Here is a 72089-nt window from a genome sequence, read left to right on the forward strand (position 1 = left end):
CGCCGTTCAGTAGGAGTGTGGTCTTCACTGGCCCCTGCGGCACTGTCTTCCCAATCTCCATCCCTTAATCAAGTAGAAGAACAAAGATATGCATGTTATTAAAAATCAGGCCCGTCAACCGGAGCAAGGGAGAAGGAGAGAGAAGGAGAGAACGAAATAAATAATGGCATAGTAGAGTATAAATATAGTGATATCCTCCAGGCACATTCTATCTATTGCTCTTTTTTCCCTGGCCATGAAGGAATCCTTCTCTCTCTCTCTTCCCTCTCTGTCTTTGTTCAAATAAAAATGAAACGGTGTTGATTTTCATTGTCTGCCTTCACTATGTCTCCGCGTTCCATCGCTATTTCAGCACAGACTGCCCATCTCTTCCTCCTCTCCATGCCTCTGTTCCGCGTCTCTGTCTCACCGTCTTATGTGCTTTGTTCTCGTTCCATGACTCTCACCTGCTCTTCGGTTTTTCTCTCGCGCTCTCCCGCCCCCTCTTCTATCACTCCCCTATTTTGTGTGATGTCAAGCTAATCACTTTGCCACTGTTTCTGTTGGCTGCTCTCCCTCTCTCTCTCCCCCTCTCTCTCGCTAACCCTGTTGGGTGTGAAAGTGATTATGCTGGATGGCGCATTAGGTGGTTTGTGGCGTATGTGGAAGTGACGATGATGGCATGTTGGGAGACAGGTGAAAGGTGAGGGACGGGACCCAACAGCAGACGGAGGCGTCAGTGTGTCATCTCTTATCAGCCGCAATGGGTGTGTTACCCCACTGTAATTGTATGACTCAGTATGAAATGATACAATATTTACAGGCCGGGATAATTAGAGGTCAGCAGCTAGCTAACATGGTGTCACCAAGGACATGGGCACTATTAATTACATTTTACATGTTTTGACTTTGTAAGTCTTTATTATTTGAGGGGATTTTAGGAAGATCTTTTTTTGTCTGGTCATAAAACAAGACTAAAGCTGTGTCCCTAATCATTGTAGCATAGTTTGTAAGCTAGTTTCAGGAAATTAAGAATCGTAAAAACAGTCAAAATGCACATTTTTGCACATAATATTTATGCTCAGGCTATACTCTATTCCCACAATGCACAATTCAGGAAGAAAATGGAGGAGTTGCTCACATGTTGCATCATATCCTGTTGGCAGAAAAAGATGAAGTACATAGATTTTATTTTATTTTTTGTATACAAACTGCTGAAGCTCTTACAATAGTGTGTAGGCTGTGTTCACTTGGCTTGTGTTTCAAAAAGTTCATGACAACAAACACATCATTTGTTGAAAAGAATCGGAGGAGAACATTGAGATTAAACTGTGTAACTGACTCAGTGGACTGATAGACCAACGTTATTGTAATGTGATTGGATTTTATAAAGTCATCAAACAGCTTTACTTATTGTTTATTTAATTTTTAATCTGTAGTGTTCAAAGTGCTTACCTGCATTTGCCTTTGAGTTGATTTGATGTAATAAGTAGAAGTTTTTTGCTTAATAAATAAACCATCCATCCATTATCTATACACCGTTTAATCCTCACTAGGGTCGCGGGGGGCTGGAGTCTATCCCAGCTGACTTAGGGGACACCCTGGACAGGTCACCAGTCTATCACAGGGCTACACTTAGAGACAGACAACCAAGCACACTCACATTCACACCTACGGACAATTTAGAATCACCAATTAACCTCAACATGTTTTTTGGACTTGTGGGAGAACCCAGAGAGAACCCACGCTGCACGGGGAGAACATGCAAACTCCATGCAGAAAGATCCCGGTGCCCCCACCGGGACGCAAACCGGCGACCTTCTAGCTGCGAGACAACAATGCTAACCAACTGCACCACCTTGCAGCAAGTTAATGAATAATTTGCTCACAAAATGCATGAATATGAGCAAATCATCACAGATCCGATCAGGTATCTGCATTTAAATGGTAATTTAAATATGTAATGACTATGTAGGATTAAATTCTTTGAAGCCGTGAAGGTCATTACTTGCCTCTAGTGGGGCAAATCTCTTTATCCAACTAATTTGGCCTGATGATGGCACCAGAGGAAATGTCAGCGTTACATCTACAGTTTATTTTTTGGCTCAGTGGCTATTTGGGATATCTCTAATTTCCCAGGCTCAGTATTGCAAACTGAACCTCAAGCATAGTTTAGATAATGTTTTCTGAACATTAGCTGGTTAGCACATGCTGACAGTTGAGTTCTGAAGTTCTGAGATAACCGTCTTTGTGAGGCTTATACCAGAAGGGCATTTATTTATAATGTGCAGTTGTTGCAGGGCTGTTGTGTTGCGTTGCGTTATCCTGCACAGATGTTCATTTTATTGGGTAGACACTTGCATTTTCCATAATCTAAGTTAAATAAGTCATGTACAAACATACCGCTGTCTCCTCTCTGCTGGTACCAAAATGTGCCAACACGTAGAGGTTGTTGACCACTTTGACCTTCTCCTTTCTTCTCTTATCGTTTATGATTTTAAAGTGATTCAGAATCAGTGTTTGTACTCTGAAAGTCGATAAACTGTGTTCTCTCTTCTTCTATACACATAGATAAAAGCATACCTGCCTGACACAAACCATTCATTCCTACATGTAAACAATCAAACAAATGCTGCCCAATTTGCAACCGTATTCATGATTTTCCTTCTAATGGAACATTTGTCAGACTAGGAACAAGCATATTGCAGGGAAACTAGTCAGATTTCCGTGTTACTCCAAGTTGCTACAATTGATAGGCCCAGGTGCAGCCCATGATTGGTTTTCTAATAGGTAGGCTGGCTTGAGACACATTGAGGATATGGGACCACCTGGATGTGCGTATGAGCAAATGTGTTTCATGGCATGTTTGGCAGCAGTGTGTGTATGTGTGAGAGTGTGTAGCTGCATTCACCCTTGGCTGTGCCCATTGGGCCATTATGAGGATGGTAGGTGCTTATTAGAGATTGAACACTCATAAAAGCTGCTAGAGTTGCGAACATAAAGCCAGTGAGAAGGACAACAAAAATGTGCAGTTGTTGAAATGTGTGTCGGAATAAAACAACCTTATATCAAGCTGCCACCAACTCTGAAGCCAGTGTAAAAGTGCCTTATGTCCAATTCCAATAATGGACATTACATACTGGCTCCAGGGAGCATATAGTATATATGTAGAGCACAACGTCACACTGTTCCTTTAAGGGTTGAAAGCTTGACAGACTGAGGCCGGCTGAGTGACAAACTAATAGGCTTGTCAGCCTCCAGTCTACATACGGCTTTAACAATGGCACCAGGCTTGACAAAAATGAGGAGGAAATATAGATATTACATGTACCAAACCGGAAAAAAAATACATAATTGTAGTTTTTTGACTGCTCACAAGTAAATAATTCACAATATCACTGTAACAGATTCTCAGTGGTCTTAGTGTGTATACAGAAAACACAAAGAGAATGAGAAAGACAGATGAATGAAACTCTCAGTGAGCGGTTACTTTGATTTCAAGAAGCTGAAGAGAACAGAAACGGACATATCAGGACTCTCTGTCAAACAGGACAGGAATACCCTCTACTTCTTTAAAGAACTCTAATCTTACTGCATCATGATTTAAGGTTCCAATAGGTAATTGTAACTACTAATTAATGCCCAGCTAATGGGATATTAAAGCCTAATTACAGGCATGCCTCATAAGCTACTACACTCAACTTAAAAAGTGTGAAATCTTGGCTTTGGTATCTGATGGCAGCCAGCGTTAATCCAACGACAGGGTTTAAACTCTCCCATCAGACACCTATTTATGATGTCACAGATGCTAATCCCCTAGTTTTCTACAGTAAATGAATGAGTTCAGCCAATCAATACCTCTCTTCTTGACTTGCTGTGGATGTTTTCTCCTTTCAGACATGACTAATGCATAGAATCACAGACACACACAATGCAGCTGCCAGTCAAAGCCAGCTAGACGTGTGTGGGCGAGAATACGCTCACATTTACACATTTACCTTTTGTGTGTGTTTAATTATTTAATCTGCTAAATATAAGCCTGGATTATAACGTACGGTATTAGATCACATGCATAGGCCTCAAACTGCACACACGCACACACACACACACACACACACACACACACGCCCTCCATACACCTGATGAGTGTGTTTATGTAGCGGTGCTGTGATGCCTGTGGTTTGCTGATGTTCCATCATACTGTTCCCTCGCACTAAACTGGCACTTAGCCACAGGGCTAGTCATGCTAATAAAGACCCTTTGAACTGAACTGAATGTACTTGAGACACGCAGGGAAGGAAAAAGAAATAGAATTAGGAAAAAAAAGACAGAAAGCGCTAATCAAAGGTTTTGTCCTTCAGGTGAAGACCAGCCAAAGCACAAGTTTGCCATTTCTTTTCAGTCATCCATGATAACGTTAATAATTAAAGGCTTGGCAGGCTGGATGGGAGCCCTAAATAAGGGCAGATGACGGACTTAGATAATGCTTGTATCAACCTTCATTTTGATATTGGAGGTCATACTTGAGAGGCATTTGACATTTTGACATTCTGACATTTAAAGGGAGTGGGCTGTAGACTTCACTTTGGCATTTTGTGTTTTGTGTGTGTGTGTGTGTGTGTGTGCGCGGAGGGGGTGGGGAGGCACTGAATGGGGATTTACATCGAAGCTAAAATTTGAAGAGAGAGAAATGTGACACAGGCCCGATTTGATCCCATTTCTGCCTCTTGTATCAGGGCTCATGTTATGCCCTCCTCTCCAGTCATTCTGCACCTCCAACCATTTCTCCAATGACAACAGGAGTCTGCCCTGATGTTGTATTATGCACACTGCTATCTGTTTCAAATCCTTCCAGACACCTGTACCACCCACCACACCTTCAACCTGAATGTCAACAAAAAAATATTTTTAAAGCTTGATATTAATGAGTTTATTTAGAAGCTATTTCTGGATTAGCAGAAAGGCTGTCAAAAGGACCAGATTGGATGTCAATGGAACAGTCAATTATGGCACAACAAGACGTCCACGGGCAGGATGAAACCTACGGGCTGTGTGCATTAGTTACTGTAGCACTGATGAAGCATTGTGACATCTTGTGTGTGGGCCTGCGGCAGCTTCAGGCCTGCAGAGGCTGTCTAGTCCGACTAATGAGGATAGAGAGAGAGGTCAGAGATGATAGCCAATCTAAATAAGGACCTTGATGTGACTTTAACACTGTGTCACACTGTGTCACTGCGTATGTGTGCGTGTGTGTGTGTGTGCTTGGAGGTGATGTCCTCCCACCTTCCTGCTGTTATGTTATGACTAGCATCCTCGCTCCAAGCCCACTGTCAACAGGAGGTGTCATCCACGCAGCTCAGCCATCAGCACACTGCTGGCTGCGTTCTGAAAACTGACAGACACGGACACACCTTCACAAACGCACAAATATATGCATGCAGTTGCATATCTAATGTACACTTTATTAGACATTCTGCAAGCATAGACAAATACAGGACATTCACATGCTTCCACGTGCACGCGCATGCTGCCTGCTCTGTCAGTTCCCCCACTGGCCATTGGTGAGTGTCCATGTTATGCAAACTCATAACAAAACACTGTCAAAAACTGTGAGCGTGTGTCAACTCACCTGACAGGAACAGTGGGTCGTCTTCCTCCCTCACTATCCCGTTTTCACTCAGTTCAGCCTCATCCATCCTCAGGCAGACTTTTTTACCATGGCACTTAAATTCAACTGACACATACTTACTTAACATGGACACAGTTTCTTGTTTTTGTTGCTGTTCCTTATTTAAATTCCCTGTTATTTCTAACCACTGTTGGATTTTTAGCAGATAAACCCTTTCACATTTGTTATTTTAAATCAGTTTCCAGGATATATTGAACATGTAATTGCTTTTTTGATTTTATTTTTTTTGTGTGTGTGTTGTTTTTTTGTTTTTTTTGTTTTCAGTGGGTCTGTAATTTTCGCTGCTCAGCAGGGCTCTGAGTGAAAGCATGCTTGTCTAATGTAGCATGCAGAGAACTATTTTGGCATGCTATCTATGCTTTAATACAGGGCTTAGTAGCCACAATGGAGTTGTTAAGCAGCATTTTGGCTGAATGTTAACCAATACTGTAATGCCAACAGGCGTCATTGTGAGTGTAGCTGTTAGGAAGAACATGAACTAAGCCCGACGCTGGGGCCTGTTTCTAACGCACACTAGATGAGGGGCTGATGCTGACCAGGAGAACGGTGTCTTGCAGAAGAGTGCAAGTGACATATGAGCAACTCCCAGAGATAATGCTGAAACTATTTCCTGGGCAGAGGGAGAACATTTTGAAAATGTGTTGTTATTGCACATATTTTTTCTTGATGATAATGGGCACATTTATGTGTGGGCTGTCACAAACATACTGTATACAACATCTCTTTGGTGCGCCAGTGTTTACAGTACACTGGCAGATACATCGTGGGCGTACGCTTCAGTTTCCCCATGAAATGTACTATATGTTCTCTGAATTGTATTAATAAAGTCCCAATTCTCTGAATCCATATGCTACTTCCTGTGGGTGCTCCCAGTGCCTAGTTTGTCAGCTATGTTTTAGCCTGCAGGCCCTTGTGATGGGATCATTTAAGACTTACTCACTTCCATAGTCGCGAGAATGACACCTCCCTTAATGTGCCCTTATATGGAGCAGCGTAAGCGGACTTTACCAGTCCGTACATTTAAAGCCGTCTTACCAAGCGGCCCTGTTCTTTCGAGGCATTTCTTGCTGCTTAATGACAGGCTTTACGATTCAGTCCATGAGTTGTTAAAATAGTTTCTGCAGTTTATGACTCAGAGGCCATAATGAAAGAGACCCCCGTTTTTGTAGCACTGCTTCTCATATAATAGCTTAATTCAGGCAGGAATGGGATTTGCTGTGTGTACGGATGTGAGACCTGCTGGTCAATCATAGCAACTCACATAGCAACAAGACCTGCGTAGGACAACTGAAATAGAGATGAGATGAATCAGTAGCAGTGCTTTACTGTTGGCATGCTTCCTCTGCTGGCCATGACAACGCCTTTGTGATCAGCATTTCTCAGTTTGTCCCCACATTCTGGGGTGGATAACACTGCCAAGAAAAACAGTGTGGACAAATAAATCTAATTATGAGCTGGAATAATTCAAAAGAATAATAATATTTACAACATGGATACAGTGTTGCTTCTATCCGCCTTCACTTCTGAAGCTGCATACAAGATTGAGAGGACACAAACAACGCCAGGAGGGGAGCCACTTGCAGCGATGCCCTTGGTTGATCCATATTTGTACATTCCTGATTGCTGGCCATGCCTACAGATGTTTCAGCTGCAGGTTGTTGACCTGGCCACATGGTGTGTGTACGGTGCACAACTCCAGACTATTACACTGTAGCCTGCAGTGAAACCTTAGGGCAGACTTCACAGATTGATGAGAATTCACACAGCTTGGCTGAGCCCCAGGTGGGGTGACACAGACGCATATAAGCAAGTGGGCATGCTTATGTGGTCAGATAGGGACACACAGTCGCACGCAAACACAGATGGGCAGGTACAATGTGTTCACAACCTGTTCAGTCACCCTCACACAGCGGAGAAGCATCCCTCGTCGCTGTTTTCTCGATGGGGTCAGCGTGTCAACTAGCGCACCATAAAGGAAAGGGAATTAGAGGGATGAGTGTGTGTAGATACAAATGTGTAAGCATGCTGTAGGGCTTTGTTTGTATATTAGGCCCACGTCCTGCTTCACTCATTCCAGCACGACACATCTAAGAGACAGGAGCTGATGCTGCAGCCTGCTGACCATATATGGTTCTTCCTGCATCATCCAGGCACTGGTTTAGCCCATTAGAGAAAGTAGGACAGAGCAGGGTCCTGATGACCATATTTGGCCGGGTGCTCTGTCCCCTGCAGCCATCTTGCCTGCCTCCACCGCATGTTGCTAGGGCACTGCTGCTCAGTTCCTCCCCTCTCGTTGTCGATCCCATTCCTTCTGTTTTCCTCCTTCTTTTCTACCACCAAACACTTTTCATCCCCTCTTTCTCTTTTTGCCCCCCTCTTCATATCACTTCTTTCTCCTCCCCCATTCATCCTGTTATTGCACTGTTTTGTCTTTTCTCTGCAAACTTACTTCTTCCGCTCATCCACCTTCTCCTCGCTTCAACCCTTTTTGCTGCTTCCTTTGTTCTTTTCCTCCTTATTACTTTGTGTGTTCCCCCTTTTCCCTTATCCCTCTCCAGCAGGAAGCGGTGGCATCCAGGCTTACTTCACTGGCTGTGTATACAAAGCCAGGTCTGCTGGCCTCTGGCCGATTTTGACTCTTTCCCTGTGTTCCTAATCAGGCCTGCTGCACGATGCACACGTTAGTATATTCATTAACGTCACACGTTCTTTCACATATGCACAGACACTTTGTTATGTATCAGTCTTGAGGCTGTTAAGCCGGCATTTGCACACCCACAACCATGTGTTTGTTAATGCATGCACATTTCAGACACACTCAATTTGTGGGAAACGTTAATACTCACACACACACGCTCACACACACTCACACACACACACACACACACTCTACCTCCTGGCAGTGGGTTTGATCGCCTGGAAAATGAATACTAAATGCAGGGCAAAATGGCTGGCAGGGATCACCTTGGCTGTGTGCAGCTCACCACCCGCTCTATGCAGACATGAAACTAGAGCACCTCCAAACCTATCTCTTTACTCAAATATTCTTGAACTTCACAGCTTGGTAAGAAGACAGAAAATTATATTTGGCTTTTCTTGGTAATTTTGTATTCAAGTAGAGAGGAGAGCGGCTCGTCCTGTGCACTGGCTGTAGCGTTCCCTATGAGCCCTCAGCTTTTCCTCTCAGACTGGAAGGACACACAGCAGGTTGTGCTGTGCAGAGATTTTTAAAGCACATAAACACATACTGCACACACACTCACCTGCCTGCACAGACATAGACATACACTATAGGCTAAATGCACGCAGACACACACACACACACACACACACACACACAGGCAAGCCTGCACACAAAACAATAGAGATACTATGGACACTGTTTAATTTCCCCAGTCACTGTAGGTCAAAGCAGGAGTGGTAGCTAGCTGAGGACTTGGCTGGCTGGAAGCACATCATCCCACAGCTAAAGGAAGCTGTTTGGGATCCAGACGGACCTTCACATACAGTAGCTATAGAAAGTATTCACCATCCTTGGAAGTTTTCCCATGTTATTGCTTTTGAGTCACCAGTTTCAGTTGGATTGAGGTTTGGGCTCTGACTGGGCCACAACATTCACATTGTTGTCTTTATACCATGTCTGTGCAGCTTTGGCTGTATGCTTTGTGTCGCTGTCTTGCTGGGAAACACGTTTTCTCCCAAGTCGCAATTCTTTTGCAGACTACATCAGATCATCCTTAAGGACTTTCATGTACTTTGCTGCGTTTGTTTTACCCTTTCCCTTTACAAGTCCCTACGGGCGGCTGCCGATAAGCATTTCCACATCATGACGCTTATCAGCCCGGTGCTTCACGTGGTGATGGTTATGTGCAATGCTTGGTGTCTGCCAAACACAGAATAGTCTGATGGTCAAAAGCCCAATGTTGTTTTTTTTTCAGACCAAAGAAGTACAGCCATCACTACAAATCAGGAAACAGTTAAGGCTATGTTAATGGCTAGTGGCTAAATTAGGAGGCGTCCACAGTTTACCCTGAAACAGTATCTGGAAAACAATAAGAAAAAATGCTTGAGGATGTAAACCTAAGTGGGCAATAAAAGTGATAGAACAATATAAGATCAACAAAACAGAGAGGCACAGCAGATGTAACTGCAGGAGAAGAAGAGACTAACTGTTCAATCTCAATCAGTCGATCTCACAGTGAACAGAGGAGAGCGTCTTAGTGCCAATGTGTTAATGTGATTCTCTGACGTCATCACTCCTGCTTCTACAGCACATATCCACTTATCGTTGTCTAAGTAACTTACAAAAAAAAACATAGTTATGAATGACAGGTTCCATGCTCTCACATGCTGTTTATGTGTAATGTTTAATGTATATCGGTTACCAATATTTGGTTTTGGCATCATCCCTGGGAGAACTGTATCGATTGATCCCTAACCATGATTCAGTGTTTAAAAGCAGTTAGGAGGAAGCGTTCCACTGGGGATGAACACTGTACATATTGACTGGTTCTACGGTTTCATTTTCTTCTCTTGATTTTAAAATGATTTCCAGTAGCATGTCACTCTTATGACTTTATTGCAGTGTCATCGACAGCACTGCAACAATTCCTCCTAAAGTCACACTAACTTTAAGAAGAGGAGGAACAAACTGTATTCAACCATGATTTTCGACATTGTCTCTTAACCTGATTGAATACATCTCAGGCTAGTATCATGTGATGTATATTCTCTATTCAGCTGTGATATTCTCCATGTCTTCTGCACTCAGTGTTTCACCAGTAGGACACTGCACTGCACTCTAATTTGACTCAAGGGTCCGGCGTGTCTGATTAAGTAACTTGCAAAACAAATTTTGCACTCTGTTTCCTTCACACTCACTCCTAAAATACCTTGCAAGGCACTATACTGTAAAAACTCATTCCAGCAGCTACTGATCCAGTTTTATTACCATAATAGGCCATCACAAGGTTGGAGTTTGTATGATAAACAGGATATTTTTATCATTACATGTGTGAACCTACATGCGCAGACACACAAGCACACACGTACTGATTTGTTTTGTTTTTCTATGCCAACATGTGAGAGTAGCATGGCTGCTTGGATGGACAAAACAGCCATGTCTGTGTGTTTGTATGATTATGAATCTTTTCATGTTTATGAGATGTGGGTGTGGGGTTATTAGTCTGAACCAGATGAGTGAAACCCTTTAGTCGAGAGTCAGTTCAGTTTAGCATGAAGATGAGGTTTGCTGGCTCACATGTGCCAGTGCTTTACTTTGCTGAGTGTACTCCTGTGTGTATGTGTGTCAATGAGTGTGTGTGTATTTTGGGTATTTGTGTGTGTTTGTGTGTGCGGTCTTTGATGTCAGCTGGTGGCTGCTACTGTTTGCAGTGTTAGGTAATCACAAAACACAATCATTTTGATCTATTCCTGAACCTCTGCCATTATATATAGCATTCTCCTCATCCACCCACAACCTCTTTCCATTTTTCTCTTTCTCTTACATACACGCACACAAGCACACGCGCAAACTTTCTCTCTTTCCATCTCTCCTCTGCTCTGCCACTCCTCATCTCTGTCCTCCATCTCTTCCTCCCACACTCTCTCTTTCTCTATGTTTTGTTACGTATTACTGCTCTCTGTTGTTTGTCTTGGTCTGTGGACGTTTTTTTCTTGTCATCTCTCTCTCTCTTCCCCCACCAATTCCTTTACCCGCTTGCCCTCAAGCCCCACCACCATCACTAACACTTCTTACCCTCCACAGCTTTCTGCCCCTCTCCTCCCTCTTCAACCTCCAACATTCCTGTCCTCATCTCATCCTCTTTTGCCTTCCATCACATGTGTGCATGCTGTCGGAGGGGGAGTATTGATTGTACACTTGGCTGACAGGCACAGTAATGGACAACTTGCTCCGTGTGTGTGTGTGCGTGTGTGTGTGTGTGTGTGCACATGTGGTTGATGGGGGGTGTTTAACCAGCAGTCCTGGCAATAACTCACCTGACCAAGCGGATGGCCACCGGGCAGGCAGGCAAAATGAGAGGTTCTGCTGCATGCGGTGCAACTTGACAGGCTGCATTTTAAAGCAACTGAGCCAAATATAGGGCAACTTTCAAATCACACCCTATTCCTTCCGTGGGGATCTTTGTTTTCGACCAGATGCACCATGTGAACATATTTGCAATCCGACAGACGAGTGAAACGTCTCCCGCGCCGTCCTATGATATTGTTTTTACATTTATCTCAGATTTGCAGCATATCAAGGATGAATCAAAGTGCTGTCTCCAAAAACACAGCCTCTCTTTGTTCCTGGCAATTCCTGAGCCATACTCCTTAAAAAATCATCACTGCAGCATGGTTAGCAGCACGGTGTAAAACATATGCTGCCGTTAAAATGCTAATATGGGCGATTCAATTAAAACGATCTCTTTTCCATCGCCCATAACACTGTTTTGTGGTGTTTTGTGTCCACTCTTTTATGGATTATTATGGAAACAGAGTCGGTTTATTTGCTCTCAGGCGGTTTTTGGACATGGCCGTGATGAGTGCAGAGCTTAATGTGGCGGCTTCTTTGACAGTGGAATAGCTTTTGTTTCATGGTGCTGATCTAATAGAAAGAGCCTGTGACATTTATGTTCAGGCAGGACACTAATACAAACACTGTATATACATAAATCTGCATCTGCTGCATTCTAACCACCTAATCATGTGATTTCTATACCTAGCAGCACAGTGCATGTTTCAGTCCTAACACAACACATGTTACTGTCCCACTAGCATATTGTATACAACACAGCATTATCATACATTAAATCACATGGCATGACTATGTGTTATTGTACACACTGTTTCATTCTCAAACCATATAATTTTTCATTCAGGCCATTTAATCTGTCGTCAGAAGTGGGGAACTACAGCTGTTAGGCATGACGCCTGTGACAGAACACTACAAACAGCGACTCAAATAAGAAAGCAATTGAATAAACACGCATTTCTCATGCATAATTAACTTAAACCTGACCTAGATCAAGTAATATAAATGAGTGATTCTAATTTGAGTTGCCAGTTGTAAGCAGTATAAAAAATGAATGTAGATATTCATAATTCTGTAGTAAGTTGTGGAACTTCTAAGGCTAATGTACCATGGGCTAACTAAATGCATTATGCATTTATTCACCAGTGCTTGGTAGTGATTTACAGAACAATGGAGCAAACAAATTCTAATCTTGCATTAAAATATGGTGCTGTTGCATAAATATTCTAACGGAATATTGCTTATAGCATATGCTGCGATGTGTAAGTGTAGAGCTGGCGGAGAGATAACCAACGATTTAGCATGAGGAAACTGATCTGAATGTATGCGGCAGCGTTTGACCACTGAATGGAAAACTGAATCATTTAATTAACCTTGTGAAGGTTACACTCTGGTCATGGAGACACATGCACAAACATAAGCACATGCGGCTTGAATGTGACCCTCACTTCTCGTACAATCTGTATTTTCTTTTTTCTTTTTTTGTATTTACTGGCAGTGAGGTAGTCATTTCACTCAGCTTAAACATGGTTTGTGAAGATGGCTGAACAGCCAATTTGTCCTGCCACTGAGGGACATTAAATATTGACTTACAGATAGAATCAAGGTCCAGAAGACGAGAAATTATTCATTTGTCAGATACAGTGTTTTTGATCATTGGCGCTGTCGTTGTGCTTCAGACCTCTGGCCCCCGGGGCTCTGCTGTTGACCTTGGACAGAATCCCATCATCTCCACGTTAGGATGAAATATATATCCAAGTCAACAGCTTACTTCTCAAAACATGATCTGAGCAGCAAAAAGAAAAAAAAAAAAACACTGATAGTAGACTCATTGGGTACGCCAGGAGAATATCACGCAACAAAACACTCTCTTTTATCTTTAATTGTTAACAGAAGGTTGCTGCATTTTGTTACAACACTATTCATCTCAATCATTTAATACATTTTTTTGTTGTTGCTGGTGGTAGGTAATATAATAGTCTTCATTAAAACAAGTTTGCATCCCATTAATGTATTCATTAGCTACACTTTATTCTGGAGAGGGTTCACGGGGGACTGAAGTCTCTCCCAGCTGACATTAGACACGAGGCAGAGTACACCCAGGACAGGTATCCAGTTCACCTCAGGGCGAACACAAAAAGACAACAATGCACACTGACACTCACAGCTATCACCAATTTAGAATCACCAATTACCCTAGCATGCATGGACCGTGGGAGGGAGAACACTTGGAGAAAATGCAGGCACAAGAAGAAGACACAAACTCCACACAGAAAGGCCCCGGCCTCCCCAGAGCCTTCTTGCTGTGTCGCATGTTGTGTCATGATGCTAAATATACTGTCATGCTTTGTTCAAGAAATAGTCTCCTATTGCCACATATATTTATTTAATTTGTCACATTTTTTGCTTCTCATCTCGGTTTAAAAGGAGTACATTTCTCCTGCTTGTGAACATGTAACAAAACAGAAAATTCTGTTGTGCGTTTAGCACAAATTGAAAGGGATTTATGCAAAATTAATGCACAACAATGCTTTGAGAGTGCTGAGTCTCTCCATATTGAAGTATTTTGCTGAATCTCGCTGCCCCTCCTCTCCTCCCTCAGCAGTCAGTCCCTGTCAGGCCTAATAGTGTGATGTCTTGTTTTGAGTGGAGATGACCAATTTTAGACTCAGTCATGTGTGTCTTGAGCAGACATGCAACATAGTCGGGCAAAGTGTTTAATAGTTTTTAGGCGAATAAAATCCTGATAGATATCGACCAGTAGCCCCCTGGTCAGACCACAAGTCTACAAACTTAATTATATAACTATCTTGATCTGATTATTCTCCCAGCTGGTTATAAAGCTCAGCAAGGCTACCGTCAATCAGGATCGGACAAGTCATTTGGCGGTACGTCCTGTGACTTGTACCAAAACTGACACTTTTAATTCAAGTTATATTATCGCAATCTGAAACAAGCAGTCATGATGGTGTGTGTTCAGCCATAAATTAAATGGTTGCAGCATTGCCCTGCTTATATATATATAGAACTATGTCTGTGTGTGTGTCTGTGTGTGTGTGTGTGTGTGTGTGTGTGTGTGTGTGTGTGTGTGTGTGTGTGTGTGTGTGCGGGGGGGTATATGTAAGCCATACATATATGGCTGCTTTATATGGCTTGCACAGTGTAATTGAAAATGCACAGCAAGACTGCACCATTTGATTTAAAGTATAGTTGATGAGTTTATGGCTGTAGACATTTGTCCAAATGACTTTCCTGCTATTTCCTGTGTGCTGGATGTCATAGAGTGCAGAATGAAGGAAAACATAGGAGAGCAAGAATGACATAAACCAAGGTCATAAGCTACATTCATGCTCAAGTTCTTTTCAACATGAGACACGATTTAAAAAAAAAAAAAGAAAAAGATCTTGACTGACTATCTCATCCCTTCTGCTACATTTTTTAAAATGAATGTTTTTACTTTTTTAAAATGAAATTGCTCATAAATAATTTGATCAGTTATGTAATCCAGTAGCAGGAATGTACCTGTTCAGCACAGTTTTGTCTTTGATCTATGCTACATATAAGCATTTGAGAATTAGAAATAGAGTCACTTATTTGTCTTCTTTCTAGTATGTATTCCCGATACCATATTTATAATTTCCCGCTATAGTAACATGAAGGCCATAGTCAGTATTATCTATTAAGACACAGACTTCAGATTGTCGCTGAGTCAACACAGATTGCTGCTGTCTTGAGTCGCATGGCATTATTCATGGCTTATATATTCACCATCTGGCACTAATGCAACGTTCTCAGCTATTTTAGCAGCAGCGTCAAAAATAAAAATGCATTTTTTATGCATTTATCCCAAGGCACAATCTTCAGCACAACGAGAAAACAATGTCAGATGAAGAAACACGGAGTAAGATAAGACAGGATAATTACTACATTTGTTTTCACTAAATTAGATTATATTTTTATTCACAGCACAGCGCCTGCTGAAAAAGTGACGGATAAACAAGAGAACGTGAAAAAGGTTTCAGAAAGAAGGCTGAAGTGATCGGGAGGTACTTAAAAGTGGCTGATGTGCTGCTGTTGCTGTTGTTAATTTTTGAAAATCATTAGTTTATCTGATCTTTCAGTCATCATGTTAAATGTCTCAGAAAGACATTTACTGGAAACTCATGTTTTTATATTGTATTACTGACTCTCTGAAAGTCTTTCATAATACCTGCAGCAATAATAAAACGACGTAGAGATGATTCAAGCCTTGTTCATTCATTACAAATCCATACACACTTTTCTTTTGCTTTAGCAGTGAAACAGGTTTCTCACAGATTTCTTTGTGAAATGTCTTAAATGAAAGAACTGGTAGAAATAGTCTGAAGGCATGATGTAAGATTTGATTTTTTGGTAGGAATTTAACCCTGACATTCTACTTGACGATTTTAACTCTACAAGAGTGCATGATCTTTCCTCTCCCGAATGAGAACAGGGCTTGCCCTACATATTTTGGTCTTTGCATAGTTACTTTGCACAGATGCAAGTGAATCCTTTTCAGATGTTGAACTGAGTCTGGGAAGTGCAGTCAGAGAGAATTTGTCTCTTGCCTGGGGCAGCTGAAAACAAACCAAATTTGAGCATTCTGCTTTCTGCAAAGCAAATTAGTACAGACGAAAACACAAACCAGAAGCCCCACATGTAAACTTTAATCACAAGGGTACTTTCACGGCACTCAGTTACCCCTTTATTTTCATGCTTTTTTTTCATTCTGCTTCTTTATTCGTGCTTCTGTTCTACTCACTGTGGCTTTCTATCAGCAATGATTATATGATGGCTTCTCCTGATCTCACATGACCAATTTTAGATGTAGTCGTGGGAGACAAAATTACACAACGATCTGAGTGGACACGCAACATGTCCTAGTCATACGGTGCACACACTCGAGTCAGCGCAGTGTGCAGACTTGTTCTCGGGCACGTAGCACAAACACATTCTTTCTGTTTTTGCCTGTCACTGCAAGAGCACACGTACAGAGAAGCACACAGTGCAGCAGTGATGAAGCCCTTCTTCACATGTCCAGTGGGCTCTGACTCCCCGATCTCTCATTTACCTGTTCCATCACCATCTCTCTCTCTCTCTCTCTCTCTCTCTCTCTCTCTCTCTCTCTCTCCCTCGCACTCCTCCCCACTCTCACTCCCTCCTCCTCACATCCTCGACTCTGTTGCCACGGCAGCATAACCTGACAATAAGAGAGAGGGAGAGAGAGAGAGAGAGAGAGAGAGAGAGAGAGAGAGAGAGCGAGAGAGCAAAATCTGAGTCATTTAATCCCCAACCTGTGTATATGTATGCATGTGTGTGTTTGTACATGAAGGCAAATATGTTGGATATGTTTGTGTGAATCTATCTGTTAAGTGTGTGTGAATTTATCTCTGTTAAACACGTGTGTGTGTGTGTGTGTGTGTGTGTGTGTGTGTGTGTGTGTGTGTGTGTGCATGAGTGCAGCATGTGGGTGTTTAAGTGGGAGAGCTGTGTGGAGTCGGTTCATTGGTTCATCACAGAGCTATGGCAGTGCGAAGGCAAAGACACTACCTTTGTCTGTCTCACTGCGTGTAGCCGTGCTGTTTCCGCTTTCTATTTCATGTTCACTGTAAATATGTAGTCATTTTAAAGCAATATTTCCTCAACAGCTTCAAGTGATTCACAAACATCTCTGTGCTTTGACGGTTTTGTGGTCTGACTGATTGAACAAACAAAACTTCTGACTCTGAAATGCTTTCATGATGTAACACAGTTTCTCTTGCTGTAATGGAAATAATTAGAATATTCTGCGTCAAGATCCCTGTGCTGATATACGATCCTGGTGCCGCTGCATCAGTTCAAGTCAAGACAAATTACCTGAGTGTTGTTTGTATGTAATAACATGGCATACAAGTGTCTCAATGGGCTTTACAGGTTTACAACATTGATGCTAAGCTCTCTAAGAAAAGAAAATACTACACACACACAGGAAAAAAACAAAAAACAAAAGATCCTTTAGCACATAAGCGGAAAAAACACAATAGAAAGAAACCTCAGGAGAAGCAATTCAAAAAGACATCCCTCCTCCTCGGATGGCCGGCTGTGCAGAAGAAGCAGTTAGGAAAAAGACAGCTAAAAAAAAAAAAAAAAGAAGGGCAAAAAACAGTAAAAACACAAGAGACGAGGCATTTATAGTCCAGGAATGGAACATACTTAAGTCAAATACTACACTATAAACCAGTGCTGTTATATAAACTCCCATGACTAAACAGGCTCTGTCCATTTATGATGTCAGTGAAAACATTTCATATCCACGATAACGTCCACCTAATAGCTGACAATGATTTAGCCCGACAGCGCACTATTCTTACGCCAACATTGTTCTCTTTGCAGCACCGTGTGTAATAATATCATTCTTATATTTCCAAGGCTTTGTTGTGAATGCAAATTTTAGCTCTGCCAACAAGCCAGGGGGCAAGTGAGTTCAAGGAGAGCTTCTAATTGTGATTAAACTGCTGTGCTTATATAAGCCACAGCTGCAACAAGTGGGGCCTGCATTGACAGCTACAAACACTAAACAGTTCCTGGGGAAACCAGTGCACTGAGCGCCAACCCTTCCCCAACCCCACTCCCACAGTGATCCGAGCAGCGGGTGGTACATATGCATGCAGGAAGGAAGGCTGAAATGTAAACTCCCTCTTGGCACGTACCAATAGATAACATGCAGATATGCAGCGGGATGCGCCACACAGAGAAAACAAAAAGACACGCGTACGCACAAGCGAGCGCACACAAATTGTTCTCTGAGCCTTCTTTGAGAGTCAGTGTATGAGTGTACAGCTAGTGGATGCTCGGGTGTATGTGTTTGTGTGTGACATGCTCGGATGTGACAGTGTCACAGGAGCTTGGTGGTTCCCCAAGCTGGCGGTGTCACTGACTGAGGGCCTCTTTGTCAAGGAGAACACTATGAAGAATTTATCCATGTTCAATGAACAGAGCAAGAGGGAGAGAGGAGAGAGAGGAGGAACTGTAACAGAGAAAGTGCACTGTCGAGATTGAAGAGACCGCTGAGAGCTAAGATAGGGAGAGAGAAGAGAGAGGTCAGTAAAGAGACAGGGGTATAGAGTGTTCCTGAGGAATAGAGACAAAATAGATAGAGGCTGAGGGAGACAAGATACAGAGGTGGGGGAAGAAGGAGAGAGGCAGCGAGAAAGTGTGAGGAGAGGGTGAAAATGAGAGATCAGAGTGTCTGCAGCCCTGCTGAGGAAGGACACGGTGAAGACATGGAAGAGATGGTGGAGGTAGCAGCAGGACACGAAGCTGGAGACACATAATGCGCTTCACAATAGTCACGTAATAAATGCTTCAAGGCATGTGATTAGTGTTTGTTTTCTTTTTTCTTTGTCATTATGATGTTGATATCTGCTTTGACTATTCAGTTGTTTTGTTGGGAAAGGAAATTGGAAGAAAAAAAAGTCCAGTGCACTGCCAAGGTGACATCTTTTCATTGTTTGTTTTGTCTGATCAACAGCCCACGTTCCATTTACATCCATAAGAAAAAGGTGAAAATCAACACTTGTCTGGCTTGAGCCAGCATTTATTTGGTGTTTTGCTTCATAATGATTATGAAAATGTTAGATAATGATCTGCTGAAAGTAAAGATAAAGTTATGTTTCTCTCAAATACGGTCATTTTTGCTCCTGCCAGTGGCATGGTAACAGAGCAGGAAGTAATGTGCCCTTATACATGTTATGTTCCATCAGTAGCTCAGCTGGCTTTTATTCAGGCGACTGGAGGAGAAGGAGACATTTTTGTCAGTTCAATGCTCAGTATCAGCTTTGTGAAAAACTATAACCTGTCTTTTCCTGACCTTAAACCAAAGGTTTTAGTCGCCTCCCTTTCACTGTGTAGAAAGACATTATGATTGTTATTAGTATTTTCTTCTTACACTCGATGTTGAAAGATGTTGTCAGTGGATGTCCTTTTGGGTTTTACAGAATCACCCAGTGTTAAAGCTTACTCATGATAGAGTTGATGTGAGAAGTGTTGATTAACACATTTTTGAGACTGCTCTTTGTGATGTTGCTGCATCTAGAAGGAAAGGAACTCAAATATTCTACAGTATAAGCTTCATTGTATTTATTGCTGTTTTACTGAATTGCATTGTTTGCTCCAGCTATTCATGTTATTGTGTCCACTCCCTTTTTATGGCTTAGTTTGCATTTGGAATAATTTTAAGATATGGAGCTCTTACTTTTCTCATTCCTTATGGCTAGACTAATAAAACATTTTACTCAAAATTCCACAGTCAAAAATCTAATTTAAGATACCGGTGCCAGTTTACTGGTAGGGTACATCGTATGAATAAATCATTTCCCCCCCAAATGTTAGACTTCATCTTGAAGCCTGGCATGCCTATAATCTCAACTCTCAAAAGAATGTAGCAACAAGAATGGCAGTAAGAATAAAATAAGAAGGACAGGTCAGGCTAAAAAAATCCACAAAAAAAGGAAAATACAGAGAAAGCAAAAGGGAAAAGTCAAACATCGACCTGGTGCTACAGAGAGGAGGATAAAGCTGAAGATGAGAAAGTCAGAGATGGGAAGATCTGAGCGGGAGATTTGGAGACAGAAAATAGATGCAAAGTGAAAATGCTGAGTCAATGTGACTAAGAACACGTGACGCTACTTTGATATTAGATGCAGACACAAAGTACTAAACACTTAATCCAACAAAAAAAACCAGAAGAGTGTCCTCTGTATTTTTCCCCTCCCACTGACACCAACTTACAGAAACAGCCCAAGCCGACCTCCCGGCTCATCCGCAGCGTGTGGGGGGGGTTATTAAATGCTCTTAAATGGCCTAACTCATTCAGAGATGTCTGCAACAGGCCTGCTCCAGTCAACAGTGACTGCTAACTGTGAGAAGAATGAACAAAATAACACTTGTGTTCCGTAATGACTGGCAGCACAGTCTCCTTAAATCCAGAGCCGCTGAAGCCGTTCCACTTGCAAATTCAATTATGAGAATGATTCATCCTTCCATTATGATAACTGTCAGATTTTCTCGTGCCATACAATAAAACAGAAAGGGGGGAAAAACAAAATGGTTGGGCAGCATACCCACCAAAACACTTCTCCTCTCCTCCACCCCCCCTCCTCCATCACTGCCCCACCCCAAGCTGCTTTTCTCCATCTTACTTCTTTTTGTCTTTCCCTGCATCCCTCCCTTTTTCCACTGCTCCCCTGCTATCGCTCATCCTGCTTCCTCTGCCTTAGTCTCCGTTCATCCTCTTCATCTGCCTCAGGGTGCAAGGCAAGATAGCATTCCCTTGTTTTCTGATTTTCTCCGTATTCCCTCCAACTCCCCCCCTCCCCATCCTTTGCATCCTTGCCTACCATACAACTCACCCATCGCCTCTTCCTCTTCCTCTCTCTAGATAATTAAGATCTCTGATTTTACGGTTTTCTTTTTCATAATAGGCTCTGCAGACACTATGAGCAAGCCGCCAAGTCCCTTGTACGTACACACACACAAACAGAACAGCAATCACACACAAATATGCATATGTTTTCATACCCACATGATGATAAATGCATGCACCAAACAGCTAAATCTCCAACTGGGATGAATGTCCCCTCTCTAACACTGCATTTTTATATTTTCTCCTGCACACGCACACACACACACACACACACACACAGCGAGTCAGGATATTTATATATTTTAGCTTTTGTGTAGTATTTCCAGTGGTGCCAGCATGTGGGGTGACTTACAGCAGGGTGCAGAATGAAAGCTATTGAGGGGAACTAGAAGCAGTGTTTTCTGTACGTCTCAGACTTGTCTGGCTCTGCTTGGTCCTCTTGCTGCTCCAGCTCCCTACAGACTGACACCCAACTGCTACAGGGACTCAGCCATGTACTATACTGCAGCAACAGAGCACGTACAACAGCCAGAACAACAAAGCCCGCGCAAGTTATACAAGGCAATAGTATCTCAACATTTGTATTGTATCGGTTTCCCTGAATTCACTCCACCGAACTTTGCATCTACTTGTTCTCTTGCAATCACTGGCAGCGATGAAGAAATTAAAAATGGGTATTCTCGTGACGATAATCAAACTTTCCTGAAAATCTTTGAGCTCTTTACACAGTGTTTACATGGATTTTATTCACTCAACAGTGAACTGCATGTTGCAGCTTTGGTGGCAAATTAACTAACATCAAATGTACTTTAAACAATATGAACAAAGCCAGTCTAAAGATAGGTATTTAAATGTAGCAATTAAATTAATGCTCCCTGCTGTTTGCTAACAGTGTAATAAGTTGAAACAATTTTAAAAAGCGGAGTGTTTGTGGAAATGTTTCCCCATTTACTAGCTGCACATTGTAAAGCAGTTTATAGCCAGAAACAGTCTTATCAGTGAACCTGGTTCTCTGGCCCTGCTGTGGTCCCTCTGCTTCTGATTGACAAGGAAAAGACTCCCTTGTGGCTAAACAAACATAAAACTGCTAATAAAGACAGGCGCACAGAGTGCCCTCTGAAAATGGCAATAATTGCGGTAATGACAGGAACAGAATTTGTTGGCACTATTGCTATCATCCGACTGTTTCATCTCGGTATATTGTCAGACTAATGTGATGTCACATCTCAGTAAATCATTAAAAGTAACATCAGACAGTACTCATGTAAAAATGACCCCTTTGAGACACAGAACATTAAACCATTAAGAGTCACAATCTATTCACAAAAGCACAAAGTCAAACAACCAACGATCAAGTCACATTTAGAATCATTGAAAACAACGGCAAAAGTCACAAAAATGTCAGATCGTAAAGCTTTATCATCTCACACTGCCGTGAGAGAATGCAAATTCTGTGCAGTTTGCAGTTCTTTCCTTTCAAAGCTGGATGCAAGAGCATATTTTAATCATATTTATTGTAGATATGCTATATTTGGAGTTAAGTTCTTCTTGGATTGTGTATTTCGTTGCAATATTTGCCAGAGAGAAGTGGCACATTTGAAGCTCTAGCCGTAGACGTTTGTAGAAAATGTAGTGGAATAAAAAATATGATATTTCCCTTTGAAATGTATGGAAAGTGTAAAGCTAAATTAATTCTAAAATACTCAGCTAAGATGCAAGTACTTCACATTTACACCAGAGCACAGTCCTTGAGCAAATATACTTTTTCACCGCTGCTCCTCCGTCTTTCCATCTCTATCCTGTTCTGCGTCTCTTTCTGCAGAGACAATCTCTTCTCTCTGTATTCAATTTTGTTCTTTTATTCCCTCATCATTTCGAGCCCATCCCCTCTCCTTCTCCCCCCTCCCCCCTCATTCTCCTTACTTCTATCAGAGCTTTCCATCTCCTTCCTCCCTCCCCCCCCTTTTCCTCTCAGCGGAGTATAGATACTATAATCTTCTCCGTCTAATGCTGTCAATACCTCTCAATAACATTGAAATAGCACCGGTTTCATCCCATCATTGATGAAGGCATGGCCTCAGTTAGGATCTTATTCGTCATCATGGCAATCTGATTCTTGGTAATAGCCAATCAGATGGCTCCTGTGAAATGCAGCACTCCCATGATAGGTTCCCCATTGTTTTGATTGACTGCACCTGAGGGCCCGCCACTTGTGCTGGGCTCGATCAATACCCCATCACACTCACAAGGTAAGCGCATGCTCATACATACTCTGGAATAAACACACACACACGCACACGCACACACACATACACACACACACACACACACACTTTGGGGAAGAGTAAATTGAGAAAGAGACTGTTGGTGTGGGAAGCAAACAGAATACAGTAGTAGGATAACAGCCAGCAAATGGAGTACTGCGAGGCACAATGTACAGCTGTGTAACAGCAGTGTCCCGTTGTGTTTTCACGGTGCGGTCAGAATAATCAGCTGTTGCATAACCATCGCGCTCATGCACCCAAATTTGACAGCAGCATGGAACTTTGAACTTGGCGCAGTAATTATTTATTGGAAGATTTACTGTAACATACCGTGTGAAACAAGAATGATTTATTGTAAACAATGAGATGGAAAATTACTCCCACTGTGTGCCTGTTGTTCTATGTTGTGTTGCACATACAGATGGCCTCGCATAAGCCCCGTCTCTGTTCACTTTGAGCTGCAGTAACCGTAATGAGAGCAACACAGCCATCTGAACAGTACGGAGCATGCTATTAGTATTACAAACATGTTGACACAAACGTTTGTCCATCCTGCGAATGAGAGACGCTGAAACTCAGATAGGAAGAAAGCGAAGGTCAGTAACAGCACAGAGGACAAAGGGGGGAGAAAAAAAAGGGAAAAAAAGGCAAGTGCGGTTGCTTTATAGATGTGAAGCGATTCAAAGCGTGCTGTTGCAGAGTTTTTGATGTTCTTTAAAGCCATCGGAAAGAACTGGAGAGAAAAAAATTAATTTAAGATCTTAAAGTGAAAATAGAAAAATAAGGATGGAAGGTGATGGGATGTAAGTTCGACAAAATGACTGACAAACCATTTGATCCGTGTTTTTAATATACACACAAGCGCAGGCACGAACACATGATACCAGCTTAGTTCCACCCCCACATGCACTTGTCAGGGTCTTAGGTCGGCCTCCTACTACTATCAAAACCAGCAACCCCATGTTTATAGCTGTTAGGGTTAATTGAAGGTTCGGAGCCGACTGTTTCAGCTGTCCGTCAGCTCGTCTAAAGCTCAATCTGGTAAAGCAGACACTTGAAACATTCCCAGGTCAACAGCGTCTACCACCATTGCCCCATCACCAACACCCAGCCCTCCCTCAACCTTCCTGCCTGTCTGTCACCCAACACTCCTTCTCCTCTCCTCTGTCTTCATCCCTCCCTTCATCTCTCCATCCTTTCACACTGCCTTGTCATGTTGTCAGTCAGAGCAAGGATTTGTCACTCCTGGAGAGGGTTGCTTAGCACCGCTGGAGCTCAGCTGAGCTCTCTTTGTGTTCTTTTTTTTGTGTGTTTGTGTGTCTGCTTGAAGGTGGGGGTTGAGGTTAGGTTAAAGAAAAGATGTAAATGGGAACAGACGTGGAGGGTGTAGAGTATATTATTGTGTATGTTTGAGGCCGTTATCTTGGTGCTTATGCTTTTGTGTTTCTAGTACGTGACCATGTGTCTGTGTGTTTGCATTTGCTTCGACGTGTGAACATTTGTGTATGTGTGCGTAATGTAGGTGTGTGTGAGTGCTGAATTTGTGTGATGTTTACTTTGAACTGCCTTTGGAGATCTCTTCAAGGCAGAACTGTCACTTCTAAACGGCAGATGTTCCAGAGGAGACGGTAATAGAGTTGTGTGTACTGTATTTTATTATTAGACAGGCTGTATGTATAGCACTTGGCCGCCTCTATAATATGACGGTGAACGTCTTTATAGCCGAGCATGAAAGTGTGTTGTATGTGCTGTCAAACTATAGGGGCTTCCACTTCATGGAAATGCAACAGTGGAAACTGAAGATGCGCCCCATGATGGCAATTCAGGAAGACGTCTTGTACCGGGAGACTGTGTGTGTGTCCAGTAATATGCAGTGTGTCCTCCACTCCTGCAGGTGGTGGTACAGGAAGCCAGCAGACCATTCTCCATGAGGAGCAGTAGAAGATGCCGGCTCTGCCAGCACTGCTGCTGTCAATACACTTCCTCTCCTTCCTGCTAGTTACCATGCCGCCACGGTCCCTCAGTCAGGCTCCTTTGCTCTCCTCCGTCCGCATGGGTGAGTGGTCCGCCATCCTGCCTTTTTCCACCTTACCTGAGTCAAAAAGTTGCTTGTCATACCTGTTATTTTTTTGTTTTGATTCCTCAAAGTGGTGCTCAACACGTTAAATAATACAAGAGGAGATAGATTCACGGCAAAGCGTCCTAAAAGCCAAATTAGCACTAATAATGCAGTTAAATGTTAAAGGCGTCCATTCTTCTCAGCTGATGGACTCGGAGTGACTGGCAGTTACAAACTAAACAGGAGTACTTCAGTCTTTTTTAATCTACCCTTTAGTCTTCTCATATTTGATTTAGAGTTGGCCATGTTCATAGATGTTTCACAAAATAATGAAAACTACACACATTCTGAAATAAATCACACAAATCTGTCACAGCTTCGTGTTTATTTCATAGACGTGATGCCAGTGTTCTCATGTAGCTCTCAGCAAGAAAACAAATTAGCAGATTTCTCAAAATGTAGAACACTTACTTTAATTACTGAGTTCCTATTACATTTTCAAACGAGGACAAAATCCCTCAGTAAGCTGGTGTTTGCAATACCTCTGTCAGCTCAGCTTGTCCTCCTCATAAGCATTTCCACATGTGCATGGACATGGATCACATTGCTAACCAGTCTTCCCCTCTACTCCTTGTCATGTTTTTTTTTTACTTTCTCCTCATCTGTTCTTCCACTCTCGCCATCCTTCATCTTCATTCATTGTCCATCTCTCCCCTTTCCTCCTTGCCTCTCTAGCGGCAATCCTGGATGACCAGTCTGTGTGTGGGCGTGGGGAGCGGCTGGCGCTGGCCCTGGCCAGGGAGAACATCAACAGCGTGATGGAGGGTCCGGCCCGAGCGCGAGTGGAGGTGGACATATACGAGCTGCAAAAAGACTCCCAGTACGACACTACTGACACCAGTGAGTGGAGCCGATATGCTCCAAAGACAACCGGTGGAGCAGATTTGCACAACCCATCAGAACATGTCCTGCACAAACAATTCCAGCAGGGCAGAGTGTCTCATTAGCTTTTAAAAAAAAGTGACCATTCAAGAGAAATAGATTGATATTAATAGTGACCAACATAGAAGAGAAAAGAACCACAGTGTATACATATAGTGCTTTATTTCAAAACACTTTAGAAGAGTGCTTATATATTTGTTATTCAAAAGATAATGACATTTTCTAAAAAGCTGCATTGTCATAAGCAAAAACCTGAATTGATGGCTACGATGATAAAACACTACCAGTTTCATCCAATTAGGTGCCAGTAAGGGCTTTTCCTGATTAGTTTACATGTCATTGGAGACCAGTAATGGGCCACTAAGACTGTCTCATTAAAAACAGTGAACCTGTGCCCTCCAGTAACAGCTGGCACTGTTTACTGTGTGGGCCACGATAAAAACAAATCATCAAATACTAATACACATCGACAGTACAGGCCAACAGAAAGCAGCGCCACACCGCAGAGACTACTCCATGAAATTTGTATTGATATACGGAGTTAAAACAGAATATTTGGAGTCTGAAAAGACAGAAGAAGTACTGCTAGATCCAGCCACTGAGGAGACAGAGACTCCCTGCTCCTACTCTAATAGGTCACTGACCCTGCCACAAGCTACTGGCAAAATGTCTATGTGTGCCTGAGAAGGGTTGTGTACATATGTGCATGCTTGAGTTGCAGGCATGTGTGTATGTGTCTGTGTGCGTCCTTGACCGATGGGCAGGAGACTCTGACAGGCTTGTTTGCTCACAGCGTTTTTTGGTCTCTGGATCAGAGAGCTCATCATCTTACAGCTACAGTTGACTGAGGCACGCTTGCACACACACAAATGCACACAGGCACCCACTCAGGCATTCACACATGCATGCACACACATCCCTTTCTGCAGACGCAAATGCACAATATAGCATATACACACATCCACACACAGCGGCAGATACCGTAGAGGACTAATTTAGATGAATTTAAATGCCGACCGAATATACCAGAAACCGAAGAGCTTCTTTACTATCAAGATAACACCATCAGGTCACCAGACTGATTTATGCTGCGTCTGTCAAATCATTTTTCAGGTGGGTAGACAGAAAACATGTCAATAAAAATGAATTCAGCATACATTACGAGGCTACAAAAATATCCCAGTGAAGCATTTCTTTACAAGATGTAATTTAGCTACTGTGCGCCAGTGTTGTGTCGGCTGGGACACTGGTCAATAGCAGAGGCTTGATTTTAAAGGAACAGTTTAACTTTTTGGGAAATATGCCCATCTGCTGGCTTTCTTGCTCTCATATCTGTATACCAAAACCAAAAATACAGCCTGCAGCTGAATAGTTTATCTTAGCAAGCCTTGAGAACTTAAAGATTTAAACCCAGGAAAGGAATAACCTGGCTTTATCCTAAGAAAGACACCTTAAACCTTATTAAACACTAAATCATGTCTGCTTTATTCAATCCTTGAAAAGCTGAACTGTATACAGACAGTTTGTTTTGCAGGGGTTTATATGCAGGATTGTTTCTTTTGGCAACTTCTCAGAGCGAAGCAAATAGTCCCATGCATAATCCCTTGCAAAACGGCAACTTGTTGTTTCTACTCTTGAGCTTTGATGTAATGTGTTAAGGGATGAGCTTTGGAGAAGTTGGTTCAGTAATTCTCTTACCTTTGGGCCGACAAAGGCTTTATTCCCCCGTCTTCCCACTCTTTATATACAAGCTGTAGCTTAATATTTATTGTGCAGACGAAGTGTTGGACTCTCTTTTCATCTCAGCATATTCACCAGAATATTGAATAATTCCCTTAAATGGTTTCTAGATTCTTTAAATCTTCTCTGTCAAGTGGAGTCTGTTATTGATCAGCTGCTTCAGACCATTCTATAAGCAAAGTAAAGGACAGACAAAAAAAAATCTGTGAGACATATATCTATATTTGTGTGTGGACATGTTTCACAAAAAACATACCCGTGAACGTCTTCATTTAGGCCGAGTCATGTTTACTTAAGCCATTCCTGAGAAGACAATATATTGCGGTAATAGTCATATAACTTCATGAAAAAATAATGCAATGTGTTACAAATGTGCAAAACTCTTTTCTTCATTAAAGTCCTCCAAAATGGGTAATCATGCAAAATGACATTTGTTGATTTAAGGTGTCCACCAGTGTGCTGTTATTGTTCTAGTTCCACAGATATAATTGGAGTAATACATCTTAAAAGTCATTAAAAACTACTGTCCTCACACATGAATAATAGCAGCAGGCAGCTGGAGGGCTGCTCTGTTGTAGTCCTTGGAGTGTCTCTCTCAAAATAAATCAGATGATATTGAGACAGAATGTGGCGTCACAACAGACTAAGTGGTTAAACCGAAAACATACAGCATGCACTTTTTGCTGCTCTTTTTTTTTTTTTCCCCTGACTGCAGCCCCTACTGTATGCCAACTCAGTGCTGCTATCAAAACAAAGCAGTGGAAAGGTGTGTGTCTGCATATTCAGTGTTTATCTTCCTGTTTTTCTTTCAGTGTGTCAGATTTTACCCAAAGGCGTCGTCTCTGTGATAGGTCCCGCCTCCAGCCCCGCCTCTGGCTCTACTGTCAGTCATATATGTGGGGAGAAGGAGGTGAGTGTTGAAGATGCACACACAGTACAAATATATACCTCGCATATCTGGCTTCTTCTCTTACATAGTACCCCTCCTACTCACATAGACGTCATTATAACTGCATCTAGAGATTAGCTTTATTTCTCCTCATATAATTAACCATCATCCACGGCTTTCTTTCTTCTTACCTTTGATTCTTATGTGTCTCTGTTTTCTGCCCCCTCCACCTTCCTTATTTTTTTTTTCTCTCACTCTAGTGGATGTTTCTTTCTTACATCTTTGTTTTGTTGTTTGTGTGGCATGGGGATGAGGCTTTTTCTTTCCTTGATAACTGCTCTCCCCTCTCTCCATTCTCTTTCTTGCAGATCCCTCATGTTAAAATCGGTCCAGAGGAAACTCCACGCTTGCCGTACCTGCGCTTCGCCTCTGTTACGCTGTACCCTAGCAACGAGGACCTGAGCCTGGCCATAGGAGCCATCTTACGCTCGTTCAGCTACCCCTCAGCAAGCCTGGTCTGTGCCAAGGCTGAGTGTGAGTACACATGCTGCCTGTCGTATAGTCAAACAGTATATCATGTGAGCCTGCATGGCTGTATTTGTGTTTAAGTGGGTGTAAATGCATCGGTTTGTGTTCTTGCGAGCTTGTTTACCTAGAGCATGTGTGCATTTGTGTATGTGTGCAAATGCCTCCGTGGGAGTGTTGGCTCATTCACACTGTTTGGGCGGATCTAACTGTTTGGCGCTGTTGGACACTCATTTTGACAGTCTGGTCATAAAGTTCTGTCTGTTGTCAGAGTTCAAAACATGGCTCATGCTGCAGCCTTCCTATTTATTACTCATGTTCTTGCGCACTGTCTCTTATCCACCTCAGAGGGTTGTTAGGCCAAACCAATTTAATAAATATTCATGTCTGAAATGCTTTCCAGTATTGGAAGAACTGAGGGGGACATTTGATTTAACTTGCCAGGCACTCAGAGAGCTTTACCATCACAGGGGATTCGGGGCTTAGTCACTAGCCCTCTTTATTTTCATTTTGAAAGAGTCCGTTATTGATTTATTATGCACTCCCCTATCGAGAGTTGCAGGAATTAAAACCCTCGGTTGGATCGTGGCTGTAGTGTTCAAAGACAACGCTTGTGAATGCGTGACAGAACATGGTCTCTATTGTAAGAGGTGACAAAAATCCTGATTTTCCCACCGAATAATCGTCTGACTTTTCGTCCACTTTTTGTGAAGCTGAGCTGGGATGTCTTGCTGTACGGCTGTTGACTGCTCGCACCAGTTAAGTCGAACTGTCTGAGAACCAAAGGGCGCTCGCATAAAGAATGAGTAGGACCACTGAAGTCTGAGCACTTTTCATGGCTTTGTGAAAAGGGTAGATTTTGACAAACAAAAAGCTGTGACATTATGAATATTGGATTCAATCACTGAGATGCTTTCATTAGCTCCCCAGCAGTTAGCCAGCCTTCCTGCAGTTTCCTGAAAGTAAGCTGAATTCCTTGTGGACTTGTCATTTCATTGAACTGAAAGAGCTTTGAAATGGCATCAGACGTCTTTTTTCAGTTTTGATCATCAGTTGAACGGCTAGATAAGAGCCTTGTCTTCCCCTCATAAGAATTAGATGCAACAGATAGCCCGATAGCCACCGTCTGGGCCAAAACATGCTGCTTTCACTGGTGGTGCGACTGAGGGGTGCGTTTGTGTGTGTAATATATTTGGCTTGAAGGTGATCTTTACAAGGTTATCACACTCACAGACTCTGACCCACTTGGCTGCGCTATCTATCGCCGTGGAGCTGGTTGCCATGGCTGCCGAATAGGTGCTAACTGCCACTCAACAGGCTTGTTCCACACTCTGAACAACTGTGTGGGTGTGCGTGGCACCGCATGTGTGTGTTTGATGTGTTTCTTTTTTTTTTTTTGGTTTACTTTGCACGTGCGTGTGTGTCTGAGTGCAGGAGTGTGTGTGTGTGTGTGTGTGTGTTCTATACCCTGAATGCACTCTCTAAAGTCTGCACATTAGAGAGTGGGTTTCGGGGTGCTTATAGGCGTACGTCCATGTGTGTGTGTGTGTATGGCTCTTTTGTGGCGATGAAGGTTCAACATCAGACAATGTTTACCACCAGCCCACTTGTTTTATTCATCTTGTTTACCCCAGTGTAGAGCAAGCGCGTTCAAGTGAAGTAGACGTTCTGTCTTTTTGTGCAGTGAGTAATGTGTGAAGTCACACATTTCATTGGCACCCGCAATACATGCATTTTGATTAAGCAACGTGTTTAAGAAGTAGTCATTTTAGCAACAACATGTTAACAGCATTAAGGTATGTTTCCTTCTTTAACTAATATATTCTGCAAATGAGCAAAAGCCAGAGATTTTTATTTTTTTTCCTCCAGTGTATCCTTCTCGTGCTATGCCTGGGTCAGATCTCGCTATCTGAGCCTAATTCCATTATGCAGTTTTCATGAGATGGATGAGGTTAAGGACAGCGAGAGGGAAAGACTGAGCACGAGGAGGAGGAGACGGTGGGAGCATAAGCCCGAGATGGATAAAGACAGAGAGAGGTAACTAGAACGCAGGGCTAAGACAAGAGAGATAGAGAGGTTAGAGCTTATGTGGGAGAGAGAGAAAATGTGAAAGAGGAAGAGTGAGCGTGGGGAGGAGAGGAAGCTGTAAAGTGCATTGATTTTTTTTTTTCTCCCCTCCTTCCTCAAACTAATTAAAGTTTTGGCCTGGTTCAGTGATTACCCCACTGCTTACAGAGGCTTTCTCTAGCTGAAGGGCTCTGTGTGCTACCTCTCCCTTCCTCTCTCCCTTTCCCCTCCGTCCTCCAGATGCCTGCCCCACCACTTATTTACATAGCTAGGGGTGCTTTACTATGGAATTACAATTAGGAAGCAGCAGAGTAGACTTTCTAGTAAAGGCTTATTCCGCACATGATGTCAAGTGAGTCTTGACTGCCATTGGTTATACTCATTTTCAAGAGGAATTCGTTTGAAGTGGGCGAATTGTCTCAAGTATCGTATTTCAGTCTGTCTGATCCTCCTTCTGCTCATATTTTTGCCGGAGGTGCGCAGAATCGTTGCGTCTCCAATTTTGTTGTTTGACTTGAAGGTTTTCAGGTTGTTGAGGACAAACTATTTTACTTAAAGTGCATATATTACATTACTCAAAGAAATGTAAAGCAATAACTGAAGGATGAGACAACAGAGACCAAGTGAATTACAAAGCACTAAAAGAGCTCAAGCCTCTGCCAAGGCTTTCTAAATATATTGTTCTATCAATAGAAAATGTTTAGAAATTGGTTAATAGTAGGTGTGATTTTGGAGAATGTCTAAAACCAGCTGATTCATCGGAGAAAGTGTCACTGAGCAAGACACTGAACCCCAAGTTACTCCTGACGGTAGTAGAGGCACCTTGAATCGCAGCTCTGCCACCGCTGGTGTGTGAATGTGTGTGTTACTGAGACACACAATGTAAAGTGCTTTGTAGAACCAAGCTCAGGTTAAAAAGGTGCTATTTAAGTGTGGAACATTTACAATTTATGGGTCATTCCAAGCATTTTACAGCATAAAATAAGGACATTTATAATGATATCTGTGGAATTCATCAAATACTTTCTGACACAATAGTAATAATCCAATTAGAACAGAGGTCTGGAGTTTCAAACGTTTTGTATTTTTTTAAATGGTCATATTTGTATTTTATGACCCCACTTTGTAGGCTTGGAGGAGTCTTGTCATGTCGTTTTTGTATCATTTCTTTGGAAAATATCGCTGCATTAGTTCATTAGAATGACATCAGCATACTGTAACCATGACCAACACAAATACACACATAAATAGTTCTTTTGGGATAGTAGGATTTTTGAGGGGAGAGTCTTCATGCCTTCACATACAGTATGTCACAAAAGTGAGGATTCCAGTGGCGACCTGTGAAGCTCTGGTGAACTCCATGCTCCAGAGGGTTAAAGGCAGTGCTGGAAAATAATGGTGGCCACAGAAAATATTGACACTTTGGGCCCAATTTGGACATTTTCACTTAGGGGTGTACTCACTATTGTTGCCAGTGATTTAGACATTAATGGCTGCGTATTGAGTTCTTTTGAGGGGACAGTAAATTGTAACTGTTACACAAGCTGTACACTGACTACTTTACTTCAGTGTTGTCCCATGAAAAGATATAGGAAAATATTTGTAGAAATGTGACATTGTGGAAGTCGATAAAAAGGGAGACGAGAGTTGAGCTTGAGTCTCTGTTCCTTTATTGGACTCCACTAACAGCAAAAACTCACTCACAGTGCAAAGCCTTTTATAGCACATCCGCTTTCCCACAACCCGGAAAACCTTACCCCTGTCCCCTTCAAAATAATAGCGTCCTTTGTGTGTGAGACCTACAGAATTCGTGTACACCACAACATAATATATATTTAATGGTATTCTGATGTACTTATGGGCGGCAGCATGGTGCTGCAGTGGTTCACACTGTCACCTCACAGCTAGAAGGTCCTGGGTTCAGGATGTAACCTGCTTTCAGCTTGAGGCAGCTGGCATAGACTCCAGCCCCCTTTGACCCTACAGGGGATAAAGCGTGTATAGAAAATGGATGGATGGATGATAATAGTTACATGAGTAAGAGTTGAGTGATAAATGTGTTCTCATGAGCATTGTGGAAACTGTTTGATAGGAATAAAACAGATTCTCTGCCTTTGTGTTCAATGAGGAGTAAACTTGGCCTTCAACACCAACATCACAGCTGGACTATGTGCAGAAAGTTAAAGCGTGCATATTTATTGTAAGTGCTTAAGAGTTTACCTGTAAGAATCTCTTCCAACCAAGGTTTAGAACTACAAAGTGGGTTGCCAATGAAAGAAATAGCATTGTATAAAAAAAGCAAAAGAAAAGTTAGATTTCAGAACCATTTTCCTTCGATTAGGCTGTCTAGCGATATATCAGTTTTTGTGGTACAATTTGCAATACCTACGTCTGGCAAGTTCATTTTGTCTGCTCTTGAATTAGTACTTATTTGTATTAGTACTACTTTGCAACACCTGCTGAATCAGTTTTGAAAGTAAATTTAAAGCAACCTTTTTTTCATTATTTTATTTTGTGACTGAGTATTTCACATTAACAAGTATTTTAATGTTGTGTTTTGTGCATGCATGACTTTCTCTTGCATGGCTTACACTGCACTTTAGCTTCAGCTTCATTATTTATGATACTGTGACTTTTTTCCCCTAAATTTCTATTCCTAAAGACTTGTTCTTTTGTAATGTTCTTGCATATTGTTATTGCGCAGCCTTGAGATCAGTCACTTTGCATTTCACTGCACTGTATGAGCATGTGACCAATAAAAACTCTTGAATCTTGAACCGTGCAACAACATATGGTTTGGAAAATATCACGAGTTGACTTTTGCATTATCATTTTTTTTTTATTATTATTGTCTTTTGTATTCATATGCCAGCTCACCCATAATCAAAGACTGTTTGACCTGCTTGTCCAGATCAGTCAAACTGAATGAATCAGTGGCATGATAAGAAGTAACAGTAAAAATATCTGGCTTTTATCTTTCACAGTTTATGAGTTATGTTCATTCAAACAGCCTTGACTTGCAATGCGCAAAAAAAATGTGCTGAAAGTTGGTTGCCAGGGGAATTTAAAAACAAACAAAAAAAATTATCTCTAGAATTACTGGTTATATTAATCAAAAATTTCACAAATGCTATTTTTAATAAGCATAGTTTAAGATTGAAAAAAAAAAAAAAGTTTCAAGTAAATTCGAGATGGTCGGGCAGAGGGCCTCTGATGATTTGAGATGGAATAACCCACATGCAACATAGATGGCTGTATAGTTGTGCTATTTACATCAAAAGCTAATCACTGCTGTTCAGTGTATCATAGGTCATGTAGGTTGTAAAATATCTAGATAACTAACAGACACAGTGACATGCAAAACTGAATATGCAGACATGCTGTGTTTAATTTTTAGAAGAATTAGACAACTCATTTATCATGGTTTGCAACATGTCACATGTATATATGGCTATTCAAAAGTAAATGAAGATTTTCAGAGGCCCTGGGAAGCCTACATTTTGGAAGCATGAGTTGTGTCTACTGATATAGACATTGATATGCGGCTTGTCTCTGCTTTGGCTCTCCCTCAGGCCTGCTGAGATTGGAGGAACTGGTCCGCCGCTTTCTCATCTCTCGGGAGACGCTGTCAGTGCGGATGCTGGATGACAACCTGGACCCTACGCCACTACTGAAGGAGATCCGTGATGACAAAGTGGCAACCATCATTATCGACGCCAATGCTTCTGTCTCCTATCTCATTCTCAAGAAGGTCATTTCTCAAACATCAAAACAGTCTTTCAGAGCCGCCCACACATGTTCAGGATTTGAAGTTGCTGCTGTAAACAGTACAAACAGTACGACTCAGGGGGATTCAAGTTTTTTTTTTCTTTTGTATAGCCAGTTGGGAAATTCAGGTTACAGTCACAGAGGCCATGCAGCGCTTACCATCTGTAAAATAATGAAGCGACTCTCTCAAAGTTCCACAGGCTACACATTTGTTGTTGTAACAGAATTAACATCTTTTTTTTTTTTTTACCTTCTCTGCCCTCTGGAGCTACACAGGGAACAATGTCTATGCATGTCTGCCAGCAACAATCACTTACACTCTTAGGAAAGTATTTGACAAAAGAACATCTTTTGCTGGGATGCGGTGCAGATGTTACCGAGGCTTGTTCTGATTCATGGTGCGGCCTGTAATGCCGATAGCCAGCGCGGTGAGTCACAGATTGAATGCGTATGGGATGTTTTCACTGGGTACATTGGAGCCGCTGTCCGCCCTCAGCGAAATGTCCTAGTGTTAGCCTGATGATGTAAAACTGTGATTAACGTATGCTTCCTTTCCCTCTCCTTCTCCTCCTTCACATTCTCTTCTATTTCGTTCCCCAACTGTCTCCTTCGCTCTCTCAACAATATCCTCCTTTCCCTCCACCTCTTTTCTACATCTTCCCTTATTTTCTCTTTCCACATTCTATATATCACCTGTCTTTCTTTTTGATTTTCACGTTATTCTGTTTCTCTTTGTCCTACAGGCATCGGAGCTGGGGATGACTTCAGCATTTTATAAGTACATCCTCACCACTATGGTAAGAGAATACCAATTCTTCCCCCCCTTTCTCTCTTTTGTCTTCCTTCTTTTTAACTCGCTTCTCTCTTCTTCTCCTCTTCTGTCCCTTTATGAGCGAGTTGAAGTGGAGAGAATATTTGATAAGGGGGAGGTAGAGAGAGGTGACAGAGGAAAGAAAAGGGGGAGGAGATGAAACATGGGAAGAGTGAAGGAGAGATCTGAGAAATGAGCATACTGTACAAAGATGTAGAAGTGCAGAGGGGGGTGGCAAAAAGAAAGAAAAAGGGGTCTGAGGTGAAGGTGATGACAGATGTGATGTATCCTTTTCCTTTGCCACCCGTCACATTCTCTGCGCTTCCACTGTTTTCATCTCCCTCCTTGATATGTTCTCCTGCCCTGCTAACATTTGAATCAATGAGTCATTTTATGCCGGTGCATATCATTTTTTATTTTTCTCTGCCCTCTGTACGTGACATGCTCTCGTGCTTCAGATGGAGCCACTTAAGTCATTTCCATCACCCTCTTTTTTTTTTTTTCCCTGTATCACTGTTTCCCCCCTCCTTTCCCAGCTGTCTGTGTCCTTTCTTTTCTCCCCTCCATCAGAGATTAGATGTTGTCACTCCCTGTAGCCTCTCGTTTTCTTTATCGCACTCTTCTTTGCACAGTATTTTTCTTACGATGCACAGATTTGATACACTGTCAACATTGTCACTCACTGGAATTTTCTTCTCTGTGTCTCTGCAAACACCCTCCCCACTCCTGCCCCTCTGTAGGATTTCCCCCTACTGAGGCTGGATGACATAGTGGATGAGCAGTCCAATATTGTGGGCTTCTCCATGTTTAACACAACCCACCCCTTCTATTTGGAGTTCATCAGGAGCCTCAACCTCTCTTGGAGGGAGGGCTGTGACCTAACGTACCCCGGCCCTGCGGTCAGTGTCACGTCCACCATTACTCGTGTACGCGCACCATTAGGGCGGACAAAAACAACAAAAAAAAAACCTTTGTTTGCATGCCTCATAACATTAAGCTACTTTATTCCTCACACTGATTCATGGAGCACTTAAAAGGATTCAGCTAGTCTTTTGCTTGTGTTTAATGGGTATTGATGGATCCATGCTTGTTTCCTCCCCACTGGTTAGCTCATACCTCACTTCTTTTCTCCCTCTCCTCTAATTTTCCCTGCCTCCCTCCCACCATCCCTGTTAACCCTTTCATCATCCGTGATTGCGCCTCTTTCCTCATCTACTCCCTTGACTCCTTGCCTTTCTTCTCCGCCTTTCCAACCCACCCGCCCTTTCTGCCTCCCCCCCCATATGTCTCGCGTGTCCCCTCCACCTCCCACAGCTCTCGTCGGCGCTGATGTTTGACGCGGTGCATGTGGTGGTGGGGGCGGTGAGGGAGCTGAACCGCAGTCAGGAAATTGGAGTGAAGCCACTCAGCTGTACCTCACCGCAGATCTGGCAACACGGGACCAGCCTCATGAATTATCTGCGGATGGTAAATACTTCATAAATCTGAATGCATCTTGTGTCATCACCTGCTGACGTGCAAACACCTGTACATGAACACACACACACACATGCATAATAAGAAATGACTTCTACTGTGCACAGTAGCAATATAGTCAAGGATTGAAATTCCAGGAGCAGCCATCAAGAGAGACACTGGTATGAAACTGGTCGAATAAAGAGACTATATATTTTAAAGCAATGTAATAAAATTATTTTGCTTAAGTTTAAGTCTGTACAGGGTTGTTCACTTCCTTTAAAACATTCTACCGGACTCAGGTCAGGACTGGGAGGGGCAACTAAGGCCAAGCTGCCTGCCCTCTCCCTCCCAAATTACACTATTGAGGCAATATATTTAGAAAAGCTTCGTTCTGTATTATTATTAATTAAATTATTCACCGGTAATCATCTTTCTGAATATAATTGTATACCTAATTAAGAGCTGTTGCTTTGCCCATGTTACTATTATTCAATAAAAATTCATTTTGTGCTTAAAGAAATATAGTGTGAATTATTAATTAATTGCTCAATTTTCACAAATTTCTGATGGTAGTAAAAAGTTAAGCGATTGTGTGCATAAGATCATATATGGTTCTTAAAGGTTGTTCTGGTTTAAAGTTGATTATAGAATTTTACACATATCCCTGTGGTTTCCTATCCTAACCTCTAAATTATACCCCAGCAACTACCAAGAGCCAGGCCTCATCAGAGGAAAGCTGCCGTGAACAAACGTGACTGATAGGGTGACCAGACTATGGAGGCTACTTAGTAGAGCTAACCATCAGAGCAAGCGGGGGAGGCGTTTGGATGAAGGCAGTTAGAAGCAAGGCGATTTCCCTCGACTCCAGCTTAAGCTGTTCTGCTGAACCCGTCAGGCCTCAGTCCTACAGGCAGACAGAATCTAACCCTAGTAACAAAGAGCTGGACCAGTTACCCTGTTCAACGGTATACTTGGACGGACCAACAGTCACCAAAACACTAAAACCAACTGCCTGACATGGAGTAGGTCCCCCTTGTGTCACCAAAATAGTGTTACCTGTCGAGTCATGGACATGAGACCTCTGGTGATTTCCTGTGGTGTCTGATCAGTGGATCCTTTGGGTCCTGTAGGTTGTAGGATAGACCTCCGTAGATTGGTCTTGTTCTGGCGCATTACACAGATGTGTGAATTTTGAGGCTGGGTCAACACCTTGTCGGTTTGTTGTGGTGCTCAAGCTGTTGTTGCGATGTGGTGCGGTTTATTGTCACTCTGGGTAGCCACTGACGTTGGGGAGTGCTGCTTCCATAGGAGGGTGCTTGTGGTCTGCAACAGTGTTTAGGTGGGTGGTACATGTCAAAGTAAGACTTCCACTTGAACTCGAAGACACAAGGTTTTGCAGCAGAACATTGCATCACAACAAAATGATCAATGTCTTTCGCTTCATATGATCGATGTAAGTAGGGCTAATTATTTTCATTGTTGGTTGAACTACTTGTTCATTTTAAAATAATCAATTAAATGTCACGCAATCTTGACAAATACCCTTTACTAAACCCTAAGGTGACAATTACAGAAATAATGGACTAGTGATTATTGATCCATTGATGGAATCATTTTTAAGCAGAAGGCCAAATTTTCCTGGTTTTAGCTTCTAAAATTTGAGCATTGCTGCTTTTTTTTTTAAATGTAAACAGCATCTTGGTGTCCTGGAATTTTGGTAGAAATAAAGAAAACACTTAGAACCACCACATTTAGGAAATTGTGACAGAAAAAACTAAAACTTTAATTGAAATGAATAGTCATCGCAACCCTTCACATGACTTGAACTCCTCACATTTGAGAACAAAAAGCAAATGTTTGGCATTTTACTTGAAAAATGGTTTCAAATGATTAGCCATTGATCATCACTGTGGTCGATTCATCTTTCAATAGACTTATTGATAAGTAATGACAGTACAACTACATACTGTATCATCCTTATCTCATGTTGCATGTAACTTGTGTCTCTTGTTGTTCTTTGTCATCTCCCATATCTGGTTGTCTGTTTCTCACATCGACCAACTGTTGTCAAGGCAGCCTGAGTCTCATCTCTCATTGCCTCCGCCCCACCGGCCCAACATCTGTCTTTGTTAGTCAACATCAAGGTGTGCTCCATCTTCAACACTGTGCCATTCATCATAGCTTGCGCTAACTGTGCCAGCACCTGGGCTTTGGAGAGGCAACACTGAGCTGTGTGGTGCAGGTCTGAGTTTTATTGGAGAGCTATGACTGTCTCTACTGATCTATTTGAGCTTCTTGATCAATCAGTTTCTCCTCGTTGATCCATAACTGGTCATCTTTCTCTGTCTTGCGCTGTCTTTCTCTTTGGTCTTTCACCCTCTCTCTCCTCCTAATCACTGCTCATATCTGTCTAATCTTGATGAATAGTGAAAAGAAAGATGTTCGGTTTTATACAGAATACCAACTTTATTAATTTCTCCATTCCTTTTCATTGTTTCTCCTCATCTTCTCCTATGTTCCATGCCTGTCATGCTTCATCACCTCACTTTCTCCCTATGTCTGCCAGGTGGAGTACGATGGTCTGACAGGGCGAGTGGAGTTCAACAGCAAAGGTCAGAGGACCAACTACACCCTGCGGATCCTGGAGAAACACAGAGGAGGCCACAAAGAGGTCAGGAATCACCTGTTACCATGCAGCAGCCAGGTCACATTGCCCTTAGGCTTTGGATTAGTTACAGGTCACCCATCTGATTTCACAAAGCCAGAGGAGGCGTTTAACACTGAGGTCAGCCTCATAACAGACCCTCCTGGTGGTCGCCAAACCGTTACTTTGTGAAGTTGTGTTTCACCTGGAAGCACTTTGTTGTGCTGTAACCTGCTGTTAGACCAGGTTTCAGCTCCCAGTAGCATTTGTTTTACATGGAAGTTACCAGAATATATTAGGTGCTTCTTTAGTCTTCAGTTTCTTTTCAAATAATCGCATGACATTGTAACAGGTGTAGCAAGTCCACATTATGTTTCTATTACTATAAACACATTCATTGCTTTTGTTTGACTGTTCATACCCCAGTTTTTTTTCCCCTTGCTTATAAATTTTCTTTCTCAGCCACTGCTGGACGTTGATCTAATATTTTCTGATCTAAAAACAGAAAAATGGTAGTCCTTTAATGATTGGTTTATTTCCTTCCCTTGGCTACAAACAATAATTTGACATTCATTTGTGCAAATCAGTGTTTGTTGTTTCTCTTAAGTTCAGTACAGAGTATATGTGCAGATAGATGCACATCTCTGCTTGTACTATATGTAATAAATTGCATTTTAATGGGGTATTTGTGGAGTTTATTTTTGTTTCTGTTTTGTACTGAACTAGATTTGCTTGAGGCTTAGCTTTGATCTGTGTTGGTTTTGGTCTCCTGTGGACTGTGGGCTGGATCAGGTCTTGCTTTGTATACATACTTCACAATAGTGTTCATGACTGCAGTGTTGTTTCACAGAACCTCTTGCACCCATATTTTTTTCACAACTTGTACATCAGGGATCTAAGGAGTAGCCAAAGTCGAACAACCAGTTGGATTTTTGGGTAGATTTGAATTGATGTTGTTACTCATTGTCTTTCTGAGGAACTGTACCTTTAATATGAACGTGTTGTGTTGTTTTACAAAATGTTATACAAATGTGGGATTATTTTTATGTTGATAATTATACCTAAGATTAAAAAAAAAAAAAACTCCCAAGTGTATTCTTAAAGTAGGCTTATGTAACTCTTGTAGAGCTACTGTAGCCACAATTAGAAAAAATCAATATTCAGTATCTTAAGTTGTATGACAATATAATGGCAAAACAACAAAATCTAACATTATCCACAATAAACTAAATATCAGACGAAGTAAAATCACTGCAGCAAAACCGCTGAGTGTACCGAACTGAGCAAGAGTACGTTATATTGCCTGATTTTATGAGGAGTGATTTGTGATTTCGTCATACAAGAATTTATTTGTGTTGCTTTTTATTTCTTTAAAAATTCCTCTCCTTTCATTTTCTCAGACCAAATCTTTCCAATTAGTCTGGCTGATCGTTTGATCCAATGTTTTCAAGTCACGACTAATTATTTACGTGTAGTTGGACAACATGTGAAACCCCAGTAAGGTGTTCAGGGAGATAAATAATTAAGCATAAGTACACACACCACTGCAGATCAAGACTGTTCATTGACTAGAGGAAACACTTTCTCTTCGCCTCCTCTTAATGTCTTTCTGAGCTCTATTCTTGGCCATCTGTCTCCCATGTTAACACAAAATGCCACCTAATAAATATACTTAAAGCCAGACTTTAACTTAGTTGAGAGTTATGTTGTGGTAATTAACATTTTAACTCTGCCCACCTCTTTGCACGGTGACACCCACACTGTAGGCAGGCTGTGGCGGCTCATAGAAAAAAGAGCAGCCTTAAATGTCAGGACGGGATAAAGAGTGTCATAGAAAAGCTGTGACTCTGTCATTACCTCTCCTCTGACCTACTGAAAGATGTACGGTTATATCTCTCAAAGAAATGCCTCCGTGAGCAGCTGTGCCACCCTGCACTATGGTTAGGTCATTATCACACACTTAGGCACCTAAGTGACTTTACTGTCTTCATAAACTGGAAATATGTGAACAGTTTTTTATGCAATTTAAGAAAGGTGGGAGAAAAGGGGAGTAAAATGCTAAAATGCATGGCAATGGCACTCCTGATTATGAATGCTTTTCATTACAGTTTTTGCCATTTTGTCCCAGCTCATTGCTCTGCTTGTAAACAGCATTTTTTTTTTTTTTTTTTTTTACGATGGCGCATAGTACAACAAGTACGAGGCTCCGGTGGGAACAATTAAATCATAATGCATGTGCAGTAATTAACAACACGGATACCGCGGCAGAGCATGAAATATTAAACATGTAAACGTATTTTGCACTGTAAAATAGACCAATATGATTAATGCACTTACTGAAATACTTACTACAGACGACATGTTGCCTGCCACAACAGTTGCAGTGAAGCTTAAGTGTGCACTGTTTATCCCACAATAGTCACTGATTTTCTCTCGCTTTCTCTTCTCTGTTAGATCGGAATCTGGTACTCCAACAACACCTTGGCAATGAACTCCACCAGTCTGGATTTTAATGTGTCAGAGACGCTGGCAAACAAGACCCTCATTGTCACCACCATATTGGTAAGGTCACAGTTACCCTCTAAATGTCCACACAGGCGAGTTCAGACTTGTTTTTGTGTTGCTGCGCAGGCTTTTGCTGGAGCTCATGCTGTGTTGTGGTCTGTTTCTGCTACAGTAATTTTGCTGTTGCTGTAACTGTCAAAGAAACTGACAGAGCACTGAGAAAGATGTGCTGCTAAAATCAGACTGCCAAAATTCTAATAATGTCAAAACCCCAGAGGTTGTCTCCCTCTGGTTCTCGTATGAGCAGTGTCATAACAGAAAATCAGTAAATCTTTTTACAGTAGTTATTCCAAACCAGAGGTAAAAGTACCCCAGGGGGTACATCTGCAGTAACCAGGGGTACATAGAATGATTAGCTCAGCTCATCTGAAAATTACAATTGAAATAAAGGATTTAGTTTTATCATATTTTGTCTGAATTTTATGTGGTTTTTAGATGTAGATTTTTTTAGTATTTTCAGCCAAAACACCTTACCTGGGAGATCATTTTAATGGTACAATATTTCCAGAAATATAACTCTGAAAGTAATGAATTTTGGTGAGGACACAGACAAAACTGAGGGGCCAGCTATAATTTTCGGAAGGAAAGATGGATGCATCTCTATTTATACACTCCAAAACCACACTGATTTGAACATTCCTTCCCTTTCTTTCCATTTTCAAGGCCCAGTAGTTAAATATTTATAATATACTACTATGTTGGATATCCTAAAGGAATAGTTTGGTGTGTTGGGAAATTTGCCGACTTGCGTTGTTATGAAGAATTAGATGAGGAGATCAATACCACTCATGTCTGTACAGGGAATGTGAAGCTAAAATTTTAGCATAGCGTAACACAAACATTGCACTGTATGCATTAAAACAAACAAGAGACAACATCATTACAGGTGACATTTAGAGACACTGGAGGAAGATTTTATGGAACTTGGCAGCAGTTCATCTTGTTTCCAGCCTTTTTCTAGACTAACATAATTATCTTATGGTTCTGGCTTCATTTTTATTAAACCGATATGAAATCTCTTCTCATGTTCATCATTGCTCAGACTGTATACTTTGGATTGAGGCTCCTCATATTCTCCTTGTGTTTAGGAGAACCCATACGTGATGCGTAAAGACAACTACCAAGACTTCCAGGGCAACGACCAGTACGAGGGCTTCTGCGTTGACATGCTGAGGGAGCTTGCAGACATCTTGAAATTCTCCTTCAGGATCAAACTGGTGGACGATGGGCTCTACGGGGCTCCGGAGTCCAACGGCTCATGGACTGGCATGGTTGGAGAGCTAATCAACAGGGTAGGTGCTCTCCCTCTCGCTGTTTCTCTCAGCCTCACACACACCAGAAACATGCACAAATGTTACACGAGAAACTCACACCCAGCACATAACTATGTACGCACACAACCACCTACATACGCTGTAGCCCCAAACCACAACTCTGCTGTAACTTCCTATGTCTCAAATTGCCCTCAGAGGGGAGTAAGACTCTTATCTAGGACAAAAGCTGACTCGATAATTCCCCAAAAGAGAGTGGTAGCATTGCCTAAAATTGTCTGCACCATCTTTCCTCGCAGTAACGTGCCTCCCATCCCACCCTGCCTCCCCCTCTTCTTCCCTGTGTCCACGCCTTGTGTGCCTCTGACAGACACTCTGGTTGAAGCAGGCTAATGAGAGCCCCTCTCTGCTTAATTACCATACGGTATACTTCAATTATCAGACTGTGGTCCCTGTGTGGGGGCTGCCACACTTGTGCTCCCCCAGCTCTCCATGCTTCCTCTCCCTCCATGCCCTCCCTAATGCCTGATCACTCAGCTCTAATTAGCAGCCCATGTTCATCAATTAGCTTTTAATGGAAGAGATGGAGAGGAGGCAGAGCGACCAGAGACCTGCAAGGTTTTATACAGGTGGAAAGACCAGTCACCCAATGCTTGCTTGCAATTAGCCTCATTTAGACGCTGGGTAGTGTGTGTGTGTGTGAGAAACAGTGCACGGCTGTATGTTTTTGCAAATGTATTTTCGAGTGCATGCTCAAAGTTTTCAAGATTTTTTAATCAGGGAAATCAACATTTTATACAAACAAAAGTTGTCTTTCTGTTTTTGCACAGCTACCTGACCACTTGTCGTCTCCCCCACTCTCCTTCACTACCCCCCTCTCTCTCTCTTGTTCACCCCCTCTACTGTCCATCCACCTATCTATCCTTGTCAATCCTCCAGAAAGCAGACCTGGCCGTGGCAGGCTTCACCATCACATCAGAAAGAGAGAAAGTTATTGACTTCTCTAAGCCGTTCATGACCCTGGGGATCAGCATCTTGTACAGAGTTCAACTGGTGAGGGTGTTATCTGGGACTGTAGTGGACCCGCTAGGTGATACTCACGACAGATCTTGTACTGGATTTCATTTCTTTTGCCTGCACTGATTTGAAGCCAACAGTGTCACGCAGAAGACAGCAACCTTCACCTGCTAAGATAAATCTTAAGGAATCTGACCGCCTATTGTATAAGACTTGATCTCATCTTTGAAGCTGATGTTTGTATTTGTGTTTCATGCTGGATGTTGCAACCATTACTTATATTTCTTCATATGTCAGTGCTCTGCAACTGCAGGTTTACATTTCTAACAAAGCTTTGAGTCTAAGCCAAGTATGTTTTGGCAGGAGGAATTGTGAAAAAGAGTGTTTATGGATTGGAACATTATTATAAAAGCACTGCAGGCGTGGTATCAAAGTGCAGTGTCAGACACTGCCCTCCTGTGGTGCAAATGGGACATACCCTTACAACTGAGACACTGAACCTTTTTTCTCCAAACACGCTGTACCTTCCTGTCTGTCCAGCAGTCACCATCTGTCGTTGCTTCCCCAACTCTGTACTTCTTCTTTTCTTCTTTTTTTCTTTGTGCCAGGGTCGGAAGCCAGGTTACTTCTCCTTCCTAGATCCCTTCTCTCCAGCTGTCTGGCTCTTCATGTTGCTCGCCTACCTGGCTGTCAGCTGTGTGCTCTTCCTGGCTGCAAGGTCACTACATTACATCACACATTGCACTGATAGTCTGCAGCTCTCATCTGAGCTCTGTCGCCGTTTATCTTGTTGAACACGAGTAACCTGTCACATAATGAAATCTTTTACCTTATACAACCGCCCTGCAGACGGTCAAATGGCTGATAGGCGATGACTTGAATGACATGACGGAGTGTATAACTGTACTGCAGTCTGTCCCTAAGATTGTTTTGCTGTGCTTGTGTTACCCCACCAGGTTAAGCCCCTATGAGTGGTACAACCCTCACCCATGTCTGCGAGAGCGCAGAGACATGCTGGAGAACCAGTACACCCTGGGAAATAGCCTGTGGTTTCCTGTTGGAGGCTTCATGCAACAGGGATCAGAGATAATGCCCAGAGCCTTGTCCACCAGATGTGTTAGTGGGGTGTGGTAAGTTAAGGCAAATTCATGCTTTCCACGTCTGTAGTGCACCTATTGTCCCACTGTTGATATTACAAAAGGCAGCGGCAATCTGCTATGCAGCTTGTTGCATTTCCCCTTTAAGTCACAGAAAAACACACAAGGCAATACCAGCTGGTTGCAGATAACCCTGTAGCACCATATCAGATATTGTTCCTGAGGTGTGCCAAGCATAGTGTGAGAACATTGCACATGATTTCTTTAGAAATGAGAACTTCCTACTGTGTTTAGGCTTTGTTGATGGAAAATATGCTCAAATCAAAGCTCCTCCAAAGTCCAGGAGCAACGACTTCCCTTACAACTCATTTAATTTTGAATTATAAAGAAGTGGATGACTGGGACAGTCTCTTCTCATAAGAAACATTTGCTTTAAGCAGCACATTTTTTTCCTTGCACATGTGCAGTAAGTTTCGTTTCTGTGCTTGTGCCAAACAACTTCCCTCCACTCATATATTGTGCATCCATTGTTTTTCACCTGGTTGTTTGATTTTCACTGTGTAGAAAGATGTTTGGTAATAAAAGGCTGTGTTCACATTCATTTGCTTTTTTATTGTGCTCATCGAAAATATGAGTTTAAGACATGCATCTACAAGCAGGGTTTTTGACACCGCTGAATCTGAAAATCATATAAGGTGAAAGAGCTACTATACTTTTTGGAAGTTTTTACTATTTTGTTGATTTTTCTTTTTTGATTAAGCAAATCAGACATAGAGTATTAATTAAAACTGTTTATTTTTATGTCATACAACATTGCTAGAGAAGGTCTTTATACCATCAAGCTCTCACACATGATTTAAATGATGCTAGATGCTGTTCTAAATATAGTTTATATGTTGCCATAATAATAATTAGAATTGCATTTGTATGGCAGGGAGGCTAAACAGAAGCACAAAATAAAGAATGGTAGTAACAGCAAAGATGAAAGGTCAATACAATAGCAATGAAACTGCAATAAATACTTGTCTTCATGTATGTAATTTAAAGCATACTCACTAGCTTCTTCTTTTTTTTAAAACTACTTCCTGCATCTTTATTTGCATGCCTGCTTTTTTCCTCTTCTTTCTTTCTTTCTTTTTTCTTTTTTAGCACATTTATTATGTGAGATAGTATCATTTATACTGTACATTTTAGGCATACAGCCAATATCAGATTCACAACTTAATCCCAGAGCAGCAACATTTTTTGAAAACACTGAAAAACTGTTAACCCGACAGAAACGCTAGCCTGATAATGCTTCTGCGTAACTCTGGGAGAGGAACTCGCTGCAAAAGAAATAATAATCGCTAAGAGCTAAGGAGATACAGAGTGGGGGAAGACAGGAACAGGAAATTACATTGAGTTGAGCAAGATAGGGGCTGTTAATGAGTATAGCGAGTACACGATGTTCGTCTTGAATTAAGTTTACAGACACGCAGGAGTAGTGAGAGTCCCATCTGCAAGGTTATAGGTGTGGTGTATATATGATGGCGTGACAACGGTAACACTGCACTTGAGAATTTAAGGGGTAATGCTTTGTTGTTTATATGTCACTCTTTGCAAATAGGGCTACTTTATGGAAATATTGCATTTTACATGATTTTCAATGTGGAACAATATGTTGATTTGAAGTATTTCCTAACTCAAAATATAGATTTGTTGTTTATTTAAAAAAGTGTTATTACTGTTTTTCATACCACATGTCATAGCATAGTATGAATTTTGTGGTCAGAGGGATTTTTGTCTATATCGCCAACCCTAATTTCCTTGATCGCTTGATTTTTCTTTTCCCTTATTTCCTCCTCATAGGTGGGCGTTCACCCTGATCATCATCTCCTCCTACACGGCCAACCTGGCAGCCTTCCTGACCGTCCAGAGGATGGAGGTTCCCATCGAGTCTCCGGATGACTTGGCTGACCAGACCAACATTGAATACGGCACCATCCACGGAGGGAGCACCATGACCTTCTTCATGGTATGGCCCACCGCAGCGGCTGCAGCTCTGGTTGTCTTTGTGTTTGGGATTTGGGAATAATTCCGTGTGTTTTATCCGTGTGATCATGCTGAATCGTTCTTTGTGTTCCCGATTTCCTGAATCGCCAATTCAGGAAATAGCTATTCAGAATGTTACTGTGTTTGTAGCATATATCACTTAGTGCAGTGTTTCTGACTCCACTGCTCTGAATGTAAATGTAAATTGTTGTCCTCATATTTGCCGAGTTTCTCTGTTGTTTTCTTCATTGCTGTTTGTGTTAAGTGGCTTGACGGCCTGTGTTTGCTTATGAGAACGCTTCCGGCATCTGTGCTAGCATCTGTGTTTGTCATAGTGTGTGTGTGCATTTTGTCTTTGTGCGTAGGTGTGTATTAGCATGTGGGAGTGTGTGTGTAGCTGACTGTTTAAAATGAATTTGTTTATTTGTGTGCATCCACGGGAAATGGCTACATGCCAAGTTGTGAGTGTATGTTTCATCCTCTAGTGTTTGTCCATACTGAGGATATAAGAAAGAGTGCTCTGTTTGCCTACATAAGCCACTTTCCTTGCTATAGTACATTACCCTGCTCAATGCCTAATCCACACACAGACAGCAGAACACACTCAGAACACACCCACATTATTACACACAGACGCTACCCTCGCTTATTTTTTTTTCCTGTTTTCTCACACACACAGAGATACAACATGTAATTGTACACTTTAAACACTTAATCCTGTTTTGGAGCTTGCCATATTTTGTTAAGTGCTAAACCACCTCCTGTGTGCTGATTTACCTCCATCTGTATAAATGATGATGCATCAGCTACACTATGAGCAAATAATCTGATATCTTGGTTCACCTTGCTTCTTTTTTTTTTTTCTCGCTCTCCTCTCCTCCTGCGTTCCCCCTTTGTTTGCGCTCGGTGTTTTCCTCTGCTTGTTATTGTTCACAGTAGATTTTCAGTTTCATGTGTACTTCCCTTCTTGTTAATCCAGAAAGCATGTATTTTTGCTTTGTGGTTCCCTATGTCCTTTGTTCCTTTTTCATCTTTTCATTCTCATTCAAAGAGAGACGTAGCACATGTTGGGAAGGTCATCCACTCACCTGTAGTCACTTCTGAATTCTCATTATTGTGTTCCCATTGCTATGCAGAACTCTCGGTACCAGACGTACCAGCGGATGTGGAACTACATGAACTCCAAGCAGCCCAGTGTGTTTGTGAAAAGCACAGAGGAGGGCATCGCCCGCGTACTCAACTCCAAGTATGCCTTCCTGATGGAGAGTACTATGAACGAGTACCATCGAGGCCTCAACTGTAATCTCACAAAGATAGGAGGCCTGCTGGACACCAAGGGCTACGGCATTGGCATGCCACTGGGTAATAATGCTGAGTGATTTTTCAAAAGCAAACATTTCAAAGCTCAACTACTAATGTAACAACTACCATGCTAGAACTTAATGTAAAACAATGGCGATTTGATCTACTTGTAGGAGGAAATTACATCACAAAAATGATGTCAACTGAGATTCATTAGTTCAATACAGTCATTTAAATTCTCGTCATCACCTGAACATGTTACATTCCCAATGAAGCAAGAATGAGTCACAGTAATGACTCCATTGACTATAGAAATATTGTGTATCATCACATTTGCTGAGTTACCTTGATTTTTATTACCTGTTGAGTTGCCATTGTGCCTTCAAGGCTGAACAATGATGGACTGGTAGGAACAGCTTCTTGAATTTCTGTGCTAGGCCTGGATTGGCCGTCATAAACACCACAGTCAAGCATAAGGTGGCTCATAAATGTCCTTTGGTTCAGGCTACCTTAAGCCAAAGGTCGAAGATTGACCTTGTTGTTAGATCATCAGACCTGTGACTGTATATCTGGGACACTCAAGTAGAGATCATATAGTAGAATTGACTGATTTCATTTCCTACATTGGCAGGGCTCCAGACCAACCTTTTCACTGGTAGCACTGGAGGACAGCCATATGCAGGCTGTGACGACTTAAATGCCATGTCGCACATTGTGAAATTAGGAAGTTGCTTTGTTGCAAATCCTTTAGAGACACATTGTAAACACCTCTAAGGACACAAAAGACAACAGAAATGGCTGTAAGTCATAGGCTGTGACCATCCAGCAGCGAGATGGTCTCATAAGAGTCTCTAAGACTGATAGGTGTCTCCTGATGCTTTTGGAGCAGTTAGCAACAGGTGGAGGGGAAATTTCATTGGTTATGTCCACACACAGACCAAATTCTGAGCAACAGAAAATCAAGAATTTGCAACTTTCCAAATATTATTGCTGTCTGCAATGATGGAAGTGCAAAAACCTTGTTTATTGATGGTGTCATGATGTTGTTGCTCTTTTTGGAACAGACATTATATAAGGAGTTGTTTTTTTTGCCAAGTTTTTTCAAGTTCTTCACATTCAAAATGATTCTGGCTGATTAAACCGCTACTCAGGATTCAGATTCAATACACACTTCTTCGCTTATTTGGTGCGACCAAATGAGAAAGTTGGTTGCACCTCCCACCTGGTCACAGACAAAACATATGACATGCTGAACGTTTTTTTATCGTTAGACACTACAGTGTTCCCTAAACGCCCCACATTGCAGGCTGCGGTGTGCTCAGACAGGTGTGCGACCAAAAATGACTTTAAAAATAATAAACTAGGGCGTTCTAATGTCAGATTTGTCTGCGATGAAAGTGAGTGATATTTTTTCTACATGCTGTGTTTTCTATAAGCGGAAAAACCAGCAAATGTAGGTGTGCTCTGTTTTTCATGAGAGGACGGCATTTCTCAGCTTAAATACTGCAGTTCACCAAAGTTATAAAAGTACTACTTTGCACCACTGTGGTCCACACAGCAGCTTCCTGTGACGGTTACAGCGACACTAATACAGCCCAATGATCCTCATGCACTCGCACCAATGCCACCACTTGAAATTTTAACTCGCACACTCTCTAAAAACTTCTGTCACAGTCTGGAACCCTGATTGGTAGTCATCCTACAGTCCTTTAGGTCTTGCAACCCCTTGTTGGAGGCCTGGCCACTAGATTGGGATCCACTGTGTTGAAGGCTTTAGTTTGCAACGAGGTGCAACGATTAGTTGATTAGTTGTCAACTATTAAATTACTCGCCAACTATTTTGATTATCAATTCAATGTTAAGTCATTTTTTTTAAAGGAAAATAGGTTTAAAAAATCCTCTGGTTACATCTTCTTAAATGTGCATATTTTCTGATTTCTTTATATGTTTAAGTTGTTGACAAAACCAGACGTTTAAATATCATTGTGGATTATTGATACACTGATTTCTCCTCTTTGTCTGACAGCGAAGGACCAAACAGCTAATCAATAAATCCAGATTGTCAAATTTATCAACAATGAAAATAAACGTTAGCCCCACTTTGCTTGCAGTTCTTAAGCTTTACTGTCACAACCTGCCAACACTGGGCTGTGAACACCAGAAACATATATACAGCAACACATCTGGCTTACACACTGATCTTTTGTTATTGAACGAGTGCAAAACAATGGCATGGTGTGAACAAGAATTCCAAATTGAGAGCATGAATTTTTATTCCCTAAAAATGTGATGAACATGAAAGATGATTTTAGTGCACTACTACCAGGTATGCAGATATATTGTCACTGGCCTATTATGTATTTAATTTAAACAGCAACAAATGCTGCTCTTACAGGACTTTTTATGTAACCTTTATGCTCCAGACTGAATCTTAAAATAGGTACGGTCATTAGTTTGTTTAGAGTGAAGTTCGTCACCTCTTGTGACCTCTTTGAAGACTACAGGGGGCATGAGGTCAACCAGAGTGCTGAACCTTAACGGTTTACAAAGTTGTGGCATGAAAGTGGCGTATTATAACCGAGCAGGGCCGACAGAACGTAGAATGTTAAAACATGATGTTGAATCTGAAACTGGCAGAAGAAGCAGAAACAACTGCATTGGATCAATTATGAAAGAGATTAGATCTGAAAATGCCTTTGCTCATTTTTATTTTTTTTTTTATCTATCTTTTACCTGTGAGGTTAGTATTTCACCTGCAAGTAATGAACATGTAGATAAATGCTTTTTCAAACACGCCCAGCTTGTAGTGAAGCTCTAGTTTTCTCATGCACATCAAGGAGAGTCACAGAATCACTGCAAAGAGTTTAGTCATGGTTAGACTTTGCGTTATCGACCAAATGTGTGAAGGAATGGAGAGATACAATAGGAGCTACTGTACATTAGAGAGCAGACAGAAGGAGCAACAGACAACTGGGACAAAAGAAATCTTGGGAGATCATTCGAAGAGACATTAATAGATTGTAAAAATACTGTCCAAGAGAAAAAAAAACATGTTTTCTTACTACCTCTGGGTATATTTCAGTCCGTAGGTTAGTTAATTAGTCATTAGGGAAGTGCACTTGATTGCCTTGTTTCTGAGAGTTAGATGATGACTAATATGAAGCTACAGCCCAGAGATTAGCTGAGTTTATCCTAAAGACACATGCAAACTGGAAATGGGATGCTCGTCTTTCCTTAAGGTGGAATTACACAGGATCTTAAATGGAGGTATGTACAGCAAAAGGTTCCTGAAGAAGACCAAACTTCAGCAGGAATTAATTGGCTCTTCGTGACACCGTGGTTTACTGTTGTTGCATTTCAGTTCAGTTTTTGAGGTGTGTTTGAAATATTGAGTTTTAGAGGTCGTGCATTTTCTTTTAAATGAGCCAAGGAAGCCGTTTCCTCCTGTTTTAAATTTGATGAAGCCGTTGTTCATGCTTATGCGTCTATTCAGAATCTTTTCATAGGCCTGAAGCTCATTCATGCATTTATTCAATACTGTAAATGATCCACAACACTTTTCATACAGGCTGTTTTCTCGTAGACAGCTTCTCTAAGCGTAATACGTATATATATGTGCTGTTTGCTGAGCTCGTAACATACTTTCTATGCTGTCTGGCCAGCAGCTGTACCACTCGCTCTGCCTGGTTGTAATCTCACTGTTTATCTCTCACTAATCCTCTTTTTATGCTCACCATAAGATCACTTGGAGCCATCTCAAAGCCGCAACAGCAGTTCTTTCTCTTTCACTTCTTAGCCTTTCTCTCTTATGGTTGCCTCTTTTCATCTTTTTTTTCTTTCCCCCCCTCATCTGAAATAGCTCCTGTCTTGTCTGGACTCTTGTTCTGGTCCTTGTCCACCTTGCTCTTATACTTCTTTCCTGTCATTTGCCAGGATCTCCGTTTAGAGATGAGATCACGCTGGCCATCCTCCAGCTGCAGGAGAATAACAGGCTGGAGATACTGAAGAGGAGGTGGTGGGAGGGAGGCCAATGTCCTAAAGAGGAGGACCACCGTGCCAAGGGTGAGTTGACCGCAGCTGTCTGTGTCCTCTTCCTCCTTTTCTCTAATGTCCCCACAAATAGTCTCCTCCCTCTCTGCTACAGTCCAGCTGATGGCTAATACCGAACTAATGTCCTTGTGAAAGGTGCTTAGCACAATTTACTTTCCCAAATGTCTCCTGGTTGTCTTCGAGGGTGGGTAATGCGAATTTTATTAGAAAGAGTGTGTCTGCACCTTTATGAATAACACAGACGATGAAAATACTTCTTCGTTTGTGCCGCTGCTGTCAGATGAGAGTCTCTTTTGAAAACGGTTTGACAACAAAATACTTCATGTCAGACTTTATTTGTATTGTTAATCTTTATCCCCACAGTTTATCCCAAATAGTCTTCATTTGTTGTTGTTGTTTTTCTTTTTAGTGGAAAGAGCTCTCAAAAGCGATGTAATATTGCACTTAAATAAAGTTGCACTTCTAGTAAGAGACACTTTTAAAAAAGAACAGTCAAAACTATAGTTGCAGAGTCTAGATTTCTAGTTTCTAGTGTGGCTCAAGCTTAAAAAACTGAATCCTATATTTTCCATAACAGAGTATGACTCCTCTCTAAGGACAGTTTGTCATGATCGCTGCAGATTGTTTAATAAAAATATTCAAAATCTCCATTAAAAAAAAATGAGATTACAAAAAAAAAGTCACTTGAATAACTGTAAGAAGGAATAGCTGAACATTTTATTAAGAAGAGTTATTTTCTTTTGGAGAGTTAGATGAGATACCAACTCATATATATTCAGCTGATATCTATCTGGAGCCTGGCTAGCTCACTTGAAAGTGTTGTCCTCGGTCACTGCAGAGGACTCTCATCTGTCAAATGAGCTGTAATCAGTGTGTGGCTCAAGCTCGTTTATACCCCCGTGAAGCACAATGACATATGTGACGTATCTTCAGCTGTACAGAGGATTGTGACTCAGAATGGCCGGAATGGCACTCGGCTTGTATTCTGCAAAACGCGTCCAGATATAGTGGGACATCCTGGTATTGTTGGCATACTGCATTTGACATGGTGTGTGCATTGGGACGTACTGCATCTTTTTATGAGATGCTTAATAGTATAGAAGTATGGATACTAGGGCTCACCAAATGAATGGAAACAGGCAACAGGCAGTCTGGTAACGGAGTGTGGCTATCAGCACTTCCACAGTGGACACTACTGCCTTTCATTTTATATCTCTTCTCTTTAATCCATACACAAATGGACATATTAGAACACCAAGTTCTACTTTTTGACTTTTTACAATAACTTTCCCAAGTCACCACTGATGACCTGACTTTAGACGCACTAGCAGGTGCATTTCCTCACATATGATTACAATTTGTAATTTTGTCACCCTGATTGTCTGTACTGTGAATTTTACTACGCTGCTCTATTCTGTTCCCACAACGTGTACATATTGTCTGTCTTTGTTTCTTTTGACTGAGGTTTCTTTTATTTATTTTTCCTTTTAAAGGATTTTTAGGAGATTTTTTATTTTTATTTTTTTATAAACCTTTTCATCATTATCCTAAACAAGTGTCAAACATTAGTGGATGTTGCTGTTGATGTTTGCCCTACAGATTCTAAAGCCTCTTGGGGCAATTTAGTGATTTGTGATGTTGAGTCATGTAAAGAAAACTGACTTACTGTCAGTATGTTCCACGATTTCCACAGACTATGTAGTCTGTGTCAGCCAAAACTGTTTCAACAACTGTTACCATTGTTGATGTATTTTTGTGTGTTCAGTTGTCCTGAAACATATTCATACCCTCCCATTAAAGAAGGAAAAAAATATATCAATGAAAAAGCTGAAAATGACAAAAGTAATAATAAATAAAAATGTAATGAAAATCATGACCTTGCTTTTGAATTGTGGTTCAACAGAAATATTAAAAACAAACAAACAAACAAACAAACAAGCCTGATGGGACCCATAAACTAATATTTTGTTGAACAACCCTTTGAGCCAATCACTGCTATAAAGTGTTTTCTGTAACTCTCAATCAGACTTCTGCACCTGTTGACAGCTATTTTGATTTTGGTCCACTGCTCATCAGCAAAGTGCTCTGATTTGTCCGGGACAGTTTGTTTGTTTTTTTTAAATTGTCATTCTTTTCAACCACAATTCAAAAGCTATATCTTATTTCACTAAATTATAATTTAGAAAATTTTTATTTATTATTACTTTTTTCAGTTTCTAGTTATTTGAGTGACTTTTGTGAATTTTGCCTTCTTTAATAGAAGGGTATAAATAAATTTGAGGACGACTGTGTGTACTTATGTTTGTCTCCTGTGATCCTATCTCAGGTCTGGGCATGGAGAACATTGGGGGCATCTTTGTGGTTCTGATCTGTGGCCTGATCATTGCCGTGTTTGTGGCCATCATGGAATTTGTGTGGTCCACGCGGCGCTCGGCAGAGACCGATGAGGTATGCCCCCATACCTGCCCTCGCCGACCCCACAGACACTCCCCAGTAGGTTCCCATGGCATCCTGCCAGCCCTTTTGATTACGTATTATCTGTGTTTGTGTGTGAGAGTGGGTAGATTTCTTTTTCTGCCTTTGCCTCCATTTGTATATGTTTGTGTGTGCTATAACATTTGAAATTCAGTGTGTTATGTGCATGTGAGATGAGAGGAATGTCGAAGTATGCGGCTCTGAACTGCAGTGTCCAGAAATGATACAAGAAATAGAAAATTTGATTGCATGCTCTGCCTGTTTTGATGTCATTGTGCCCTTTTAGTGTTTGGTGTTTAACAGTATGGCAGTAAGTGTTCGTGAGCTAAACATGATAGTACGGATAAGCAATATTGAGAAATGCCAATATTTGCTTGCATAAAGAAGTAGTGTGATCCTAATTCTCTGGCATTAAATGTCATGATGTATCTTCTTTTACATGCCTCACATGTACGCTGGTATTCTTCGTTTCCATTGTTGGATTACTTCTCACCCATTTCACTGTGCGTCTCCCTCTATCTCTCTCTCAAACACACACACACCTCCTGTCATTCGGCCATCAGTGTCTGTTTTCCAATAACGAGTACTGTTTCTGTTTATGTGAGCACATGACTTTTTAAATCATGATTTCAATGAGAATGTTCGTCTGTAGTGGACATGTCAATGCATTTTGTTTGTCATGTGTGAAAACTACAGTAGTCATGCTGTTGGAATGATGAAAAACATTTCCGTATGTGAAAGTGTGCCTCAGAGTGTGTGTCTGCGAGGGACTGCGCAGTTGCTGTATGAGTGAATGCTTTTGTATATGTGCACTTGAGTTTGCAGGCCTGCCTGTCTGTTCATAGTGCTGTAATGAAGTGCCCATAAACTAAGCAACATTTTGGTGTTCTCTGTGTTTGGATTGTAATAACTCTCTCTGCTCCTTGGATATTCTCCCATCTCTATCCATCTCCACATCCTTCCCATCACCTCTTCATTTCTGTTTTAAAACCATCAATCCATTCGTTAATCTCTGTGCCCTTGCTTCTGCTGCAACCTTTTTTTGTTTACCATGCCTACTGTGTCTGTTCCTTCTGCCTCGTTGCCGCCTCGGTTTATTTTGTTTTTGCTTTTCCTTTTGTTATTTTCCCTCTGCTCACCTATTTATGTACTGCCTTACCACTGTCTTGTTCTGCTGCCTGCCTACTTTGTGTCTGTGGCACCCCCACCCCTACCTCGGCCTCCTTCCCTTTTCCTTCCCTTCTGTCTTTCCTTCTTCCTCCCTCCTTCCTTTTTCCCTCTAGGTGTCTGTCTGTCAGGAGATGATCACAGAGTTCCGAAACGCCGTCTCCTGTAAAAAGAGCTCCCGAATGCGCCGCCGTCGGACCCTGAGCAGCTCAGGAGCCTTGCGCCATCCCACCCGTATTGCTCTGGGGGCTCCTCGGCCCCTGCGCCTTGTCCGGGAGATGCGGCTCAGCAACGGCAAGCTGTATAGTGGAGCTGGCCCCCTGACGGGTGGAGCTGGAAGTGGAGCAGGTGGGACAGCACCGCCGGATCTGGGCCCTGGGCCCCAGAGGATTCTAGACGATCCACTGGGAGCCAACACCACCCCACCTCCACCTGCCCCCACCCCTGTGATGCTGCCTGCTCGCAGCTGCACCCACGTGAGGATCTGCCAGGAGTGCCGAAGGATACAGAACCTGAGATCAGGCAGCAGTATAGGATCAACATCAACAAGAATACCACCTTCATCTGCCCCACTGCCACGGCTACCTCCACCTCCACCCCCGTCCTCGTCCAACACAGACAGTGAGGGCGGAGGGGCGCCCAGCCCAAGGCGGCTAAATCACAGTCCCCCGCCTCATACCCCTCGACCCATTCCACCTTCACAGAGCAGCAACACCACAGACCTACTGGGGGACCAGGACTGAGCCCAGAAGCACTTGAGGGCAGATGAGAGGACCACAAGGAGCCTGTGATGTTAGTGAATGACATTTGTGCTGCTTAGAGAAACGACATTTCCACAGGTGACGTTCATCTCAGAACAAAAAAGTGGGAGATGAGGGAGAGAAGGGGAAGAAAAAGGAATTGAAGTCAACAAGGGAAATGAATGAGGATAACTAACACTTCCTCGTGTTGAGCTTGAGGCCTTTAGCTACAGAACTGGCTATAAGGTGGTCATCAGTTAAGCTTCTGTAATCAGTTGCGATGAACAGCTCAGTTTGGACAAATCTGAGAGGAGATGCACATGACCAGATGATGGTTTCCGTTGGCCTCTTTTTGCCTCCTTACTCCCCTCTCACCTCACCTTTAGACATGTGGGTGCTGGTTTTCTTCCACAGACAGTTCCCTGGAAGATAACTAGCCCTTTAGTAAAATGAAGCCTTGCTGGAGGACATACTGTATATGTATGTGATTTAAAACAGCAACTAAAAGACTTCCAGAGAATAATTTCCTGTTGTTTTTTTCTTTTGTTGTCTTTATTTTGTTACCATTGTCCTAAGTGGGAGTTACAAATACAGACTATGTGTGACAATATGGTGGATTTTAACATACTAAGAAACTTGACAATGGCTAATTGTGTCAAGAGTTTTGTGTCCCTCCCTTTGCCCCATAGCTGCTTTTTGGATGATATCAAGGAGAGTGGATGAAATGACTTTAAAACAACATAATGCAAACAGTAGCAGAGAAAATGGTTGGTCTGTCTTTCTTTACACTGTCTGTTTCTGTGTGTGTGTGTGTGTGAGTGTGTGTGAGTGTGTGCGTGCAAAATTTGTGCTTCATGCAAGTCTGTCTCTAACTGCTCAAATGAGGAAAACGACGTACTTAGCAACAGCACCCTTCTACCAATGTAATCAGAGAGCCACAGAAAAAGGAGAAAGAGCATGAGCAAGAGGTTTTGAAACGTGAAATTAATGTCCCTCGTTATCCCGGGTAATGCTTGCCAAGACTTCACTTCTTTTTCACCTCTGTTCAGACACCATAGATGAGATAGAGAGACTGGACAAGTCAGAGACAGACAAGATAGAGAATAACTGAAAGAGAGGAGATAGAAAGAGCCAGAAAGGGAAAAGGACACTAGTGAATTGGAATGAGAAATCCCTCACTGAACTACTTCCATTATTAGATCTGTCCTGATCTGTTAATTCTGGGCATCTTTTAAGGAGCTTGTTAATGTGCCAGCAGGCTTTAGCGGCGGCTTCTTCCCTTCTCTCTGCTCAGCAGACTGACTTGGGCATCCACAGTCGCGGCTCCTGCCAGAATGATAGACTCAACATAGCCTTGTCAATACTGTCTCAAGCTTTTGATCGCCTAATTACTCCCCTCAGCGGCTGGGGACTCATTTAGGAGAGGGTTGAACACAGGGAGACATGCTGATAAATAGATTTCGAAGAAATACATGTTTTTTATTCTGGCTGAGAAGAGAATCTTTTCTCTTTTAATGATCTTGTTAATGTTGCAACCCTTTAGTTGTATGAACCTCGAGCCAGACGGTCCAGAATCTGCAATATGTAGGAAAGGTTGCTTAAAGGGATAACTGGTGGATTTGTTTGGTTTTGCCACTTTTAGTGAAAATTGTGTGCACTTCACATAATGATTTGCTCCCCACCAAGCCCCTGATACAACACAGCAGACATACCAGCAACAGTGAATAAAAGAGCCACAGTAGGTGCCCAATATTTTCCATGTGACAAGATCCAGCGTCAGTACATTGTGCAATATTGCCATCCAGACTGGTGCTGTGTTGGAAGTTATGTGTGTTTGTATTTGTAGGTCTAACCTAGTAAGATTTCCACCATGACATTTATGGAAAAGTGACCTGGCTGCTCATTCACACATGAAGCCAGCACATTTAGATGCTGTCAGATGAGCAGAAATTGGCTTATATATGCCTACATCTGTCTCAACAAATGTTACAAATATCCAATAAATACATCATTACCTACTGTTTTTTTTCTAAGATGTGCTAGAACTTGCAGTGCCCAGCTGTCTTAGTTTTGCCTTTTTAAAATGTTTTTTGTTGTTGTTTTGGTTAGATTTAATGTTGTGTGTTTATTAGAGGGAATCTTCTTATCCTCCTTTATAAGACACAATCATCTTATTCACCCAAATGCAGTCTAGTGCTCACCTTGCTGCAGTTAAAAATCTCAAATAAAACAGATCAGATTAGTTCTGTATCCGTAGTAAAAACAATGAAATGTAATCCAATGACTTGCATAAAATCACGACAGAAACCCAGCATGTTTGGCGAGCGCAGCATCATTTCTGTTTAGGTTTCTTTCATCAAATACACACATAATTTAATACAGTGCTATAGAAGTAAATGTAGTGTTTTGTCTGCATGACTTTTAATGCAAACATGTTAGTTCCAAAACAATATATGAACTACATCCTTAAAAGACATGCACAAGACCCTCCAATTCACTAACTGACTCTAAAAAGGCATATCGGTAAAAATCAAACAAACAAAAAACTAAATCAGTAAAACAACAGGACTGAACCAGCATGAACAAATGTCACTAATATATGCAGAACTCAGCTTTTACACAAATTGTTATGAAGCTAAAATACAACCCCAAAACTGCAGTGACTCAATCCTATGGGCTAGCCACAAATTATAATAACGCCTGTGAGTCAAACCGCAGGGCGCAATAGTGCAGTTTAATGGAGCAGCAGCAGAGACGAGCAGAGGAATCATGTGCAGACAAAACAATTGCCAATCTGCAATGTAATGCTGAGTACGGGCGGGACATTAAAATAATACACACCAGGACAGACCCGCTAAATGTCAGGCACACCAATGCAACTAATGAAAATGCTTAGTCATAGATTTTCGGTTGCATCTCTGAACAAAATAGTCGCCCTCTTGAGCCCTGATACGAAGTCGTTTAGATCGATGTGCTCAATGAACAGCGACATCCAACATCTGAAAGTTGGCTGATAAAATATTTTCAGTGCAAGATATCAGCAGGTTCCCATCACCCTCTTGACAGTATCTATGGTTTCTTATTGATTGTCTTTCATAGCTTGATTTCCAAACAGCAGAGTCAACCAATGCAACGCTTTAACAGCTGATTCTCAGTTCCATTGTTTCCCTCCTTCCTCGTGGCGTGGCAAACTTTTTTTTTTGCGGTATCAGTTTTCTAATATAACAATGTGCAAACCAGCCTTGTCTACGAAAACCTCAACAGCCTGACCTTTTCTCCAACACATGTGAAGCTTCCAGTTGTTTTAACCTCTGACCGAGGAGCATCACGCTATCATCTCAGATCTTAAAAAGCAGCAGGAGTTGCAACCGGGGCATGATCTCTCACCGGCTTCCCCCTCATCCATATCCAGCAGTAAAACAGAATAAGATAACAAGCAAAACCACCAGTTCACCCCTTTGCAAATCTCTCAGAAATATGCAGGCATTGTTGTTCAAGGTAGCATTGCACTGCTGTATAAAATTATGCAGTTTGCAGTAAAGCGGATATGTCGACACTGTTGTGCTCCGGATAATGATAGCACTGTTTGCACACGTTATGCTGTTTCTCTGAACGACGGCTGGAAGCAGATGCAGGCCTGATTTGATGTTTCTCTTTGTGCGCTTCTGCCTTTGTGTCCAGAATGCTGACGAGGCAACACGAGCCAACCTTTTTCCTCCAGTTGTCACAGTGCAAACAAAAACACGCTCATCCTCAACATCTTCATCTCTGATTCCTCCCTAAACTGTAAACCCACCGGTTGTTTTCAAATTTGTGTTCGGAGTTTGTTTAAGGTCCTTTTCGGTTCTTACAAATTCTCAAAACTTGTTACGTGACAGCACCATATAGCCATGAAGTGGTGATTGACAGCTTTAAACCATCAGCTGACGGCGTTTATGAGTGGACAAGCGAGAGGAGGGTTTAAACCCTACGAAGCCAAATTATTGCTGATGTCAGTCTAAGAGGGAAGGGAGGGTCACAAAACCGATCAAATGGGGTGTTTAAACAGTCACTCCGCAAAACAAACATTTGTCTACTTTTCCGTTATTTTCTTTGGTATTTTTTCATATTTCTATACTAGTGCTAAATGGATTATTAAAACTGATGAATATTATGATTAAATTGTTATTCCTATTGAAGAGCAGGAGGTTCTATAGTGTGGGTGAAGGGAGGGCGATGGGAGGAGTTGGGATGAAAGTGCAATTGCCCTGTTGTTCAAACCTATAGACACACAGACTTCTTTTGGAATAAAAAAATATTCAAACAGTCTCACGGTGACGTGCGTCTTTGCTTTTCAACTGGAAAGTTCACTGCATTTTTTTTCTCCTCGTGTCCGAGTGACAGGATACACTGGTTCGGAAAGTGGATGTTTTACTGACGGCAAGTAAAAATACTGCTCTAACAATGTAAATGGGTAAATGTACTAAAATACATATGCATGAAAATACACCTGTGTGACTGACACACTATACATGACGTTAAACTGATAATATTGAATTTAATATGCAGCATGTTGAAGCTGGTCAAGCTGAAGCCGGGTTTATGAATAATTTCAAGTGTTTTCTAATGCATTGGTTGTGTCAAGCTATTGTTTTTTTTGCTGAAAGTTTTAGGGAGGAAGCTCCACTACAAATGGAGGCCTGAAGTCATTAAGTTCAAGTTTATTGTGATTCTTACATAATTTGGGCGGCTGTGGCTCAGGTGGTACAGCGGGTTGTCCTCCAGTCGCAAGGTTGGCGGTTCAATCCTTGGCTCCTCCACAGTCGAAGTGTCTTTGGGCAACACACTGAACCCAAAGTGGCTCCCAGTGGCACCTTGCAGCTCTGTCTCCATTGGTACATGAATGTGTGTGTGAATGAGAAACACATTGTAAAGCGCTTTGGATATAAGTGCAGACCAGTTTAATCTGAAAAGTTTGATCTATGAATCTACTGACTGTAATTATCAAACAAATGCAGAGAGGTAAAAAGACAGTAAGTATAAACTGACTTGAACTACGAATACTCAAGTAACGTAGTCCCTTCACACTGTCATTTTCTGTGAAGACAAAACTGAAGAAAGCACGGATAAAATGTGAGTAGCAACTTCTTTTTAAAGCATTTTCTTTGTTGTTACAGCACAAACTGTAATTAAAATCAAATTTCACAATTTGCACTTACTTTCAATATAGGATAAAAAAAACCAGCAAATTTATTGAAAATGATCCTTTAAAAGACGTGTACACAGCAAGACCCTAATGTTGTTCTCACATGTTCTGGCAGCACAGAGTCTACCCAGCAGACGGTCTCACCCACAAAATGCACTGAGGAAATGAGAAGCAGCAGGTGACAGGGACTGTTGGTCAGGTACGCACCGTTACGGTAACTTTGCAAACCACAGTTTCACCTTTTTCACTACAATAAAGGATACTTAGACTGCAACACCTGCGCAGGCGACTGTGACATCAATGCTCAGCACAGCAGCGTCAAAACAGATGTTGTACTGGATGTGATAAAACACTGCGCCTCTCACTAACACCTTAGCCAAGTCGTCTCAACCAACACTTACAGGCTGGTAATTGAATGTATCGTATAATATAGGGACAGTTAGCAAGCCTTTAAAACATATGCCCCAAGGACAAAACATAAACACAACCTTTTAATAGTATGACAAAGAACAAGAAAACTCCTGTTCATTAGTTAACATTACATAGTCAGCTGGTTAATAATAAATGATCAACCTTGGGTGCAGCTGAGTTTGCATTCACGGTCCTGCATCACAACATGTAGTTCATGTTTCTTTTAAAAAGCTGCTGTCATTTGAGCGTGTAGGCAAGGTTAGGAAGTGAGCACAAAACTCAAAGATTGCAATCGCTGCAGGCTTCCTTTTAGACTAACAGTGTTATGGCAACTGAGTACAAAATAGATACACCATTAGAGGCAAAACATTGGCAGTTCAGTGATGAAGCCTGATGGGTAACTGCAACCTCCAAACGTTGACTCCAGGCTGGTGGACCCTGTTCTCTCTTCACCAACAATTCATGACTCAATTGTTGTTAAATAAAGGCAAACATACATCAAAAAGTTAAATAGCTACAGATGTCATTGCTTTACTCAGCTGACTTGTATTTGGGTGTGGTGTTTCTGATTTTGATCCTATCTTCTCTGATGGGAGGATGATTAACTGTATATGTTACTCACAACATTACATGATCAGTTTCACTTATTTCAGCCTCAGTGAAAAAAGTCTCTGCTGCTTTGGTAATGTTCTGGCGAGGTCTTTTGGCCGAGATCTGATTTAAACCACACATCCTTTGTATTCACATTTTCAGTATTGTGCTGCAGGGAAAGGGAAGTCAAAAAAACACCAGGAGGCAGACTTTAGTACAAGAATGTGGATCATCTGGCTATAGGGAGCATTTGATGTACTGATGAAGGTCTGAGCTTTTCAACAGGTATCATACACAAATTCCATTTTTGTCACACGCACACATGTGTAAAGACCTTATTTTACAAGTGCACCACTATCAGCACAAATACTCAGCAATCATCCTACATAATATTGCCATCTCTGGCTGATCTGGAGGATAAAACAACTTTTTATCTAATGAACTTTAAATAGAAGTTCACAGTGTTGATAAAACCCCAGTTGTTTATTATTTGCTGTAAGTTCTGACTTGTGCAAGTCTGTCTTTGTGGAGGTGCAAAAAAATCTGATCATTGTGAGAGACGGTACAAACAAGATTTACTTTGTCGCCTTGAACAAAAAGGTTGGTGATTCCTTCAAATGAACCACTGGGAATGATGGAAATGCTGCCAGTGTAAGACCATGCATCTTCCATGTCCGCATCTTTAATTGTCGATGATTTCTCTAGGAGATTCAGGAATATTCACTCTATGTTGACTATGACAAGTAATAATGTTGATTATCTTTCCCTCTGGCTGCAGGAGATCCCACTGAACAGGACCAACAGGAAGTCTTTAGATCCTTGGATGATCTGGCACAGCAGAGTGACATCATGCCAGAGGTATTCAGTCACTTCAGGAGAGACTTTAACTTCTTGTCTTATTATCTATAGCCCACACAGTTTTTGGTGTGTCTTATGTGTTTGCATAAGTTCCTCAAACTTCAAGCATCATGTGAGAGTAGCAGTAGTTTCCTTTTTTTTCCAGTAATGCGTCCAATGCATGCAGAAAGACCTTCTGCTTATGGCAACATGAAAGTCCTGAATAGGGTTAAATAAAGGTTCAGAGAGTCAGAGATGTCTAGACAACAAACCACCAGCTGCATGTAACCTTTGCCACAACATAACATGACTGACAATGTTTTTGTTTTTACACCTGCATGTGACAAAAGCTGATCTTTTAAGAAAAATGAAACCATTTTTTTCTGTTTTCATGTAAACAGTACATTATAGGGAAACTGATCTTTAAAGAAAAAATATTGCATATTTCACAGTAGATTTGTTTGTAACAAGGTTAATAGGAACTTTAAAAAAAAACGTCCATATGTGGTAAAACTTAATCTAATCATTCAGCAACAGGCCAAACTCTCAGCTCGAGGACATATTTGAAATTGAACAAGTCACACAAACATTCTCAGCTATCTTGCTGTCATCAGGGTGGTGCTTCCTTAACCCGCACTTGTGGGAGTTCACTTCCTGGAGCTTTCACAGGACGGTTTTAGTGAATATACACTGTCTGAAGTAAAACAAGAAAGCAAGCATTTCTAGGATTCAGACCCGTGTTCTTTGGGGGCCGGGCTAATGCAAATGGAAAAATCAGCAAAAAACAAAACAAAACAAGACAAAAAAAATCCCAAAACTTTTTTATAATTTGGGTAAAACCTTCAACGTAAATCAACATCATCAATATGCTGTTATTTAGAAAACTTCACCATCTGCAAAACACGGTAATTGTATGGATTTAACATTTAAACAGTTATTGTAGGTTCATGATAACAGCAGCTACAGCAACACTTCTACCACTACCTTATCATGATACATCAAAACTGAATTTATAGAAACACATCCCCTTTTAACAGCAACCTGGCAGCTATAGTACATTATACATGTGCCATAAAGTGTCCCCTTAACATCTCTCTTTTTTTCTTCTGAAGTATTACACCATTTACACATATTCGTGTGCAGCTCAAAGTGTTATCTGCTTTTTTCTTTGTTATAATCTTGATGATTATGACTTACAGCTCTTTTTTAAAAATCAGAAGTCCGGTATCTCAAATTATTAGAATATTTTTTTAAGATCAAAGGAAAAAAAATGTAAGATACAGAATTGCCCAGTTTTTGAAAAGCACATTCCTTTATAGGGCTGCAAGGTGGCTCAGCAGTTAGCACCATCACCTTGTAGCAAGAAGATCCCCAGTTTGCGTCCCAGTTAGGACGCCTGGGATCTTTCTGCGTGGAGTTTGCATGTTCTCCCCGTGCAGCGTGGGTTCTCTCCGGGTTCTCTGGCTTACTCCCACACAGTCCGAAAGCATGTTGGGGTTAATTGGTGATTCTAAATTGTCCGTAGGTGTGAATGTGAGTGTGCTTGGTTGTCTGTCTCTAAGTGTAGCCCTGTGATAGACTGGTGACCTGTCCAGGGTGTCCCCTGCCTTCACCCTGAGTCAGCTGGGATAGACTCCAGCCCCCCACGACCCTACTGAAGATTATAGATATATGGATAGATAATGGATAGATAGATGTTCCTTTTACACACTCAATACTTGGTTGGGCCTCATTTACCAGGAATTACAGCATCAGGGCAGCGTGAAGGTGATCAGCCTGTGCTGAGGTGTTAGTGCAGCCCACATCGTTTAGATGACAACCTTTAGCTCCTCTGTAGTTCTGGGTTAAGTATGTACAACTTCATGTCAGACTTTAAGTACTCTGAGTGAAAAATTTGCAGGTTTTTTTTCTCTACTCATGTGGTATTGATCTGATATGGAATTCTTTCTGTCACGTACATCCCTTTACACAGCATTTATCTTATCTTTCTATTTCCTGTCATGAGAGAACTCATGAGAGAAACCACAGAGCTTGTAAGTGAAAATGGTGTAAGTTTTTTAAGCAACAACTGCAATTAATAAACACAGCTAGTAACAAAATAAATCTATTAAAGCAAATGTGGAGGGTTTACAGCACTCATTTCTGTCTAAACGACTGCATTGTCTCAAAAGCATTTCAGTGATATAATCTAACTTCTCAACTTCTGACTTTCGCACGACACAGCAAAGCAAAGAAAAGTCGACTTTGTTCTCACATGTTCGGAGAGCACAGTCAGTCTAGAAAACATCACATGTCTGTTGGCCTCGGGCTTAGCATCTCACACCCACAAAACACAGTCAGGAAATGCTGAATGATACCCAGCAGGTGACAATGACTGCTGGTACAGTAGTGCTACACACCATTACTGCAACTTTGCAAATCATTTTGTCACCTTTTTTTTTTTTCTTTTTAACCTGAGGCTTCTCAGACTGCATGAGCTGAAGACAGGCTTGTCGATGCAACGATTACTATAACCGGTGGGACTGGACAACATGCAGTGCTGTATGACATGCACTTCTTGTTTTTAATGCTGCTGTAGGAAAGAGCAAAGGGGAAGAAGTCAGAATTTGAATGAATTTACATGCTACAGCCAACGAGGTAATTTCACTGCAGAAATTGTCCAAAATATTTGTCACTTCAAGTCCCTTAATGAGACTGACTTGCCATTCTGGTTTTTGCCAACTTTGGACTGCTAGAAAAATGCACGAATGCAAATTCAAATGATCAGCTCATCATCAAGCTCTGCAGAAGCCTGATAACGATCCTGATCATTTCAATCAGGTGTGTTGGACGAGGGAAACATCTAAAAACATGCAGGACTGTGGCTCTCGAGGACCAGGATTGGACACCCCTGTATTAGATGGTCTCTCAGGTTTTAAAGGACATGACTTTAGAGAGCAACACACACACGCATATGCACCATCGCCCATAAAGTTAGAATAATTCACACACATTCCTCTTTATATTTCTGTTTCTTCACATCAGTAATCACTTTAAACACAATGCAATGATTACATACTGAGTGAGTCCCAGTTGCCCAGGTGAAACAAATTCTAGCTTCAGGATCTGACCAAAGAGTGGGACGTCCTGCCCACTGACACCATCAACAAGCTTGTGGACAGTATGCCACGATGCCTTAACGCATTGATCCATGTCCGGGGTGGCCATAGTCAATATTAGTGACCGAGTGACATTTGAAAGAGTAATATTGGACATTCTAATGCATGAAATCCCCTCAAATATGTGTTTCCTGTTGTATGACCAAGGTTGAAAAATTGAAATTAAATCCCTTAATCCTATTCGTTCAATACCCCCCATTTTGTTTAAGCCTGAATAGACAGTTTGCAAAAGTTAATTGTGGTTTAATTTTTACTGTGATATGTGTTATGTGTATATTGTGATATCAATAAAGTTTTAAAGAATAAGTTTTTAAGAATAAATCGCATTATCACAATCAGTTCATTAGAAGAGGTAAAAAACTATTTTATTCCAACTTTATGAGCAACAATGTGTAATATATATATATGCACACACACACACCATCAACCTCTATGATACATTGGCACACAATTTGATACAGATTTACTAATTGATGCATTGATTTGTTGACTTTTTTCCCCTCTAGCACTCACTGCAGGTTGACTTTTTAATTCTTTATTGGGATATCTAAGTATATGGTTGACTGTGAAATTCAGTAGATGCACAAAACCATAGTCCCTGGACACATCATTGGATTAACTTATCTCGCATCACCATCAGGACAAAACGTTAAAGTGGTTGTGACCAAAAAACTTCAAAACTACAGACATTCCTATTCCTACATTATATTACACTGCTGCATTTTTAGAAAGCTAACAAGCTAAACCAACACTAAAGATGATAAACGTAAACATGCGAGCATTAAGTTGTATTAGCATGAAGACAACATAGTACAGCTCGCATTTAAATAGAGGGGCTGGAGCAGCTACACAGTTTAGATTATATTATGGGATCAGCTGATGAGAATCAGGTCAGATTTTGTTGATTACACTGAGTGATGACACCACAATTACAGTAAAGACAACTTCCACGCAGCAGGATTAAAAATGTTTTTCTTTTTTTTGCACTCAGCAAGTATAAGAAGGAACTTCGTCAGCCGTTCTACAGTACGCAAACATCGTCTCATTAGGCAGCCGACGTGAAATCACCACCTCGGAGTACATGACATCATCAGCATTCACAGCGTCTCTGTGTTTGTGTTTGGGTGAAGGAGCAGCACTTCTGGATGGATTCAGCTTGATGTCAGAGTAGACCACATCCTATGATATAGAGAGTGTAGGTGGTGACTTTTGCATCATCATTACAATCACATCTTTTTCTTTTTTTTTGTCACAGCTGCAAAAAACGTATTAAGAAAAATAACTCAGGAAGTACCTCTGAGCTCACCTCCTCTCTTACAATAACAGAAGGCCTGAACGCATCGATCCCTGGACCGCTCGTATCTGAAAGACACGCCGGCCTCAGTCATTGGAATCGAAACAAACAGCAGAAGGTAAATTATTCAAGTGTTGTTTGGAAATGGAGTGAGGTGAAAGTGGTGCACTTGTTCTCACCAATAAGGACACGATGCCTGCCCGAAGAATTACATCTGAGTGAAAGAATCAAAAGCAGTCTTATTAGTTTTCCTGCATGCATTTAGCTGAATCAGAAAAAAAAAAAAACAGGGCTGCAGCTTTGATTCTAATTAAGGATTAATCTGCTAAAAAAAAATAAATTAAGTCACTAAGCATTTAGAATAGATAGAATAGAATATAGAATATAGCTTTACTGTCATTGTAACACGAAAATCAAGTGCAAACCTGAATCAGTGCAAAAATAAAAGGTACTAAAATGCCATGAACAGACCCAACAGACATCTACATTCAACAGTTATCCCACAATCTCTTAAAGCAAGCTTCACTGTATGTTATGAATGAATTATTTTATAGCAGCACATTTAATGCATTGATGGCTGTGGGGTAAAAACAATTTTTCAGTCTGTTTGTCCTTCTTACTCCTTCTACTTTGTGAAAACTAATGGAAAAGAAGAGTTATACACAGAACTAAGTTTCCCATGGCATCCTAACCCTAACTTTAATGGCGATGCATTGAGGACCTGCTTTACGTCACCAAAAGAGCGGTGGGTCCCCAAAATGTTACTACAACGTGAATACAACACATGCATGAACACAAACTACCTTCTGGTGAACACGATGTAAAGCCCGCCAGCCACGATCATCAACAGCAGCACCACAGCAGTCACGATAGCAGCAACAATCCCTGATGATAACTGCATCTGTTCTGGGAGAAGAAACCTGACTGATTAACCCTTGAGTGTGCTTAATCCCAGAGATTATGTCAAGTTAAGTTCATTATGTTAACACAACCCTGGCTGTTTGATATTAGATGTTAGATTAGGAGCGTTAATCAGGTGCAATAAATGATGACCATGGTGGTTTTGTGGAGAGGCAGTTATGTGACCTCACTGATTTCCTAAGAGCATCAAAATCATGTTATTCTCAACTGACAAGGGAAGTGATTACAGCTGTAATCGTAACCATGATAACATATGGGAGGAACTGTGTATCAGTTCAACAGTTTCTTAAATTAAACTGCATGCAAACAGTAACGCCATGAGTGTGTGGTTCGTGTCGGCCCACGGATCTAAAGCAAGTTTTGAAAACCAGGTTAATATTATTCTAGCAACTGAGTGTATAAAACGCTTTAGTTCCTCACCTCGAACAACAAGTTTGGTGGTTTCTTCAGCTGAACCATATGGGAAGGTGTGTACGCGGCAGGTGTAAGACCCTGCATCTGCCATTTCCACATTCTTAATTATCAGCGAATGCTCGGTAATCTCCACTCTCTCCTTAAGCGGGGATTCAGGAACATCCACTCCATACTGGCTATTTGAAACAGCAATGACGATTTTTTTCCCTTCTGGTGGCAGGAGATCCCACTGAAGCTGAGTAATGTTGATGTCTTTTCGTCCTTTGAACGGGCACGTCAGGGTGACATCACTCTGGAGGTATCCGGTCACTTCAGGCACAGCTTTGACTTTTTGTGCCTCAAAAACTGCCAAACATAAATCATATTGACATGCTGGCAAGAGCAAGGAAAAGAACTCCATATTGCATTCTTAAACTGACTTTGTGTGTTTGGTTGTCTTGGTATATTTTAATTCACCCTTTCCCCTGACACAAGTATGTAAAATAGATATTTTCTGTCATGGAGAAGCAGTGTGCAGAGAACTAGAGTCTAGTATTGCGCAAAGGGGAAGTTTCACAATTAAGTAACAGTTATTTTCAAAATTCAAAATCAAAACCAACTACATAAATCTACGCTAATCAAACTTTCAGAAAACGAGTCTTACCTGGAAGTAATGCAACGTAAATCAGCTTCTGTAGCAGGTGGGTTGATGTGGTGCACATTTTCACTGTGCACAGCTACAGGTGGAGAGCAAAGAAGAAAAAGAAAAAAAAAACAGAAAACTTGACAAATCAAACAACATCTCTGACTTTATATGTCAGCTTCATAGGTAACACAGTAGAGAGGCGGATCTGTGAAGTTCCTGGTTTGCTGGAAAATGACTAAAACCTGCAATGTGACAGCAGGAGAAAAACTATGACGATGTGGACACAGAACGAAAGTCCATATCAGGCCAGCTACAGTGATCACAAATAGATTTCCAACAAACCACTACTTTAAATGATCGAGATGATAGAAATAAAACCAAACTGAGCATATACAGCATTTTGCCTACCACGTGTATTTTCTTTTTTATTATTTAAATGAAGCATTAATTAAATAACTTACCCCTGACAGAGAAGAGTGTAGGTCCATAACTGCGACATGAAGCACCTTCCCATCTCTCAGAGCTTTCAGCAGGATTTAAAGCTGCACCAGAACTCTTCCACTGCGATTGCGATCAGAAGTCTGTCATTTTCACATCAGCACGTCAGTCAGTGTGATTTGCAGTGACGGTTTCTGGCTCATCCTG

At 41.5% G+C, this 72089-nt stretch overlaps 2 protein-coding genes across 3 annotated transcripts; one reads left to right on the top strand and one right to left on the bottom strand.

Annotated features, from left to right (window-relative positions):
* The first annotated feature begins 25334 nt into the window (after positions 1–25334).
* On the top strand, positions 25335–58661 carry grik5 (glutamate receptor, ionotropic, kainate 5). Its single transcript, XM_008289146.1, has 19 exons — positions 25335–25446; positions 26185–26349; positions 28944–29041; positions 29389–29554; positions 35185–35363; positions 36124–36177; positions 36932–37090; positions 37506–37658; positions 40216–40320; positions 42748–42855; positions 43947–44150; positions 45069–45182; positions 45755–45864; positions 46103–46276; positions 48092–48257; positions 49411–49636; positions 53510–53638; positions 55953–56074; positions 57385–58661. Exons 1-19 carry the CDS (start codon positions 25335–25337, stop codon positions 58009–58011), a joined length of 3171 nt encoding a protein of 1056 aa, XP_008287368.1. The 3' UTR covers positions 58012–58661.
* Positions 58662–68553: 9892 nt separating this feature from the next.
* On the bottom strand, positions 68554–72036 carry LOC103362707 (poliovirus receptor-related protein 2-like). 2 transcript variants are annotated; one of them, XM_008289148.1, is made up of 7 exons: positions 71906–72036; positions 71463–71535; positions 70826–71164; positions 70288–70390; positions 69664–69698; positions 69497–69552; positions 68554–69369 (listed from the first exon to the last, which is right to left on the bottom strand). In XM_008289148.1, exons 1-7 carry the CDS (start codon positions 71930–71932, stop codon positions 69178–69180), a joined length of 825 nt encoding a protein of 274 aa, XP_008287370.1. In that variant the 5' UTR covers positions 71933–72036; the 3' UTR covers positions 68554–69177. The 2 variants fall into 2 exon arrangements, with proteins under 2 accessions (XP_008287370.1, XP_008287369.1); XM_008289147.1 differs by having other exon boundaries at positions 69485–69552.
* Between the last annotated feature and the right edge of the window lie 53 nt (positions 72037–72089).

This window comes from Stegastes partitus, unplaced genomic scaffold (genome assembly GCF_000690725.1).
Source record: "Stegastes partitus isolate 25-593 unplaced genomic scaffold, Stegastes_partitus-1.0.2 Scaffold595, whole genome shotgun sequence".
Lineage (NCBI taxonomy): Eukaryota > Metazoa > Chordata > Actinopteri > Pomacentridae > Stegastes > Stegastes partitus.

What these genes read in the sequence shown, in the direction of transcription:
- grik5 (XM_008289146.1), top strand. Translation starts at nt 25,335, where the DNA reads ATGCCGGCTCTGCCAGCACTGCTGCTGTCAATACACTTCCTCTCCTTC. An exon ending in TTGGAGAGCTAATCAACAGG is followed by an intron (nt 44,151 to 45,068) that starts GTAGGTGCTCTC and finishes TCAATCCTCCAG; the next exon opens with AAAGCAGACCTGGCCGTGGC. An exon ending in GCACCATGACCTTCTTCATG is followed by an intron (nt 48,258 to 49,410) that starts GTATGGCCCACC and finishes ATTGCTATGCAG; the next exon opens with AACTCTCGGTACCAGACGTA.
- LOC103362707 (XM_008289147.1), bottom strand. Translation starts at nt 71,932, where the DNA reads ATGGACCTACACTCTTCTCTGTCAGGG. An exon ending in TTACGTTGCATTACTTCCAG is followed by an intron (nt 71,165 to 71,462) that starts GTAAGACTCGTT and finishes TATGTTTGGCAG; the next exon opens with TTTTTGAGGCACAAAAAGTC. An exon ending in GAGAGGAGGTGAGCTCAGAG is followed by an intron (nt 69,370 to 69,484) that starts GTACTTCCTGAG and finishes TCTATATCATAG; the next exon opens with GATGTGGTCTACTCTGACAT.